The sequence below is a fragment of the Phacochoerus africanus genome, chromosome 8 (assembly GCF_016906955.1).
Source record: "Phacochoerus africanus isolate WHEZ1 chromosome 8, ROS_Pafr_v1, whole genome shotgun sequence".
In the NCBI taxonomy this organism is placed as follows: Eukaryota; Metazoa; Chordata; class Mammalia; order Artiodactyla; family Suidae; genus Phacochoerus; species Phacochoerus africanus.
The window spans coordinates 43,007,168-43,075,782 of NC_062551.1; the positions used below are offsets into that span (position 1 = coordinate 43,007,168).

The window sequence follows — 68,615 nt, forward strand, 5'->3', positions numbered from 1 at the left end:
ATTTTTGAGACCTATGCTGCAGCTCAGGGCAATGCCAGATCCTTGACCCACTGAGCGGGGCCAGGGATCAAATCCACGTCCTCATGGATACTAGTTGGGTTCGTTATCACTGAGCCACAATGGGAACTCCTGTCCCAATTTTAAAAAATTCAAATCCACTTTGAAAAACGTATGGTTTCCAAACGAGACAGTTTGGGGGGTGGGGGGAATGTGCTGGGGTTGTGGGATGGAAATCCTATAAAATAGGATTGTGATCATTGTACAACTATAAATGTAATCAATTCATTGAGTAATAAAAAATAAATAAGTAAAAAATTAAAATCCAGACAGTTTGCACAGTGAAAGTGAGTGAGTTGAGTTATTCTGTCTACAATGTTCACTCATGTAACATCCATTTCTCTCTACCTTCTCTCCTAAACAGGGAAACTCAAAGGGAGGGGGATTTGGAGAGGGGTTCTGAGCCTTAGCTCAGGGCAGGCCGGGGTGGCTGGTGGCTGGAGGGAGGGGACAGGCCATGCCAAGCCTCCACACCAGGGAACCTGGGTGGGGGGGACCTCTGATTTCACATGGGTCTCAGGGAAGGAGATCTGACCCTGCTTAACCTTAAGTGGCCTCTCCAACCATCCTGCTTCTACCGGTCCAGCGCCCTGGTTGACCACTCTCCCCTACGGTGCCTCAAGCCTGGAAAACAGCCTCCTCTCCTCTTCCCAGGGCCTGTTGGGACGACTGGCTGGGCTCAGGGGTTCCTGGGAGGGGTGGGTTTCCAGAGACCTCTTAGAGTGATCACCCATGTCCCCTCGCAGGCCTTGCTCTGCGCAGGGCGATTTGTCTCAGGGACGTGGCAGGACTATCTGGGCTGTGGCAAAGGAGGGGGCATGTCGGAGGGGCAGGAACCTCACGTGGAAGCTGCGAATTGTCCTCAGATGCCCTCGGCAGCCCCGCGTAGCCCCTTTCTCTGCTCCCTTCTACCCAGCCTCCCTTCCCTCCCCTCCCAGCACCGCCGGCTCCGGGACGGACGGGGTCGGACCAGGTCGCGGGTCGGGAGGAGGGCCGACCAGAGCGCCAGGCTCAGGGGCCAGAGGGCGCGCACCGGCCGGGGGCCGCCTGCGCGGAGCTGTCCAGCAGCCGAGGCGGGGCGCGCGCCCCCCGCCCGCCCCAGCCGCCTGCACCCGCCCTGCCAGCGCCACTGCGGCTCGGCGGGCGCGTCACGTGGCTGGCGCGGCGCGGCCTCCGGGCTCCGGCGGGCGAGGGGCCGGGCGGGAGGACCCGCAGACCCGCGGACGCTCCACCGGCGGCACCGGCCGGGAGGGCTAGGCGCAGCGCGGGGCGGCCGGAGGGCGCCGGGGCCGGGCGGGCTGCGCGCCGCGGGGCATGGGCGCGCCGGGGGCCCCCGGGCACAGGCCGGCCGCGGCGCGGCGCCCAGGGCGCGGGGGCAGCGGCGGGCGGGGGTCCTCCCTGGCGGCCGCCGCTGAGCCCCCGCGGGGCCCGTGACGCCGCGGCCGATGTGGCCCCGCGCGCGCTGCGGGCCTGCACCGCCGCTTCACAAAGACGCCGCCGGAGCCGCCGCCCGCACCCGGGCCGCAGCCGCCCCGGGAGCCGGAGCCCGAACCCGAGCCCGAGCCGGAGCCAGAGCCGCAGGCGCGGGGCAGGAGGCGGCGCCCGCGGGCGGCCGGCCCCGGCATGGAGAAGCGGGCGGCCGCGGGGCCGGAGGGGGCGCCGGGCGCCCGGGCGCAGCTCGCTGTCGTCTGCCTGGGTGAGTGGGCCGCGCGGGCCCGGCGGGGTCCGGTCCTCCGCCTCGCAGCTCCAGGCCGCGCCCTGGCCAGCCCCTGGCCGGCCGCGCTCCTCCGATTGCAGTGCTGCGAGAGCTCCTGCCGGAGGCCGAGGAGACGAGGGCCCCCAGCACCCCAGCCCGCTGGGGTCTTAGGCCTGAGAAGGCGACTCTGGCCGCGGAGCCTCAATTCCCACCCGGTTCGGACTAGCGCCCGGGAGTCGGGGTGAGCGCTGCTCAGGGCGGCCCGTTGTGCAGGCAACCGGGGTTGGCAGACAGTGGCTTTCCGCCTGGCATGCCCGCGCTTAGCCTGGCGGTGATGTGGGATCCGGGCCTCCGGAGCATCGGACAAAGGCGAGGCCGGCGGGGCTGAGGCCAGCTGCCCCCTGAACAAGGAACTGTTTCCTGCCCAGAATGGGGTGGGGGCGGGTGCTAGCCAGAGCCTGGATAGGGATGCCCGGCAGGAGGCAGCTGCCAGAATGACTCCTGTCTTCCCTTTGTGTCTTCTCAGACCCAGAAGGGCAGGCCTCATCAGCCTAGGGTGGTGTGTCTGGGGAGGGCCAAGGGACCCGTCCAGGCCTGGCACCCTTCCAGCCCTACCAGAGAGTTTTTCTATCTCCCTTTCGAGGGCCCTGTGTTGGGGAGAGGGGAAGGAAGGAGTTAAATCCTCAAGCCACATGGCTCCTTTATTTACCATGATGAAGGAGGGAGGCCATTATCCAAGCCTGGGGTCATTAGGGGACACCCTATGGTGTCATCAGTGAAGGCTCTGTACACCCAATAGGTTTGCTGAAGCCACTGAAATGACAAAGTGAAAAAGAAGCCTGTTCGTTTTAGGCTGCATCCTCTTCTGCCCCCAAGAATCAGGCAGCTGGGGGAAGGCCCTTGCCTCGACTGCGTGTTGGGGGGGAGGGTCTCAATAAAAGCCACAGCCCCCAGAGTGCCCACTCTTCAGTCTGTCAGTGGCCACGAGCTGCTGGGTGCTGGACTTCTCCAGGGAGCAGGGCAGGGAGCAGGCTCTTTGCCCCCCACCCTCCCTCCCTGCTTAGATGGAGCATGGGCTTTGCCCAGCAGAGCCTGGGTGTCCTGCTAGGGGGCAGCTGGCCTGGTTCCCTCACCAGATGGGGGCTCGCCCCTGCAGAAATGCTCTCTGCTTCCCTTGGCATCCTTGATGTTGGGGAAGGGGCCACCCTGAACTCTGCGAAGTTGGGCTTGCCCATATCCTCTGCCTGCCCCCATAACCCATGAAGCAGTAGGTAAAAGCCAAGAGCAAATCCCATAGTGGTGAGGACTTGGAGAGGTAGGTGGCAGGTCAGGTTTTGGCCTCTTTTCTCAAGGTCATTGTGGCACGGGGAGGACCTTGAACCCTGCTAGCTGTGAGTGCCTGTGAAATGGGGGTAATCAGGACAGTTTCCCTCCCTCCCTGGCTGGCAAGGCCCCTCAGAGGGAAGAAGCCCTGCCAGTGGTAGGAGCCCCCCTGACAAGCAGGGTCCCCCACCCCCCAAGTGAGCAAGGGCCCCTCTCTCTCTGAAGGATGGTCTAGCCTCAAGGTTCCCAAGTCTTAGAGGAAACAGAAACACACCCCTCCCAAGTGAGCTAGATTTCCCAGGCATGGGGAGTGGCAGGAGCGGTTTGATGCAGCCAGGCCTGCACTCCGCTCTCTTCTGCTGTGGGGCTTCCCATGAGTCCTGAGATCCCCTGGGGGTCTCACTTCTGCCCATCCCTGTAGGACTAGGGTCAGAGCAGAAATCGCTGTGGCGGCGCTCTGGGCCTTATCCTGCAAGATGAAGAGAACCAGCCTCAAATTTGGTCCGTGTGGTCCTGTGTCCCAGGAGCCTGGGCCCTAAGAGCCCGCCCCCTCTCCCCCTACACTGTTCCCTGCTCCACTGAACCCTCTTTCTGTCTCCCACAGTGAACATTGTTCTCACAGGGCGGCTCAGCAGCGCTGTTCCTGCCTTAGGTGAGTAAGATGCTTCTCCCCTTCCTCCCCTCCTCCCCGTCCTCCTGCTTTGGTGCCCTCCAAGTACCAGTCTTCAGGATCCTGGCTCTGCCCCCGAGTTCACTGGGCCTCTTTCTGCCTCAGTCTTTGGGCATCGTTTCTGCATCACAGAGGCGCTCTTTGGCATTGGACCAGCTGATACCTCTGTTTCCTCTTCTGTAAAATGGGTGCAATAACAAGTGCTCCCCCAAAGCCTTGTTATTAGGGTTAAGTGGGTGAATGATGTAAGGTGCTGAGCACAGTGTTGGCATGGGGTGGCCACACAATTGACAGACTGCGCTTCCTGGAGGCCGTGAGGCCATGGGAGCCATGAGATCCTGCCTGCTTTAACATTACACCTGTGGTGCAGTTTATAAAGGTCTAGCTGAGTGACAACATGGAGAGGTCAAAGCCACTGATGGAGGAATTTGTTACCTACCTGTCTTGGGAGGAAGGGACGCACCATGCCACGTGGGGCCACAGGGGAAGTGCCGGATTTGATCAAGGCAGACGTGGGAGTGCTGAGAAGGCCTAGGCCAGAGCCTGGATTAGTGTTTCGGTGGGAAAGCCAAGGCACGCAGGGGAAATGGCTTAGGATTGACTCGTCTGAATAATTTCGGAGGGCTCTGGGCTCTAGCAGTGGTCTCTGGATGCCTGGGACCTGACCCTGATGAAATACTCACTTGGGGTGTGAGTTAGAGAAGCAGGCCAGTGGGGGGACCAGTTTCAGGCAGACTGGTTTGCAGAAGAGATGTAAACACTTTTGCTGGTAGCTTGGCCCTGGGAGTACTTGCTGCCAAATAGATACATGGAGTGTTTAAGAAAACACAGAACTCCACCCCTGCCTCCTGCCGTCAGGGTGGGGCCATCCGTCCACCGGCTCTCTTTGTGCTTTGGCCCAGAGCTGAGCACAGCAGAGGAGCAGGAGGGCCAGCTGAAGCCATCGTGGGCATTTGCCTTTGGCTGAGGGGGCTTCCAGGGCTGGGCCAATGCCAAGGCCCAGGATCCTGTGGCCCTTGGTACCACCGAGAGAAGGGCCTTGGAAACTGGGGAGAATGTGCAGTAACCCAGCGTGGGAGCCGAGGATTTGTTTGCTGTCAGCTGAGCTGCATCGTGGGGCAGGAGGTACCTGAGATTTCTAGTTGTTTTTAATACCTGTGGCATATGGAAGTTCCCAGGCTAGGGGCTGAATCAGAGCTGCAGCTGCCGGCCTGTGCCATAGCCACAGCCATAGTCTGCGACCTACACGGCAGCTCAGGGCAATGCCAGATCCTTAACCCACTGAGCGAGGCCAGGGATTGAATCTGAGTCCTCATGGACTCAGTTCTTAACCACTGAGCCACAATGGGAACTCCCTGAGATTTCTAGTTCTGCTCAGGACTGCAGCTCAGGGTGTGATCTCTGCTGGCCGTGGGCCCCGGGAGGGGGAGGCTCAGGACCCACAGAGGCTGCTCTCAAGGGTCCGTCTCTCCTCTCAGGCTTGCTTCCCATTCTCCCTGCCCACCAGCTCCTGCTCTGGGCAGCCTGGCCTCCCAGTCGAAGCCTCGGGCCCAGGGCCCCACCCAGCTCAGCCCTGGCCTCACCTTGCCTGGTGTCCAGGCCCCCACAGCTGACTGTCCAGTCTGCCCATCCCAGTTTCCGACAGAAGACTGACCTCACCTGGGGCAGGGGTTTGAGGCCACAGTGGAGAGTGGGGCTGGGAGAAGGGGACCTGGGGGGTGGGTGTCAGATCTTACAAATGTGAGCCCCAGATCAGCCCTTCCACTGATGAGGTAAGTGGGTGTGCGGCTCCAAACATGCCTGCCCCAGGTTCAGAAAAGAGGTGCTCCAGGGACAAGGTTCTAGAGCCACGGTGAGAAAGACAGCCCGCCGGCCCATCCACAGGTTTGTAGCCAGCAGGATCCACGTGGGCTGTGCTTGGCGCCCCCTGGTGTCCTGAGCTGCACTTACAGCTGATGTGGCCCCAGGGGGTGGTCTGGGGGCTGTGGCTCTCCCAGAGCCCCCCCCTGACACCTCTAGCATTGCTAAGAGAGGCCGAGACCCGTCCCTCACCCCCTCCCAAAGCTCCATGACTCTGCAGTTTCAGGGTTTCTTTGCCACTCCTACTGTGAGGAGCCTGGATCATAAAGTTAATTAAATCATAAAGCAACTAATCCGACTGGTATCAAAGAGGATGTTGGTTTGATTCCCTGGTCTTGCTCAGTGGATTAAGGATCCGGCATTGCCGTGAGCTGTGGTGTAGATCGCAGACGCGGCTTGAATCCCGTGTGGCTGTGGCTGTGGTGTAGGCCAGCAGCTGCATATCCAATTCAACCCCTAGCCTGGGAACCTCCATATGCCACAGGGTGGCCAAAAAAAAAAAACCTACCCAAAACACTCAAAAAAGAAAAATGGTCTTGCCTGCTTCTTCCCAGCCAGGCTGCCCCAGAGACCACACAGTTGTTTGCCTCTCAGCCCCCGTCTTGACCCAGGATTGGGATTCTGGATTCTGGGCTCCACGAGGCGGCCACGGTGACTCCAGGGGAAGAGCCTGGGCAGGGCCTTCAGACTGTTCTCTGCTCACCCGGCTGCTTCACCCAAGTGCTGGTGGGGCTTCTGGCTCCCTTTTGTCAGTTCCACCAGCAGGTGGTCTGGGGGACCAATGGCCTCTGGACACTGGCTCTGCACATTCTGTGTTGTCCTTGCTTGAGCCCTGTCAGGAGTGTTTGGTGACTCGTTGGACCAGGAAAGCAGGACTCTGGTGTAAAAGTGGCCTGTCATCCCTTGTCCCCCTGAGCGGGCCACCTTGACCTGGGGGCCGAGGCTCTTCTGCTGTGCCCCGGAGACCTCACAATTCTTTGCTGAGTGAACACGGGCCCCCTCCAGTTAAGCGCAGGCAGACCTCTCTGACCGCCCCTAACGCCCCCCGCCCCCAAGACCCTCCATCCTGTATCAGTGCCTCTGGGCTCCCCTCACTGCCCGCCCATCATCACACATCCATCACTACCCCCACCTCCCACGGGGCCTCCTTCATTCACCCCTTCTGTCCACCCAGAAGCTGCTGCTTCCCCAGATGTCCCAGCCACTCTCTGAGACGAGTGGCACCAACTGACTCCATTTCACTGCTGGACAAGCTGAGGCCTAGGGCGCAATAGTGTGTCTGGCAGTGTGGACCGCAGAACTGGATTCATGGAGCCCTTTCCCCTGCCCGGGCCTGGGTCCTAGAGTGGTGGTGGAATAGGGGTGAGGCCTGCCATCTGGGAAGGGCTGGGGCTGCATGTCTGTGCTGGTGCCAGCCGGTGTCCAGGCTGGGGCCCCGCCCTGATCTCCCAGCTCCCTGCAGCGACCTAGGCCTCCCTCCTGCTCCACGGTCACTGCAGGGTCCAGGCTGATGGCTGCAGAAACCGTGCAGCCTGCTTTGGAGATGAGCAAACAGTGACCAAGAGACATTGCTCCTCCACCGCCCCATGGGAGTTTCTGGGGCAGGCATGGGGACCCTTGGGTGAGGCTTTGTGTGGGCGGGGGCATGTTGTCGGGGAACTTGATGAGAGGCCGAACTGGGCTGGCAGCTTCCAGTTATCTGCGTCTCTCTCAGCTGGTATCTAGAGAGATGAGTTTCCCCACTGATGGAAGAGGGGCCAGATCTAGGTCCCTGCAGGCCTGGCTCTCTCTGGCCATCATGGGAGAGAAAACTGACTTCTGAGAATGTTCCATCCCACAGGGAAAGCCTCGGGGGTACGTATTGCTTTGCCCCAGGCCCTGTCCTGTGGGATAAAGGGACAGGGGACAGAGGGTTGGCTTCCATCCTGGCCAATGGAGTCTCACTCCGGGTTTGCTCTAGAGACCAGATGTAAGGGGAAGATGTGCCCTCAGCCCTGCCTGTGACCCTCCTGCCCAGCACCCTCTACCTAGGAGAAGCCTCCCCCCCATTTTTTTTTTTTTTTGTCTTTTTAGGGCCGCACCCGTAGCATATGGAAGTTCCCAGGCTAGGGGTTAAACTGGAGCTGCAACTGCCGACCTACGCCACAGCCGCAGCAACACCGGATCCTTAACCCACTGAGAAAGGCCAGGGATTGTACCTGCATCCTCATGGTTACTAGTCGGATTCGTTACTGCTGAGCTACCTTGGGAAGTCCAGGGAGAAGCCTCTTCTGAGTGTCATGACCTCACATCTCTCTGTGAGGCCCACAATGGCAGCCTTTCCCATCCGAGGGAACTCGTTGCTCGGACCCTGGCTGCCCCTCCATCTGTCTAGTCCTTACCCTCCTGGGCTGCAGGAAATCGGAGGGCCAGGGAGGCGGGCCTCCAAGGCCATGGTGAGTGCCAGGTGGAGAGCCCTGGCTGGTACCTCGCTGACCCAGGATGGTTGAAACACTGATGGCGACCTGAGCGGGGTCAGCCTTGCTTTAGGGTCAGAGTGGCTGTTTCTCTTTTAGTCCTCTGATGCTCCTGGGAGCCACGGCTGGGGGTTAGTTCCCCGTTAGTCACCTTTTGATCACCTGGACCGCCATGGGCACAGTCCTAAGAGGTTGGGAGGCTGCTGGAGGGTTGTCACTCTCCTTTGTGTAGCTGAACCATCTGGGGTTCCAAAGAGCCTTGCAGAGAGACCCCTGCTTCCATGGAAAGGGCCAGAGAAGGTGAAGCGGTTATGTCTCTGGGCTCAGGACAAGCATCATCATTTGTCACCCCGAGCCTCAGTTTCTCCATCTGTGTAATGGGCCCCAGCTGTGGCCCAAGCTCTTGTGAAGATTGGTTGAAGTAGGGTGAACTGGGAAAGGGGCTGTAAGGCGTGGGGGCACGCCAAGCTCAGGGCCTTGCCTAGTCCCGGGGAAGGCCAGGTGACACTAGGGCAGCGTGTGCTGCCTTCAGGCTGTGTGGACTCGGCTGGGAAGCAGAGGGCACTTTTTTTTTTTTTTGTCTTTTTTGCCATTTCTAGGGCTGCTCCCGTGGCATATGGAGGTTCCCAGGCTAGGGATCTAATCGGAGCTGTAGCCTCCAGCCTACACCAAAGCCACAGCAACGTGGAATCCAAGCCACGTCTGCAATCTACACCACAGCTCACGGCAACGCTGGATCATTAACCCACTGAGCAAGGCCAGGGATCGAACCTGCAACCTCATGGTTCGTAGTAGGATTCCTTAACCACTGAGCCATGACGGGAACTCCAGAGGGCACGTGTAATGACATGTGTGGATTGAGGCCTGCGGGGCTGGGCCTGGTGGCACCGCTCACCTGTGCTGGCCGGTGTGATGCTCTGTGCTCGTGCCAGACACTTCATCGCGGGCATCGACTCAAGGCTGGCAGTGAGAGGCTGCACCTGCTAGAGGCCCAGATGGGTCCTGACTCTGCCACTTACCAACTGTGTGGCCATGGACAGCTCACCTGTCCTCTCTGAGCCTTGGTTTCCCATCTGGTTATGGCAGTCGCCCTTGGTGGCTTCCCACTTAAGCTTCGGATAAAACCCAAATGCCACACAAAGTGTGATCAGACTCGGCCTGTGTTTCCAGCCATGTAGGGACCCCAGCCCTTCCCTTCGGGCCTGATTTATGTCTTCACTGCCCCAGGGGATCTGCATGAAGCCTGTCAGCTCCTTCCCCAGCCTGGGGGCTCCACTGAGCCATGCTCTGGCCTGTCTTATGAGCATGCCTGGCACTCGTGCCTGGCACTCGTGCTTGCCACATGGTGGGTCCTCAGTAAATAAGTGTTGGGTGAGCAAAGCCTCTTCCCTGTGGGGCTGAGGCCTGTATTTGGCCAGCCCCCCGAGTGGCCGGAGGGAACAGGCAGGGAACCAGAGTGGGGTTGCCTGTGCTGGGCCAGCAGGCCTAGGGTGCAGAATTATCCACTGAGCTGAGGCCCTGAGGCCAGGAGGCCGCACCTACAAGGTGCCAAGGGGAGTTGGTGAGCTTGCTCCCAGCCCTGCTGGGGCTGGGGGTAAGTCCTAGGCTCCGGGGCACAGGTTGGGCTGCCCCAAGTCCATGGGGGTCCTCCTCCCCCACCCCCCATACACATCATTTCCCCGAGGTCTCAAGTTGTGGCCTTGCCCTTGGCCCTGACCACCTAGGCTGGCCTTGATCCCACCCTAGGGAAGGGCCTGTGCTCAAGCCACGGTGTATGTGTTGGGGGGTTGGGCTCAAGTGCCCCCTCTCACTCTGCCTCGCCCCCAAAGGTGAGGCCAGCACTTCTCAGCCTCCTCTCCTGACAGCCGCCTGCAGTGGGAAGCTGGAGCAGCACACGGAGCGCCGCGGCGTCATCTACAGCCCAGCCTGGCCCCTCAACTACCCTCCAGGCACCAACTGCAGCTGGTACATCCAGGGCGACCGTGGGGACATGATCACCATCAGGTATGGGGGCCCCGAGGGTGTCAGAGGGAAGCGATGAGGGCCTGCACGCACTGAATGTGTGTGAGCACGCACGTGTGCTTGTGTAAGTGCCAGAGCTCCATCTGAGCAGGTGTAAAGGACACTGTGAGTGTGCCCACGTGAGCACGTGTCTGGGTAGGTGTGGCGGGCACATGTGAGCACGTGTATGTGTGCAAGCCCATGTGTTGGGTCTACGTGTGAACGTGTGAGTTGAATGCGTGTGGGTGCATGTGAGCTGGTGAGTGCGGGCCTCTGGCTGGTGCCTAGACCTGACCTTGTCCTGCCCCGAGCCTCTCTCATGGGCTTACAGGGCTGTTTGTCCCCTCAGGCTTGCCAGGGAGGGGAGCTCTGGACCGGTGGGCGTGGTCCAGCTGTCTGCGAGGTGGCAGAGGTGTCCTGCCTGCCCTGCAGTGTTTCTCTGGGGGCCCCGGGGCCATCTGGGCAGGAGAGGGACCCAGGCAGGGGTCAGGAGCTCGAGCCGCAGGGCTGTGCAGAGGGAAATGGGGTGAGGGGATCAGATGGTGGGCTGAGGCTGGACCTCAGGACAGGGCTGGCCATCGGGGACTTGGCTGAGCAGTCGCTCTCCTAAATGCCAACACCCAGGGGCCCTCGGCCTCTCTGTAGCTCCAGAGGACAGGGATGTGATGGGCACCCTTGCGTGTGCCTGTTTCCCTGTGGCCACTGGGAGTCTCTTCAAATCTCCACCCTTCCTGGCTCCTTCTAGAGGGTTCCACGGCCCTGCTCATCCCCCAGCCTGGTCCAGGGGACCAGAGCCAGAGTTTCTCCCCAGGTGACACGTTGTGGCCCAGCCCTGGGCTAGGCCAGCTCCGTGCACATGGACTCCCTTGTGATAGGCCTGGGCGCTTGCTCCAGGTCTGTTCTAGCAGAACCAGCGTGGCGGGGATCTGGACCCTTGGCCCTCGCCCTTCCTGGGAGAGTGTCTGGGGAGAGGACGGCCTGTGAGGGGGCTCCCGACTCCCCTTCTACTTTGGCTGTGGGATTAGGGCCCTGTGTGGGGGCTGACAAAGGGTTGAAAGGAGGAGGGGAGGCTTTTGCAGAGCTGCACCGGGCTGAAGTGTCCCAGGCTGTCCACGCTCATCTCATTCTCCATGGAGCTGCCCTCCATGGCAGTTATGCCAGCGGCAGGGAACGGAGGAGGGGGGGGGCGCGGGGGAGGCGGCCATCCTTTCCGGGAGCTCAGGCTTGGCTGTTGCTGCTGGTCCCGGATCCACTTCTGGGGTCCTAACCCTAACCCTAACCTTAACCCTAACCCTAACCCTAATCCACATCTGGGGTCCTCCCTGTCCCCCGGCAGCTTCCGCAACTTCGACGTGGAGGAGTCCCATCAGTGCTCCCTGGACTGGCTCATGCTGGGCCCCGCGGCCCCGCCCCGCCAGGAGGCCTTCCGGCTCTGTGGCTCTGCCATCCCGCCCGCCTTCATCTCTGCTCGGGACCACGTCTGGATCTTCTTCCACTCGGATGCCTCCAGCTCCGGCCAGGCCCAGGGCTTCCGCCTCTCGTACATCCGAGGTGATGCCAGCTGATGCCAGCGGCTGGGCAGGCGGGGCACCTTAGTGCACGCTCATGGGCTTCTGGGGGGCCAGGGCGGCACCCTCCATCGGCCCACCCCCTCAGGGTCTCCCCCAGTGGACAGGTCAGTTGGGCCCAGGGTGACAGGGATAGGTTATGGGGCTGCCTCAGGGTGCCTTGGAGCCCCTGGGGGTCACTAACTCCACTTTATAGACTTGGCCAGAGTAGGAGGTTCCCTCCTTACCCCCGGCTCAGGTCAGAAATTGAGCCCAACCTGGCATCAAGGGGACTCTGCCCCTCAGGTGGCCATGGAAAGTTGGGGGCCCTTCTCCTGGGGTCCTACCTCTCCCTGGGCCCTGCAGAGGCCCTGCAGGGATGGATGGGGGGGATGGCTTGCCCGCTGCTGGACCCAGGCCCCACTCTGGAGGGTGCCTCTGCACTCCCCTGACTGTCTCCACTGTGCACTTCACCCCCCAGGGAAGCTGGGCCAGGCATCATGCCAGGCTGACGAGTTCCGCTGTGACAATGGCAAGTGCCTGCCGGGCCCGTGGCAATGCAACACCGTGGATGAGTGTGGCGATGGCTCCGACGAGGGCAACTGCTCGGCGCCTGCCTCTGAGCCGCCGGGCAGCCTGTGCCCTGGGGGCACCTTCCCCTGCAGCGGGGCGCGCTCCACGCGCTGCCTGCCCGCTGAGCGGCGCTGCGATGGCACACAGGACTGCGGCGATGGCTCTGATGAGGCCGGCTGCCCTGACCTGGCCTGTGGTCGGCGGCTGGGCAGCTTCTACGGCTCCTTCGCCTCCCCAGACCTGTTCGGTGCAGCCCGCGGGCCCTCAGATCTGCACTGCACGTGGCTGGTGGACACACAGGACCCGAGGCGTGTGCTGCTGCAGCTGGAGCTGCGGTTGGGTTACGATGACTACGTGCAGGTGTATGAGGGCCTGGGCGAGCGCGGGGACCGCCTGCTGCAGACACTCTCCTACCGCAGCAACCACCGACCCGTGAGCCTCGAGGCCGCCCAGGGCCGCCTCACCGTGGCCTATCATGCCCGCGCCCGCAGTGCTGGCCACGGCTTCAATGCCACCTACCAGGTGAAGGGCTATTGCCTCCCCTGGGAGCAGCCGTGCGGGAGCAGCCGAGAGGGGGACGCAGGGGACGCAGGCGAGCAGGGCTGCTTCTCGGAGCCGCAGCGCTGCGATGGCTGGTGGCACTGCGCCAGTGGCCGGGACGAGCAGGGTTGCCCCGCCTGCCCGCCTGACCAGTACCCCTGTGAGGGTGGCAGCGGCCTGTGCTACACACCCGCCGACCGCTGCAACAACCAGAAGAGCTGCCCCGATGGCGCTGACGAGAAGAACTGCTTCTCCTGCCAGCCGGGCACCTTCCATTGTGGCACCAACCTGTGCATCTTCGAGACGTGGCGCTGCGATGGCCAGGAGGACTGTCAGGATGGCAGCGATGAGCATGGCTGCCTGGCGGCTGTGCCCCGCAAAGTCATCACCGCCGCGCTCATCGGCAGCCTGGTCTGTGGTCTGCTGCTTGTCATCGCCCTGGGCTGCGCCTTCAAGCTCTATTCCCTGCGCACGCAGGAGTACAGGTGGGTGGCGGGGTCCCACTGCTGCCTGTGTCTGGGTGCGGCCAGAGCCCCCCTTTCTTCCTGACTCTGGATACCTGGACAGAGGCCCTGGGCTCACGCTTCCTGCAGCTGGGGGTTCCCCTAAACTGGGGCTCCAGCCGTCCATGCGGGGCTTCTCGGGATGTCTGGAGGGAAGAGGTCCAGCCGCAGTGCCCCCGGGGGAGGCAGGAAGTGCCAGGGTGCGGCAGCCGAGCCACGCCGCCCTTCTGCCCTTGCTCTCAGGGCCTTTGAGACCCAGATGACCCGCCTGGAGGCTGAGTTTGTGCGGCGGGAGGCACCCCCATCCTACGGTCAGCTCATCGCACAGGGCCTCATTCCACCAGTTGAGGACTTTCCCGTCTACAGCGCATCCCAGGTGAGCCAGAGGCCGTGAGACCCCCACCCGCCAGACCTCGGGGAACACCTGAGACAGGGAAGCCGAAGGGCGGGGTCAGACAGGGTGCAGCCAGGCTGGTCCAGGGGTCCAGGGAGGTGGGAGATGGGGACAAGGTGGTCTCTTGGGGGTTTCCGGTCCCTTGGGGGTCGTGCTGACCTCTGCCCCCTCAGCTGCCGCCCCACCCTCCAGGCCTCGGTGCTACAGAACCTTCGCACGGCCATGCGGAGACAGATGCGCCGGCACGCCTCCCGCCGCGGGCCCTCCCGCCGTCGCCTCGGCCGCCTCTGGAACCGGCTCTTTCACCGGCCTCGGGCGCCCCGCGGACAGATCCCGTTGCTGACGGCCGCACGCACCTCTCAGACGGTGCTGGGTGACGGGCTCCTCCAGCCTGCGCCAGGGGCTGCCTTGGACCCCCCGGCGCCCCTTACGGACACAGGCAGCCCAGGGGCAGCCGGGGAGGGGCCCCCCAGTGCCCCCATCCACGCCCCAGAGGTGGGACCTTCGGTGCCGCCTCCCTTGGGCCTGCGGGACCCGGAGTGCAGGCCAGTGGACAAGGACAGAAAGGCCAGCAGGGACCCTTTGGTGGACAATCCAGCCCCCGTGGACATGCCTCGGGAGCCCTGCTCGGCCCAGGACCCTCATCCTCCCGCCTCCACTGCCAGCAGCACCCTGGGCCCCCACCCACCCGAGCCACTGGGTGTCTGCAGGAGCCCCCCGCCACCCTGCTCCCCAACGTTGGAGGCCAGTGATGACGAGGCCCTGCTGGTCTGCTGACCCGCTGGACACGCTGGTGACCGCCACAGCCCCGCTTTGTAACCAGGGAATACACAGTCGTTTCTACCCTGCCTCCGTGTCTTTCTTTCTTATGGGGAAGCCCACCCAGAAGCCGAGCCGGCTTCCTGAGTCAGCACCCCCACCCCCGTGGGTGTGGTGGGCACTGTGGGGGGCAGTGGGGGTGACGAGCCCCTCTCTGGGGCCCCAGTGGATGCAGACACACTGGGGGGCTCACATCTACCTCCCCTGATTCCATTCTGGGGCTTCTTTTCCTGAGAAACTGGAGGACCAGGGCAGGGCCCCCTGGAACATTTTCTGTGGCTTCTTCCCTCATTCACCCTGCGGGGCACCAGAGCTGTCCCCGGACTGAATGGGGCTGTGGGTACGTTAGACCTGGTTCATGGTGGGTGATCTGGTGGTACGGAGCTCTCCTCCATCCTCCCAGCAGGCCCTGGAGGAGCTGGGCTAGGCGGCTTCTGTCCCCAGTCTCATGCCTGTGGGGACAGTATGGGCCTGGCCAGGTTGATGCCCTTTGCCCTCTGGCTGAAGCGTCAATCTCCTGGGCAGTCCTGCAGGGCTGGGAAAGTGGGCACGGGGTAGAGGAGGCTTGGGGGGCTCTTGCAGGCCTTGAGGCCCCCCAGAAGTTGTTGCTCAGGGGACAGAGGCCAAGGCACCCATTGACAGCATCTTGTCTCTGAGCCTCAGTTTCCCCACCTGTGAGCCAGGGTCGGGCTGTGGACTTTGAAGTCCTGACACTCACTCCGTGGGGATTTATGGGAAGAAAAGCAGTTCCAGCAGGAATTCCAGGCTCTCCTGGATGGCTGAGCCTCCAGTTGGCACTGCCAGGCCTGGGGAGGTGTACACCCGTTGATTCCCAATCCTCCATGTCCTTCTCAGGCAGAGGTGGCTCCAGACCCCATGGTGCCAGCCCCAGAGAGGGAGTGCCTGGCTCTAGCAGCAGAGTCCCTGAATGCCAAGGGCCGCCTTCTGGGAGGGCCGGGCCCCATGCTCCAGCCAGCTCCACATGCGCCCCCTACCGAGCAGTGCCCACCAGGGATTCACCTGAGACAGTCCTGGTGCACCACCAGCCCTGTTTTATTCATAGATCTTTCCAGGAAAAGCTAGCGGGGCAGTGCTGACAGGGGACCAGTCCACATCGTCAGGGCTTCCTTACCTCTAAGAGATCTCCTTTTTCCAGGAAATTTTTTTTTTTTTTTTTTTGCAAAAACACCTCCTCAATAAACAACATGTAAACAGAAAACAGCTGCTTCAGGCTCCACAAGTGTCTCATTGTGTCTTCAAGGGCTTGCCCAGGGCGGGCAGTGCGGAGGGCTGGCAGGGGCCGTTCTCCTCCTCCTCCGGGGAGCCCTGGGGGTAGACCACGAAACACAGCTCCTGGCCCCAGCGTGTCACTGACTCTGAGAACAGACAGACAGACCGACAGATGGACCCTGGGGTCGGGCCCTGTGGGGACCGGGGTCCTTGGGGGAGATGTTCCCTCTGTGCGTAGGACCCGGAGGCTTGGGCCACGCTGTGGGGAGACCCGACGTGGGGGCCGGGCCTGGCGTGGCCACCGCGGCTGCGGGATACCCCGCCCCCCCCAGGCCCCTGCCAGGCTCACCTGTGAGTCTGTGCACACACTTTGGTTTGCTTCTCCAGAACACTCCCAGGAAGAATATGGGCACCCCCGTGAGGACGATGACCATGCCCACCCCGCACACCGTGGGCTCCGAGATGAAGCTGAAGACCAGCAGGAACGCCCAGAAGACCAAGTATGTGACGGGGACCAGGAGGTTCACCTGGGGGACAGCGAGGGGCAGGGCTGATGGCACAGGACCCCCCCACAGCTCCCAGCTCCCCTGCCCCACCCCCCTGGGGTGGGGGCCCTTTCCACCCTCTCCTGGGAGCTGGGGGCTGAGGGATCCCCTTCTGCCAGCAGCCAGCTGGACAGGTGGCCAGATTGTTGAGAGCTGATCCATTTCAGTGGCTCTCATCTCCGCACAGCGACTGTAGGTGGACTTGGCTGATGGTGAGTGGTTTTTTTGGTGTTTCACATTTCAGAGAAGGCCCTGAGCACTTCTCCAGCTCAAGGATTTATATGCAACTAGGAGTTTTTTTGTTTGTTTGTTTGTTTTAACGCTGCATCTGCGGCACATGGAAGTCACAGCAGCACCAGATCTGAGCTGTGTCTGCAACCTCTATCACGGCCATGGCCACACCAGATCTGAGCTGCATGTGTGACCTACGTCGCAGCTTGCGAGGCCAGAGATCGAACCCGCATCCTCACAAACATTATGTCGGGTTCTTAACCCACTGAGCCACAACTGGAACTCCGAGGACCTTTGTTTGGGGTCTTCTGTTTTGTGTGGGCCCTTGGAATTCTGGGTGTCCACGAGCAAGTGTCTTAGCCTCATTTCCTGCCTGTGAAGTGGGCATATTCTCAGCACCCCCCTCATGGGGTTGCACTGAGAACTGAACACACAAGGGCACCCAGGGCCCTGAGCAGAGCGGGGCACACAGCAAAGGCTGCCCACGCCCCCATCACTGCCATCGCCGCCCATGATGCCCAAACGGGTGAAGGGGTGGTCCTGACTGCTGGCGGTGAGTGGGCTGGCTGGTCCTCCCCGGGCCTCACCTTGATGGGCCTGTGGAGCGCCGGCCGCCTCCAGCGCAGCACGAGCAGGCCCAGGATGGTGACGCCGTAGCAGAGGTAGTTGATGAAGGACACGTAGTTGATGAGCGTGTACGTGTCTCCCACAAGCATGATGACCGCCGTGGCCCCGCACTGGGAGAGGACCGGGCTGAGGACTGGCCTCCCACCTACTTCCCGCAGCTGCCCCAGGCCGGCCGGCCCGGGCCAGGAGGTGGGTGAGCGGGCCCTCCCACTCCTCCTATGGGCTGCCCCCCCAGGGGGGACCCCATCCCTGCATGACCCACATCGCTGGGTGGCCCTGGCCACCCCCGTCCTGCCAGCCTGGATCCCCCAACTTACGCAGACGAGGAGGGCGGGGATAGGGGTGCAGTGTCTGACGTGGATCATGGCCAGCAGGCTGGGAAGGTGCCCCTCTCGGGCTCCAGAGAAGCACAGTCTGGGGGTGGGGACAGAGGTGGGTGGGGGCCATGAGCCCACTCTGTGTCCCCGCCAGTCAGATCCTGACCTCAGCTCCAGACCTGATAACCCTCTTTTTAAGAAATGCTTAATATTTAAATTTAATTATTTATTTATTTACTTTTACAGCCGCACCTGCAGCACATGGAAGTTCCCGGGCTAGGGGTCGAATTGGAGCTGCAGCTGCCAACCTACACCACAGCCACGGCAATGCTGGATCCTTAATCCACCGAGCGAGGCCAGGGATCGAACCCACATCCTCATGGATGCTAGTCAGGCTCTTAACCCATGGAGCCACAGCGGGAACTCCCTGATAGTCCTCTTGAGATGTTACTTCTGACCTCCCACTCCAGGCTCCAGCAGCCCCACTGGGCAGTTCTCCCCCTCATCTAGGCCTGCCTCCCTCTTGCTTTCTGTTCATCAGAATGAGGATCAGACCTCTCTCACCAGGGAGTTCATCATTCCAGCTTTAGGGGGTTTGTCCCACCTCGCAGGATTCCCCTTCCTCTGAGCCCCGGCACTGCTCATGTGTACCAGGACACCTGCCCTGCCTCACCTTGCTCACCCTCTCCCCAGTCCAGTCACCTGGAGGAGGTGAACAGGTAGCCATTGATCCCTCCGAAAGTGGAAAGCGCCACAGAGACAGGCATGACCCAAGAAAAGTAGCCCAGCAGCTTCTCCCCGAAGGTCTGAGTGGGCACAGAAGAGAAGTGGTGCGTGAGACAGGGTGGGGCCACTTAGGGTCCGGGGGGGCCAAGCGGGACCCCACTCACCACGGCTACTGCATTAGAGGCCAGCAGCTCCTGGGGGGACATGGCAGTGAAGTAGGCGACATTGGTGAAGGTGTACACGAAGGTCACCAGTGGGATGGAGATGAAGATGGCACGAGGTAGGTTCCTGGGACAGGGGTGGAATGCATCAGCATTGGCCCTTGGGGACTGGGGGGACAGGGTGGCAGGGGACCCAGCCACAAGAGCAGCTTTGAGGCGTTCCTGTCGTGACTCAGTGGTTAACAAATCCGACTAAGAACCATGAGGTTGTGGGTTCGATCCCTGGCCTCACTCAGTGGGTTAAGGGTCTGGCATTGCCGTGAGCTGTGGTGTAGGTCGCAGATGCGGCTCGGATCTGGCATTGCTGTGGCTGTGGTATAGATCAGCAGCTATAGCTCCGATTAGACCCCTTGCCTGGGAACCTCCATATGCCATGGGTGCAGCCCTAGAAAAAACAAAAACAAACAAAAAAAAGGAGCTTTGAGCTGCCATCTCTTGTGTGCACGGAGGACCCCAGGGCAGGGAGAGGGGCATCACTGCTGTCTGGCTGCCCCCTACTCTGTACCCCAGCCTGGGCACAGGAAGGTGGGAGGAGGGGCAGATGGGGGAGGGGCACTCAGTCCCTGAGGATGGGGAGCAGGTCTAATGTCCGCACGTGGAAAGCACGTTGCAGACAGCCAGCCAAAATCAGCCTTGAACACCCTCCAAGTGCCCTTAGAGCTTGGTCCACAGACCAGGGCCCCCTGGGACTCCCATCAGCCCCGGCCCCAGCTGCAACCATTCAGGGTCTCGGCTGAGCATCAGACGGAGCCACTGGCTTCATCTATTGGGACCATATTGTGTGCACATGTATCATTTTTGGCCAAATGCAAATAGCTGGATCCATTTACAGCAGGACAATGATACTCAGCATTTCTGAGGCCCAGCAAGGGGCTGTGACCTTCCACAGCCATACAGAACAAGCGTCCTGGCTGCCTTTCCAGAGCCGTTCCTGGAGGGCAGCAGCGTGTGTAGTCAGGCAGATGACCAGACCAGCCACAGGTGACAGCTGCCTCTCCCACCCCGCGCCACACCACTTCCTGGGGCCTGGCCGGTGCCCCACCCACTTTCGAGGGTCCACCAGCTCCTCGGTGACGTAGTTGAGGAAGTTCCAGCCGCTGAAGGCAAAGGAGCCCTGGAGGAAGGCCAGGGCCAGGTGACCCACCGACGGCGTCATCCAGAAGTCAAAGGCATTGCTGGGCCTCAGCTCCTCGAAGTGTCCTAGAGGTCCAGAGGTCAAGGGTCAGTGTCACCTCCCAGGCCCGGGGCCCAGCCCCACTCCGACCCTACCTTGGAAGATCTGGACAAAGCCCAGGCCAATGATGAGCGAGAGGGCCAGCAGCTTCCCACCAGTGAACACGTCCTGGATGCGCGTGGCCCAGCGCACACTCGAGCTGTTCACCCACGTCAGGAGCACTGGGGAGGAGGGGCGGGTGAGCGGGTTGCGGGGGGCACCTGAGGCTGAGCCTCTGACAGTGGGTGGGCACAGCCAAGTCCAGCCCGGGCTGCAGGATGGTGTCCCCTGCAGCAGCCGGAGCCAGAAGACAAACCCCTGAAGCCAACCTCACAGGAGCTGACAGCTGGAGGGACCAGTCCCCCCACCCCACCAAAGTTCCCTCACAGGGGCAGGGAGCAGGGTAGGCCCTGGGGACAGAGGCCCAGCCTTGGCCCCACGGTGGCACTCACTCAGGCAGGCCATGGAGAGCGCACGGGAGGCGGCGGAGGGCGGGATGCAGTTGGGGAACACGGGCTGCAGTACGTAGTTGGAGAAGGTCATGGAGATGACGGCCAGGCTGGTGGGGTACATGATGAGAACAGCGCTCCAGAGCAGCAGGAAGCTGGAAAGAGCGAGGGCCAGAGTGGCGCAGGCCTCCCGGAGGGCGCGCTCCCTCCTGGCCAAGCCAGTCCAGGTGTGTGGAGCGGGGCTGCCCCCTGGGCCCTGGCACCCAGGGCTGGTGCGGCTGCCAGATGCCAGCTTCGGTCCAGGGAGGCAGGCCTGACTTGGTCAAGGTCTCTGCTCTAATTAGGAAGCGTTTCAGCAGAGACGCTGCTCAGCCCAGTTAAACAGCTAGGGGCTGCCCCTGGGCAGCTGGGGAGGGAGACTCGGGAGGCCTGTGCCACAGCCACAGCAATACTGGATCCAAGCCGTGTCTATGACCTATACTGCAGCTTGCAGCAATGCTGAATCCTTAACCCACTGAGCGAGGCCAGGGATTGAACCCGCATCCTCATAGAGACAACCTCAGGTCCTTAATCTGCTGAGCCACAATGGGAACCCCCCAGCCACTTTCCTAATGGTCACTGAGTCCCCGGCCACAGGCTGTTCCGGAGCTGGGGTGGGAGGTCCTGGGACACCCAGTCATGGCTCCAGTTCTCTGCAGATGGCTGATGGTGGGCTCTGATCCCCCGAGGGACTGGACCTCGCAAAGAGCCCTGGCTGGGGTGGCAGGAATCAAAGTCCCTTCTGCCTGAATCTCACCTCTTCAGGTGCCCACGTGGGAGTGAGATCTGACCTGTCCTTGGGGGCTCTGCCTGCACCCAGGGGAGCACCTGGCCATGGGAGAGCCCCTCCCACTAGGTCTAGCCCACTTTGAGGCTGGTGACTGCCTCCTCCAGGGACACCAGCCATCTCTGGGGCACCAGGCTCGGTAACTTTCTCTTGGCCTCACCTTTGCTCTGCAGCCCTGCTTCCTTACTCCTCGCCTTGCACAGCCGCCCTCCGTTGGCTCTGGGACACCCTAGCTCCGGGGCCCTCCTTCTCCCCTAGTGAGTTCTGGGGGCCCCTGGCGGGGGTCTCGGGCCCTCCTCCCCCTCCCATCTTCTTGAGTATTCCAGCCACACAGCAAGATTCTTCTGCTTTCTTGGGCCCCAGGCCCCTCTCCCCAGAGGAGGACACGCTTGGATGCTCGCATGAGGGAAGGCTGTAGGCTGGTAGCTACAGCTCCAAATGGACCCCTAGCCTGGGCATCTCCATATGCCGTGGGTGTGGCCCTAAAAAGACAAAAATAAAAATAAAAGCAAGCACAGAGAGGTCAAGGGGCTAGCTGGATTGCCCAGCTAGAGTGGGGTGGGCATTGGTCCCGCCCACCCTGGTTTGTGAGGCTTCCCAACACCTACTTCCCTTCATGCACCCCCACGACCTCCCTGAGACGTGAAAGGCAGTGGAGGACACTGAGGTCCAGGGCCCAGCTGGCCATCCGCTCTGGAGACGCTGTCCCCACCCCACCTCCAGCCACTGGTACCCAACACTCACCCAGCCAGGCCACCAAAGATCTCGGTGACATACGCGTAGTCCCCGCCAGACTTGGGGATGGCGACTCCTAGCTCCGCGTAGCAGAGCGAGCCCAGGGCTGTGATGCCCCCACCCAGGACCCAGACGAAGAGGGCCAGACCCACGGAGCCCGAGTGCTCCAGGACCCCCTTAGGGGAGATGAAGATGCCCGAGCCGATGATGTTGCCTGTGGAGGGAGAGACACCCAGGCATCAGGTCTGGGGCGCCCCCAGCAGGCTAGCCTCTTTGCCGTGAGGACGCTGCAGCAAGCGGGGAGCAGGGCTGCTCCCTGGAGGAGGAATGGGGAAGTGAGCCCAGAGGCGGGTGGGCACCAAGGGCGCCTTGAACCCTGCAAGTCCCGCTCTGGGCGCCTCATCTCCCCTCCCCAGCCCCTGGCCTGGGGAGTAGCACTTTGTCCAGCGAGTCTCCTCTGCCAGAGATGGTTCCTGTTCCGAGTTCCTTGGGGCCCCGCTTACTCTCATGAGGAGGGGCAAGCACAAGCTGCGGCAGAGCGGGAGCCACTTTCGTGCATCCCACAGGGTCCAGGCCCCGTCCCTCGCCCCTGGCCAAGGCCCCCAGTCTTGTCAGCCCCCAGCCATCTGTCTACCTTCCAGCCTGCTGGCCTCCTGAAGCAAGACCTTGACACATTTGCCACTTTCCTGCGGGCTGAAGTCCAAACTCATGGAGTGGCTTGGGGACTGGCACCTCCTCCATGAAGCCCTCCTTGTTCTTTCTTTCTCTCTTTCTTTCTGTCTGTCTGTCTTTCTTTTCTTTTTTTTCTTTTTCAGCCACACCCAGGGCACATGAAAGTTCCTGGTCCATGGATCAAAATCAAGCCTCAACTTTGACCCACACCACGTCTGTGGCAATGCTGGACCCTTAACCCACTTCGCCACAGTGGGAACTCCCCGTCCTTTATTTCTTTATCTTCCATCTCCTCTTTCCCTATTACAGAGCCCCTTGCTTGCTTCCTGGGCTCCTCCCTGACGTAGGACCTGGGCTGCGGACACCGACTTGGAAGAGACCTGAGTTCCTGGCACTATTAAAATGTTTCCAGTCCTAGGCAAGAGCCAGTGGGCTGAGGGGGAGGACCTGGTGCATTTTCAGGGTTGGGGGCTGCTCAGCAGCCATCATGGAGGGGATGGGGTGGATGATGGCCAGACTCTTGGTTGGCCCAGTCTGGGGTCTGGACACAGATGCCTCTCCCCTGGGGACAGCTCCCTGGTTGTACACAGGGGTCACTGCTCAAATCCCATGACCACAGTGGGAAACCCTGGCTGGGCATCAGGGGTTGGAGATCTGTCCCCACTCAGGTCACCTCCTAGGTTCCATCTGTACAGTGGGCTTACTGGGAGGAGTCAGTGAGCTACTGAATGGGAAGCTCTCTACGGTATGTATCCAGCTGGACTTGGCATCTTTGCATGACTTTGTGTGTTCTTCAGCAACTGTATACCCGGGGCCTCCAGCATACCATAGGTGCTCAATACACATGTGTTGAGCAGATTACTGGATGAGAGGATGGCCTGATGCCCAGAGTGGCATGAGTGCCCTGATATGAAGGGCTGAGCTCCTCATCTGTGAAGAGAGGCAGCAGTCTCTCCAAGGAGGGGACTCGGGGGAGGGGCAGAGGGAGTGGCTAGCTGCATGCTTGGGTGTCAGTGGGATCTGCCAGGTCATGGGTCACGGAATGCCTGGCCTGCCCCTGGGCTGACTCTGAATCTTGGAAGGATGGGTGCTGGGAGGGGGGGCTCCATTGATCCCAGCATCTGGAAGCAGAACAATGGGAAACACCCGAGCTGTGGGTGCAGAGCAGCTTCCCAGGATAAGCAAAATGCTGAGCACGTGCTTAGCCCTGAGCTCCCTGGCAGTCAGGGCAAAGAGGGCAATGCTCTGGGTTACATGGGCCTCATCATCTATGCAAACGAATCAGGTCACATCACCGTGACGTGCCCTAGGGCCTGCCCAAGAGGAAACAGTCCCAGAACCCAGAGACCACATGAATAAAAAAGCAACACTGCTGGGACCTGGGGGCTCAGCCCCTCAGGAGCTCGCCCCACCTGCCAGGCCCACAGGCAGGTCTGGACGAGGACGCAGCTATGGCTGCCCGCCCATCTGCATGCACTCTGTGTCCTCGGCGCTACCCCCGCCCCCACCCCAGCCAACACACATTTCCAGTCTGGACGCCACGATGCCCCACTTGGCTTTCTGGTCACATCCCAGGAGCCCTAAATACATCCAGATAAGGAGGAACTAATTCCTGCCTCCCAGCCCCCAGAGGTAAGCTCTGCCCTCAGCTTGCTTCCAGGGGGAGAGGTGCTGCCTCCCTCATCTACCACGGGGTGCAGGGCCTGGGTGGGCGCTCAGGTTTATAAAGAGCCTTTGAGTTCGCTCTACCCAGCAGTAGAGCCTCTGTTCTCAGGACCTGGTGAAGTGGGATTTGCCAAAAGCCAGGGAGGTTGGAAGCCAGCGGGGGCTGGGTGGCCTTGGAAGAAGCTGGGTGCATCCAGGGCCCTCAGGGAAGCCATACCTGGAAGGGACACGTCACTAGTCTGTGCCCAGCAGCTGGGGACTTGGATGTTGGGCTCCAGGGCATGGGGGTGAGGCTCACTATTGTTTTGGACACGTGGCCTCAGGCGACAGTGAGGACTGCCCCACATGGCTCAAAGGAACACGTGGGCCAACCCGTGTCTCTGAGCAACTTGAGGGCCTCCTCCTTTGGGCCTGGACAACCGCCAGCATCTGCCCCCAGGTTCGTGCTGGAAGGTGACCGAAAAACCCCATCGAGGCCCACTGGCTGCTCTCAGAAGGAGCCGAGGTGAGGGGCTGGAGGGCAGGGAGGAGGAGGGAGGGTGCCCAGGACAGGGGTGGGCACTTCCAAGGCTGACTGATTAATTATGGGGGCGGAGAAGGGACCTCGGCGCTGTAAGGCAGTGCTCCCGGGATGGGGGGCGCTGAGGGCTGCCCATCGCTCCTGGTGGTGGTGGTCCCACCTCCCTTCTCAGCCCTCATGCTCAGGCCCAGCATAATCAGCTCTGCCCGATGTGCTGAACAGCAAGTGGACAAGCCTAGTCCTTGGGGGATCCTGCTCTGGAAGAAGCGGAGGAGGGACAGGAACCATAGAACGTGGGATGGGCAGGGAGATACGGCTGCTCTGGTGTCTAATCGAGGGCAGGCTGGAGAATGTGGGTTCTGAGGCCTCGGCGTTCCCATCCACCCAATGGGTCGGCTGCTCTGTGGTCCCCGTGGGTCCTGGGCCGGGCTGGAGTGCGCAGGCAGGTGGGTGAGGATGGGAGTCCCCCCACCAGGGGGCCTCCCCTCCAGTCTCCTCCCATCAGGCCGCCCTGGGTGGTTTTTTATCACATTAAGATGTTTGGCCTGATGGGGCTTACCCGGCTCTGCGAAGGAACGAAGAAAGGGCCATTGTTCCCCTGGCTGCAGCGGTGTGTGCTGACCTATTTCTGGGAAGCAGCGGGTGACTGTGGAGGTCGCAGGGGTGGACCGCAGAGGTCACGGTGGTGGAAGGGGCCAGCTGCCCTCAGTGCGTGTAGGGGGAACATGCAGAGACTGACCTGGGGAGGGTCGGGGATGTCCCGTCCAGCCAGGCTGGTGGCATGACCTCTCATCCCTAGAAACACTTTCAGGAGTCCACTGTGGGACCTCAGGCCGGTGCTGACTCTCTGGGCCTGTGTCCCCAAGAGCCACTGGACCCGGGGGGCGGCAGAGGGCTGGTGCAACACTGACTTTGGCAGAGGCGCTGCTGGGCAGGATGGCCGTGTCCTGCGCATTCGGCATGGGGCCCGAGGAAACACGCTCTGCTCAGGGCCCTCTGTCCCCAACTGTGGCGGGTCTCTCCCCAGCTCATTGGCCTCCCAGAAGAAATGCCACCCCCAGGAAGCCTGCCCTGATCTCCCACCCTGGCACCCGCTCCTCTTCCATGGTACCTGGAGGATGGCCAGGAAGCGAGTCCTTTATTTGCTATCCTGGGTGGCCCTTGTGTTCCCAGAGGGCAGGGTCTGTGCTCTGGCCTGCTGAGATGAGCAGTCCAAGCTCCCCAGATGGACAGGGACCCCCCCCCCTCGGGGGTGGGGACTAGGCCTGCTTACATGCGCCTGGCCTATGCCTGCCCCTTCAGCGAGCATGGTCACGACAGGGCCTCCTCTTGCCACTCTGGCCTGCTGGCCTGACAGAGAGCAGCCCCAGGGCTCCTGGGCCTGATCCGGGGCTGGCCACAGGCCAGGCCTCCTTCCTGTGGTCTGGGCAATGAGGCCCAGCACCTCCCCATTAGGATGTGATCCGTGAGGCTTCTGCAGAAGGGCTCCAAATTCCCGCTGCTAAGTGCCAGGACCCCCAAGGCCATGGGCAGGGGCTCTTACTAGTTGAGAATCCCCAGATCTGGTTAGAATTCCAAACCCCTCATGCTGGGAAGCTGTGGACAAAGGTATGTCACTTCTCCAAGCCCTCCCATCTGTAAGATGGGGAGATGAGGTGGGGATGTGGGCCTGTTCCCACCCCGTGTGGCACATCAGAGGCCCCAGGGAGTGCTTAGAGGCCTCACTATTGTCATCTACCTTGGGAACACCTTGGGCCATTCAAGCTGGCCTTTGGAGACCCGACCCCCATGGGACCTCAACAGAGCCCTGCTTTGGGGGGCTTCCTGTTGCTCTGGGTGAAGCCTGCTGCTCCCAGCGCTGTGTCCTTACAATAACATGTTAGGCACCCCTCGGGGGTCGGGGGGACACAAGCGCCTGCTGAGGTCTTGGCAGAACTCCAGGGAGGTAAGTGGGGCTGTTTCCAGGACATGCTTGGAATTGCTGCTTGGCCAGCGTGCACCTCTGGCCTAACCCACTTTCCTTTCGAGAGAGGGATGAGAAGTGTGGAGCTCGGCCCCCTGGGCCTGCTCTGCTCACAGCACCTCTTCCCAGGGCAATTAATGGCAAACGGCCCCAGCCTGCTGTCAGCCAGACTCCTCTCTTCCTGCCACGCCTGGTGTCCAGGACATCGCAGGTCCTTTGGCTCAATCTTCCAAACACACACAGGACTGGACCTACTCTTAGCGCCTCCATTGCCATCCTGCTCTAAGCCACCATCGTCTCTTACCCAGGTGACTCAGGTACCCTCCTGACCGGCTTCCAGCTTCTGCCGTTGGGGCCCACAGCCTTGTCTCCATAGTGAGCCCCAGGCCATGCCATCCCATGCCATCCCCTCCTATCCCATCCCATCCCATGCCACCCCTCTTCTGCTCAAAGCCCTCCCAAGGCCCCCATCTCACAAAGAGAAAAAGGCAAAGTCCTTGCCTGAAGTTTCAAGGTCCACACAGACTGGACCCCATCCCATTCCTGACTCATCTCCTTCCTACAATCCTCCCTCCTTAATTTTCTCACCTTAGTACTTAGTACCCCGCCAGCTGAACATTCAGCTTAGTATCTTGTTTACTCTCTGACTTCCATGCTGGAGCGTCAGCTCCAGGAAGACAGGGATTTCATTGGTCTTGTTCCCTGCTGTGTCTCCAGCACCCAGAACAGTGGCCGGCACTGTCCAGTACCTAATTGTTGAGTAGATGAATGAGTGTGGCTGGCGCTGGCAGGCTCCACCCTCGTAGCCGGAGCTGCCTCGGCCCCCATGAGTGTCCCCGAGCACACCAAGGGGTCTGACCCTGGGCTGCTGGCAGCTTCAGGTCCCCCGTTTCCTCATCTGTAAACTGTGGCTACAGTGAGGCATAGTCAAGCTCCTGTGTGATTTTATGTCCCCTCGGGGTACCAGAGGATAGGCTGGGGTTCTGGAGAGGGCTATCCTCTGAGCAGCACAGCACCTCCAGTCCTAAAGACAATGGCCATGACAATGGCCATGGCTGGGTGAGCAGGGATTCACTGCTAAGGAGACAGTGTTCATGAAGCAGACCCCTGAGTCCCAGAACATACTTGAGCCTGATCCCCAACTGTGGGCTGGATCTCTGAACCAAAGGGAGACAGTGCAGGACAGGACAGCCTGGTCAGCAGGCCTGCGTGGGTCCCACTCCGCTGGACCTGGGCACGTCCCTTCCTTAAGTGTGGATCAGGGAGGGAGCCAGATATGGTCCCTGAGTCAGGACGAGAGACCCTGTACATCCAGTGCGGATGGGGTGGGTGATTTCTCTGTCCATCTCTTTGTTCACCTACCCACGATTGAGTGGGGAGATGAGCAAATCCTGGTTGGATTAGCTCCCAGCTCAATCTTCAACCTTCCCCCATCAGGGGCTCTGGATCTGGCCCCAACTTTGCCCTGCACCAGAGCGGTGTGAAGAAAGGCCACAGTGGGTTGGGAGACGAGCCCCATTCTTGTTCCAAATCCCAAGTCCGCCACTGGTGGCAGCATCTTTTATCTTCTAACCTCAGTTTCTACATCTGTAAAGTGGGTATAAAAATTCCCATCTTGCAAAGCAGGCAGTACAAATGAGATAAAGGGAGAACATGTTTTCAGAATGCAGTGAAGTGTGTTTTTCTGAAGAGGTACTAGATGTGGTGACGTGCACAGCCCATGCCCCGGTCGGCTCTTTTTCCTCCAAGCTGGCCCCATGCCTTGCCAGTTGTGCTTGCTGCGGCCAGCAGGTGCTGTCCCAAGCACATTTTAGCTGGAGTCTGATTCCAGCCCAAAGCCTTTTTATGCCTTTGCATTCCTGAAAGCCCTAGTCCTCAGCCTTGGATGGGGCAGGGGGTACAAGGGGGCAGGATGAAAGGATCTTGGGTCTATTTAGAGGGTTTTGTGATAACAGGTGCAGTAGCTGTTATCCAACAGGAAATGTTATGGAGTAGGATATAAATAAAACTAAAATATGACATTTTGCAGATGTTTTTTACTTTGACCAGGCTCCCCAGGGCTGGAAGGTGGAGTAAGATGTGGGGGGGTGGGGCTCCTGGAACAGTGAAAGGGGCAGGACTAGGTAGGGGCAGGATGGGGAGAGCAGTGCGGTGATTCAGCCTACTCCTGCCTCCTCTGTCATCTGTTGCCTTTTGGTCCAGCTCCATCTCCACTCCATGTCTGTCTCCTGCCCAGTCCAGCCTCCTCCCTGCTGAAACCCTTCAAAGCTCCCCCAGCAGGGCTGTTGGACCACCCCTGAGTGTCCTGGGCTGCAGTTAGGTCATCCAGGTTCTGTTTCTGAGGCTGTCACCTTTGGCCAAGTCACCGCTAACCCCAAGCGCCGTGTTCAAGGCCTGAGGCTAAGGGGGCAGTGGATCTGGAACAGTAGGAATGGCCTGAGGGTGGGGGAGCTGTAAGGGCAGGGCTGGGCTGCACGGAAAAATTCTTGCAGAATTAGCCTCATCCACTCCCGCCATCACCACTAGAGATTTCGCTTGAGGAGAGAGGAGCCAGCAACCTCTGCTTGACCTGCGGGGGATGGGATGTGGGGAGAAGGCAGAAGAGGGATACAGCTCACGGATGCTGCTGGCTTTAGCTGAGGCAGCCCAGGACAAGCCACATCACTCCCTGCATCTACCGGGCACTGTAGCTGGCTCCAGACATGGTCAGCCTCTTGATCCCATGGCCCATGCATGACATCCGGGCTTCCCCTTCCTGGCAGTACAGCTCCTGGAGAGGGCGTGGGCCTGGGCAAAGCTCTAACCAGTACCCTGGCTAAATCTCTGAAAGCAGCCCGCCCTCCCAGCAGCCAAGCAGGGGCACTCTAGGCCAAAGAAGGTCGCCAGGCCAGATCAGGATCAGCCCTTAGAAGATACCATTCCAGGTGAAAGTGGGTGAGACAGGGAGGTACCTGCACAGGGTACAATTCTCAGTGTGCGTGCAGGGGTGGCCAAGAGTGAGACCCCAGCCTTGGCCCGGGAGCTCCTGGTGTGGGGGCAGAGGAGGAGGAGGAGGAGGTGAAGAAGACCCCAGTTGCCTCTCCGGAGCCCCCAACCTTCTCCATCTCCAAGGGTCTAAGGATGGGTGGGCAGTGGATGCATAAGCAGCTCCCACTGTCTGGGGGGAAGACGGGGCAGGAGGTAAACAGAAAAGCAGTCAAGGCCCTTGCCATGCATCCTTCCAGCCCATGTCTCCTGGGACACGGGGCATGGAACAGACTCCTCCCACGAGGGTCTCTGAGGCACCTGCTGTGGAAAAGGCACAGGTCTGGGTTAGCCAGCTCCTGAGACATCAGTCTTCATGACTTGGACAGAAGGAGGAAATTCTAGCACCGTTCTCACTGGCCCCTGAGCTCTCTGTCTTCCCAGAAGTCCTTGTATGGGGGCACGATGCATGCACTCATTCTCAGGTGGGGAAGCTGGGCCAGAGAGCAAGGGGATGAGAGTGTCTGTTGGGATCCCCGCCCAGGTGGCAGGTGGCCTTTCTGCAGGCTGGGTCTGCCCACCCCAACTCAGCCTCTGGAAGTCGCTGGCTGCTCTGCCCGCCTCCCCCAGGGTCCGGCTGCCAAACTCTGCACTAATCATTTACTCTGAACCGATTTCCCCTCTGGGCTGGCTCTACCTGGCTGGTCTACCCACAAGTCCCTCCTGCTTTCGAAGAATAAATCAACCACACTGCATGGCACCTGGACCCTGGCCACAGTAGGAACTCAGTTTCTGCCACAAGGCCCACACCTGGGGCCTTGGCCGGGAGGTCAGCCTGCAGAGCCACACTGGTCAGGTTCCTGCACTCAAGGCAGGACCACAGTCATCTCCATTTAGATGAGGGTAATCGCCTTGCCAAGTTCAAAGTGAAGGAAAAGCCGGAGGAGGACTCCAGCGGCGGATGGGATCCGCACCCAACCCCTCCTCAAATGCAAAAATGCAGGGCACTTGGGGACGCGAAACAAGAAGCCCAGCGGCTGCTGTGTGAGGGGAGACACCGCAAGGTGCTCGGGGCAGGCAACCCCCCTCATCCCCGTCCCACCGCCTCCAACCCGTAGGAGCGCCCGGAGAGGGGTGCCCCGTGTTCCGAGCGGCTGTGCATCCTCGGCCCCACAGCCCCAGGCACCCGTCCACCCCGGGCCCTGCTCACCGATGATGATAGTGCAGGCGCTCACTAGCCCGATCTCCTTTTTGAGCGCCACCCGCTCCGAGGCGCCGGGGCCGGGGCCCGGGCCGGGGGAGGGCGAGGGCGCAGGGCCGGGGTTCCCGCGCCCGCTTGGCTGCTGCGTGTGGCCGGCCATGTCGCTGTTCCGCCGCGTCCCCGCTCCCAGCACTGCCCGGTCTGTACGACCGGCCGCCGGTCCGTCCGTCGGTCCGGCTGTCGGTGCGCGCCGCCCTCGCAGCATGGACAGCGCCCACAGGCGGGCGCATGCGCTGGCGCGGGGCCCGGGCCCTGAGCCCCGGCCGGCGGGGGCCCAGAGGGGCGGAAGGAGGACTGGCCGGCAGTCCCCTCCCCCACCTCCCTTAAAGGGAACTCCCCCCCACCCCACACCCTTCGGGGCCCCACCCTCCCAAGCCGGGCCTGGGAAGGAAGGAGAGGACTTGGGGCAGACCTAGGAAGAACTTCTCCGACCGAAGAACCCCTCCCGCTGCTGCCTGAGTTACCACCCATTCCCAGGGTGGGGGTGGGGGGGCAGAGCTCCAAAGCAAGACTGTCCCTGCCCTCGAGGAGACTGAGGAAGCTGGCAGAAATAATAACCGTCAGGGCATTGAGACCCACTGTGCGTCAGTGCTTCCATACTCCTTACATCGGGGCACGGATCCCTAGCGCGCACGTGTGCCTGGAGAGGGGTGGAGGTTGGGCCCATTCTACAGGTGGAAGCTGAGGCCCCCAGGGATAGAAAGGACGATTGCGAACAAAGTGGCAGGGCTGAAGCGCAAACCCTTTCTTATAACATCTTGGCTTCCAGACGCTGAAGGGGGTGTGTGAGGTGGATCCTCCAGGATCCTCTCATAGGGTCGGGAGACCCTGGCCCTCCACCATCAAAAGTTTGAGGAGACAGGATCCAGGTGAAGTCTCGAGCCCTCAACCCTCATCCAGAGGGGTCTCAATGCCTTGTGGAAGTCCTGGAAGGGGTTCTGCTCAAAACCCCATCTGGCCCCGGGTTCGGGACGGGGTCTGGCAGGCTCTAGCCGCAGCGCCTGCCCGCAGGTCAGAGCTGGGGCTCAGTGGACTAGAACTCTTGTCTTTGGCGAAGGCCCCACGCAGTCCAGCTTGGCTCAAGGAGACGAGGCCACCTCAGCTGTCTGGGAGACAAGGGGAAGGAATTGTAGTGCCCGAGGTCGAAGGAGGAGGTCGGGCGTGCGGGATCCCAGGGAGGCTGCCTCTTCCCGGAAGCCGTCCGGACTGTGTAGCCCGGGCCAGTGGAGCAGACACAAGGGGGGCCGCGTCGGGGGCCACCGGGGCGGCGGGCGGGGCGAGCCTGGCACGGTGCGGCCGGCGGCGGAACAGCCTTTGTCCCTTCCTGGCGGCCGCCGCGACGCGCCGTCCCCTGCATGTGGATGAGGCCGGGCCCCCTGTCCTTCCCCCGCCCTCGGCCCCAGGGCTTGCGGGGAGGTGGCGGGGATGTTGATCCGACGGGCGGACGGGGGTGGGGTGGGGCGGGGGCTGGGGGCTGCCTCTTGGTCGCCAGAGTCGAGATGCGAGCGTGGCAGTGCAGGGGGTGTGCGGGCGAGGAGGACTTCGAGATTGGGGGCGGGGACCTGGAAGTAGGAGCAGGACGACACTGGGGTGACGAGGAGATGGGAGGCCGCCCGGCGAAGCTTCAGCCCTCGGGCTCCCGTCGGAGTCCGGAGTCCGGCATTCTTGGCGCCCTCTGCCTCCCGCCCCAGAGACGCGTCCAGCACTGCCTTTCTTAAAGGAGCCTCGCGCAGGCAGTGGGTTAGGGGGAGGCGGCACAAGCTCTGTAGCCTCAGTTGTCGTGGGTGGAGGAAGGCTGGGGTCTGACCTGTACCTGTGTGGCTCCATGCACTCACTTGCCCTTGCAACGAGTGTTGGGAGAGGGTCTTGCCAGGGCTGGTGCACCCAGGGTTGGCCTGAGCATCACCCACCAGGAGCCTATGAGTTTCATAGGTGAGCTTCTCATGGCACTTGAAATGTGGAATCCGTGTTTGAGAACAGGGTGTCTAGAGCACCTCGGGGGATGGAATCTGCATGTTGTTGCCCAGGCCCCCAGTTCGGGAGGTCATTTTAGTGGAATAAAGTAGAACCTGCAAACCCCACTGGGAACAGGAAGTTGGCAGTATTGGTTTACCATCCCAAAGACAATCCGTATAATTCCCCACAGTAACGGGAAGGGTAAAAAAGGGAAACCGCAGGATCTTCTCAACAAGATTCAGAAAACAGTCATCCATGATTTAAACAAACTAGAAAACTCTTTTAACAAATTAGAAACAGAACTTCCTCAATCTGATAAAGGTATCTACCCAAACCCCTAAACCCTCCATGAAACAAAAAACAATGAACAAGACGCCTACAGCTAGTGTCATGCTTAAGGGTGAAATGTTGAATGCTTTCCCGCTGAGACTGGAAATGAGACCGGAAATGAGACCAAATGTTAGCACTCTATTCTGTACCACACGGTGCTAGTGGTCCTAGCTTGTGCAATAAGGCAAGAAAAAGAAGCAATAAGGCACACCTTTTTAGTGACCGGAATCCAGAATATTGACAACACCAAATGCTGGCAAGGGTGTATAGCAGCAGGAACTTTTTTTTTTTTTTTGGTCTTTTTGCCATTTTCTTGGGCTGCTCCCACAGCATATGGAGGTTCCCAGGCTAGGGGTTGAATTGGAGCTGTAGCTGCCGGCCTACGCCAGAGCCACAGCAAGGCGGGATCCAAGCCACGTCTGCAACCTACACCACAGCTCACGGCAACGCCGGATCCTTAACCCACTGAGCAAGGCTAGGGATTGAACCCGCAACCTCATGGTTCCTGGTTGGATTTGTTAACCACTGAGCCATGACGGGAACTCCATCAACAGGAACTTTTATCCGTTGCTTATGGGAATGAAAAATGGTACAGCCACTTTGGAAGACAGTTGGCAGTTTCTTACCAAACTAAAATATTCCTACCATGCAATCTGGCAGTTGTGTTCTTTGGTATTTACCAAAAGAGCTGAAAACTTATATCCATACAAGACCCTGAACATGGATGTGTATAGCAGCTTTATTCATAACTGCCAAAACTTGTCCTTCAGTAGGCGAATGGGAAAGTAAACTGTGGTAGATCCACCCATGGAATAATACTCAGCACTAAAAAGGAATGTGCTATCATGCTGTGAAAAGACATGGAGAAATCTTAAATGCATGTTGCTAAGTGAAAGAAGCCAACCTGAAAAGAAGCCAAATGGTATGAAGATAGGAAAGGAAAACATAAAACTGTCATTTAGAAGTTCCGGTTGTGGCACAGCAGAAACGAATCCAGCTAGAATCCATGAGGATGCGGGTTTGATTCCTGGCCTCGCTCAGTGGGTCAAGGATCCTGCATTGCCATGAGCTGCGGTGTAGGTTGCTGGCATGGCTCAGATCTGGCATGGTGACGGCTGTGCCGGTGGCGTAGACTGGCAGCTGCAGCTCTAATTCGACCCCTGGCCTAGGGACTTCCCTATGCCATGAGTGTGGCCCTAAAAAGCAAAACAAACAAACTAATAAAAACCCCAACAAACTGTCATTTACCTATGACATGGTTGAGTAGACTTTTTTAAAAAATGTATAAGTAAACTTTAGGTTGGTTAGTTAATTTAGCAAAGTAGGTAATTCTAAAGTATATATGAAGGGAGTTCCCGTCGTGACTCAGTGGTTAACGAATCGACCAGGAACCATGAGGTTGTGGGTTCGATCCTTGGCCTCGCTCAGTGGGTTAAGGATCTGGCGTTGCCGTGAGCTGTGGTGTAGGTCGCATACGTGGTTCGGATCCTGCATTGCTGTGGCTCTGGCGTAGGCCGGCAGCTACAGCTCTGATTCGACCCCTAGCCTGGGAACCTCCATATGCTGTGGGAGTGGCCCAAGAAATGGCAAAAAAGACAAAAAAAAAGTATATATGAAGAAGAACACAGTTGGAGGACTTAGAGTCCAGTTAGGAAGACAGTGCCCTGATAGTACAAGGATAAACCAATCAGCCAGTGCAACAACATAGACAATAAGGCACAAACTCAGTCCTTCTATGGACTTCTGTTTTATCACCTCAAAGCTGACATCCAGAGCAGTGGAGAAAGGACAGATTTTTGGGTAAATGGTGCTGGATCAAGCAAGTATCCACACTGAAAAAAAAAAAAATCCTCTTCATTGCTACATTACAGCATTCCCTAAAACCAGTTCCATGGATATGCAGATGAAAGTTAAATGTACACGTGAAAGGTAAAACAACAGAGCTGCTAGAAGAAGACTTAGGGGAGCTAGTAGATTCATTTTCTTAAGACATAAAAAACATGATCAGTTTAAAAAAATGTGACAAATCAGACTCCATTAAAACTAGAAACTTCTGGGAGTTCTTGTTGTGGTTCAGCAGGTTAAGAACCCAAAATAATGTCTGTAAGGGTGTGGGTTCAATCCCCGGCCTTGCTTAGTGGGTTAAGGATCTGGCATTGCTGCAAGCTGCGGCGTAAGCTGGAGATGCAACTCAGATCTGGAGTTGCTGTGGCTGTGGCGTAGGCCGGCAGCTGCAGCTCCGATTCAACCCCTAGCCTGGGAAGTCTGTGGGTGCAGCCCCAAATAGAAAAAAAATTAGAAACTTCTGTTTCTCAAAAGGCATGATTAAGAGAGGGAAAATTAAACCAACTTGGAGAGAAGTTATTTCAATACATCTATCTGATAAAGGACTTGTATCTAAAAGGTGCAAAGACTACTACTAATCAATAGAAAAAAGACTTTAAATAGGCACTTCACAAGAGAAGATGTCCAAGTGGCTGGTAAACTCTGGAACAGGTGTTCAACCTCTTTAGTCATCGGGGAGATGCAAATTAAAACCAGAAGGAGGTGTCACTGCACAGCTATCAGAGTGCTTAAAATTAAACACCCATGTTGGCAAGGACATGGAGCAACCTGAGGCTCTCATACACGGTGGGGAGGCAGTGTGCATTGGTACCACCAGTTTGGAAGACTATTCGGCGGTATTTCTAAAGCCCCGTGGCTCAGCATCTCTGCTCTGTATCAGACACCTGCTGGGTACCACCTCAGATCCTTCAGCCTCACCTTGCTGTGAAGGCCGTGGCTACTTTTTCTCCCATTTCAAGGGCAACTGGCTGGCACCTCCCATCACCCCCACCCCCAGCCAGATCTTCTCTGCTCCCCCTGGAGGCATGAGATGATGAGGTGTGAAACTGGCACCCACAGATCTATAACCAAAAATGCAAGGGAGTTAACACATCTGGGTCTATCTTTTGACAATGACAGGTGGGAGCCGGTGGACAGATGCTCCCTTATACCTCAGCCTGCGTGGACTGTCTCGCCTCTTGCAAGAGGGTCCCACTGGCCCAGCAATCAGATGCTGTCAGGGCTGTGGCCAGTTCAGAAACTCATCCTCCTAGTGTCTGTCTGCCCTTCCCACTGCCTCACCCCTTTTCCCCTTGCTCGTGATTCCAGGTAATTGCAACCCCTAATTAAGAAGTACCACCTAAGTTTCTGCTTCTCGGTTTCTGGAGAGCTCGGGCTAAGATACACTCTCAGGTGTATACCCAACAATAGAAATGCATGGAAAGACGCATGGCTGCGCTCCACGGTAACGCCCAACTGGAAGCCACTGTTAGTAGAGTGGATAAACACGGCAGAGTGCATTCAAATCCTAGCATCCGGTACTGCCACGGAAATGAACAATTTACTACCATGCCACAACATAGGTCTTACAGATGTACTATTGAGCCAAAGAAGTTGAATATGGTATCACATTCTGGGATCATTCCATTCACGCCAAGTGCTGAAACAGGCAAAATTAATATACGATGCTTAAAGTCAAGAGAGCAGTACGTGGAGTTCCCGCTGTGGCATAAAGCGACTGGCCATGTCTCTGCAGCACCAGGACGCACAGTGGATTCAAGGATTCAGCTGTTGTCACAGCTGTGGTGTGAGTCGCAGCTGTGGCTGGGATCTGATCCCTGGCCCGGGAACTCCACATGCTTCAGGGCAGCCAGAAAGAAGGAAAAAAAAAGAGAGTGGTACCCCGGTAGCAACTGGGGAAGGACATCAGGAGGGCGCTGGGGTGCTGGTCATTTTCTTTTCATTTTATGGCCACACTCACAGCACATGGAAATTCTTGGGCCAGGGGTTGAATCCAAGCCTCGGCTGTTGCAGTGCAGGATCCTTTAACTCACGGCACCAGGCCAGGGATCGAACCTCCACCTCCACTGTGACCCAAGCCGCTGCAGTCGGATATGTTCTGTTTCTTGGTCTGGGGGCTGGTTATCCGAGTACGTTCAGTTTGTGAAAACTCCTCCTGCGTACACTCAGGATTTGTGCAATGTCTCATATGTAGGTTACACTCACTTCCACAAGAGCAGGAGATTAAACACGTCTTTTGCAGAGTCCCTCCTGCCATGTGTTGGCAGGGGGTGTCCTGGAGCTTTATCTCCATGATCCCCTCAAGGGCATTGAACCTGCTCAGCGCTTCCACACCTGTTCTGGCCTTAACACCCTTCTCCTTCTTACTCCTGCTCTGGCCCAGGGAGCCACTTAGGCAGCCCCAGTTTTTTGTTTTTTTTTTTTGGTCTTTTTGCCATTTCTAGGGCTGCTCCTGCAGCATATGGAGGTTCCCAAGCTAGGCGTCTAATCGGAGCTGTAGCCACCGGCCTACACCAGAGCCACAGCAACCCCAGATCCAAGCCACGTCTGTGACTTACACCACAGCTCACGGCAACGCTGGATCTTTAATCCACTGAGCAAAGCCAGGGATCGAACCTGCAACCTCATGGTTCCTGGTTGGATTTGTTAACCATTGCACCACGGTGGGAACTCCTAGGCAGCCGCCGTTTTTCCTTGGTTCCTGCCTCCTGATCCCAAACCACTCTCTGTCCAAGTCTCAAGCATCTCTTGGCTGATCGTTCTTGGAGACCCCTCTTAGATTCTGTTTCAGGGGCTCTCAGGCTTGGACATTGTTGCTGGCCTTTTGTGTCTTCTCTCTCCCAGCTCTGCACTCTCCCTGGACTGCCCTTGTCACATCAAGCCCTGACACTGGTAGGCCCAGGGCAGGAGTCCATATGACTCTCTCCATACTATATACCTGCGTATTTAGAAGTTACACCTGGAACTGTGCCACCACCCAGCCCTCATTCACACCCTGCCCTACAGGCCCGTGCCGGGGGAGCATGCTCGCTGTAGCCGGGTCCTGATGGCCGCTGTCAACGGTGGTAGAATAGGGGGCAGTGCTCAAGATTCCTAGGAGGGGGGCTGGCCTCATCACCCTTGCCCCCCACCTCACTTTTCCCACCTGGGCTTTCCAGGCCATTCTCATCCGCTCTCCGAAGGTCACTGTGGGTCAGGGAGTGGACGAAGCGCGGTTATGGGGAAACCAGGCTGCTTGGACCCTCTTCTGGATGATCTCAGGCAGCCAACTTTAAATGAAAGCATCATCTCTTCTTCTGGTGTCCCAGGGCAGAGGCTACGCCCGCCCCCACCACACGCATGCACCACCTGCCCTCACGCCCACCCTCGTCTGTCTCTCTCTCTCTCTCTCTCACACACACACACACACACACACACACACACATTCACCACTCTTAGCCCAGCATTTTCCAGGCTGGGGGACCTTTGTATTACACCTGTTCCTCTCCTACGATTCACCTGCATTCAGTTAGTTATCAAACTTTAAAATTTTATTTTCTATGTTTTTTTTTTCTTTTTATGGCTGCCCCTGCTGCCTATGGAAGTTCTCAGGCTAGGGCTCGAAGTGGAGCTGCACTGCCAGGTGCAGACACAATCAGATCTGAGCTGCCTCTGTGACCTACACTGCAGCTTGTAGCAACACTGGATCTTTAACCTACTGAGCAAAGCCAGGGATTGAGCCTGCATCCTCACAGAGACAGTGTCAGGACCTTAACCTGCTGAACCATAATGGGACTCCAGTTATCAAATTTTAAACTATTCCATGAGATGGAAATTAAAAAAAAAAACCTTTCTATTTGTTGCTGGTGACATTCTAGCTCTTCATGGTGTGAGGGTCCATGGCAGGGACCACCTGGCCCAGAGCTAAGAGCCCAGCCTGCAGGTTCAGTGTTTCTAGGATAATCAAATGAAGAGAGTGTCACCACACAGAGCCCTCACCCGCTCCCCCCCTGTGATTATACCAGATCCTAGCCCCGAAGTCGACGCTCTGACTGCCCCCACCCTCGGCCTCCTTCACTCCATGCCTTGCCCCCCACCCACCTGACACTCCCCACCACCCAGCCTGCCTCAATAGCTCCGTTTTTTTTTTTTTGGCTTTTTGCCTTTTCTAGGGCAGCTCCCATGGCATATGGAGGTTCACAGGCTAGAGGTCTAATCAGAGCTGTAGCTGCCGGCCTACGCCAGAGCCACAGCAACGTGGGATCTGAGCCACGTCTGCAACCTACACCACAGCTCACGGCAACACCGGATCCTTAACCCACTGAGCGAGGCCAGGGATCAAACCCACAACCTCATGGTTCCTTGTTGGATTCATTAACCACTGAGCCATGACGGGAACTCCAGTAGCTTCTTTGCCACCCCAGCGTTGCTCCAAAGTGCAAGCTGAATCCCTCTGCTCCATCCCAAACTGTCCTCGCTCCATGCAGCCATGGGGGGATCAACCCCTCTGCAAAGATGTTTCAGCAGAGAGGCCATTGAACTTACAGTCCAAGCTGGGATACTTTTGAAAATGAAAGGGGGGTGGCGGCTATTAACGGTTCCACCAGGATGACAGGTGTAAACCAGATGTCTGAGTGAACTGGGATGTATGGTCACCCTCTTTATTATTATTATTATTATTTTATCTTTTTAGGGCCGCACCTACGGCATATCGAGTTTCCCAGGCTAGGGGTCCAACTGGAGCTGAAGCCATCTGCCTACACCACTGCCACAGCAACGCGGGATCCGAGCCACGTCTTCAACCTACGCCACGGCTCACGGCAACACCGGATCCTTAACCCACTGAGAGAGGCCAGGGGTCGAACCCGCGTTCTCGTGGATACTAGTTGAATTCATTAATTGCTGAGCCACAGCAGGAACTCCTATTATTATTTTTTGATTTTAGGGCAGCGCCTGCACCATACGGAAGTTCTCAGGCTAGAGGGGTCGAATAAGAGCTGCAGCTGCTGGTCTACACCATGGCCACAGCAAATCCGGATCTGAGCCTTGTCTGTGACCTACACCACAGCTCACGGCAACTCTGGACCCTTAACCCACTGAGCCAGGCCAGGCATTGCACCCCATCCTCATGGATATCAGTCGGGTTCATTTCTGCTGAGCCACGACAAAAACTCCATAGAGTCACTGTCTTTAAAGCCACCGTCCTTGGCTCTGCATGCTTAGATTTCCCCACCTCGCCTTGCCCATGCCGTCTGCCTGGCCTGTACCCTGTCATACCTCTATGCTCACGTTGTGAGTCAGCCTGCCCACTGTCTTCCCCAGGAAGAGAGTCTGGTCCCTGGACTGGACCATGTGCCTCTTCTGGGCCCACCTTGCCCTCCCCTTGCTGCTTCTCTCCCTGTTGGGCCAGATGCAGACCTAGCCTTACCCCTAGCACAGAGTAGGTTCTCAGTGTAGGTTCCCAGGCATCTTCCCGGGTAACCAAGAGATATAAGTTCTAGTCTTAGCTCTGCCCTTGACTTCTAAGCTGGATGATTCACTTAATATCTCTGAGTGGGAGGCAGTGGGGGCGGGTCATGTTCCCATAGCTGTCCTGTGGCAGCTTGCCCAGGCCTTGGGGTTCCTGGCCCCACTGAAGAGGGAAGTGGAGGGGAGGGGTGACCTGTTGGGGAACCTGGGACTCTCAGGTCTTCCTGTCACCCCATGTGCTTCCCTGAGGACCCCTTCCCCCCACCCCCAGGCACAGCCCTTTGCAGCCCCCTGTGGGTGGTAGTGGGGGCAGGGGGTTACAGGGATCAGTGGGGAACGTGACAAGTTGGGGGCTTGGGCTTCTGCTCTGGAACTGGGCTCTCCTCTCCCTGGTGGTTGTCCCAGCCCCAAATCCTGCCTGCCCAGCCTGCTGGACTAGGACAGCTTCACCCCGGCTCGCTCAAGGACACTTGCTATCCCAAGAGCTGCCACCAGAGGGCAGCCTCCTTTCCCCAGGATGGACCCTGAGGCCTGCCTCTCTCAGACATCAAGGCACCCAGGCCCCTGCAGGACCCTGTCCTGGGGGTTGCAAGGGGCTGGCCAAGCTTCTCGGGATCAGGACCGTCTCTCCTGGGACCATCGGAGTCAGCTGAGAGCCAGGGAAATCCTTCCCAAGGGCCGCCCTGGTTCTCTCCTGCTGTTGCCTGCCTGGGGAGGTTGCCTTCTGGGCCTAGAGAGGCAGGAGGAGGCCCCCAGGGCCGTGGGTGGGTACTGGTCTGGGTCAGGAAACTCATAGTGAAACCAGAGAGGTCTCATGGTGACATTCATTCCGCGCAGCACACCTGCCGCGGGGCTGGGCTGGGAGGGACCGGGAAGCCATAGAGCCTCTGCGGTGGCGGTGACATGGGGAGGGCCCAGCGCCTTATCTGATGGGCCCCGGCCTTTCTCACAGCCGAGTGGAGCTGCCCTGACAGGCCGACTGCGCGGAGACTCTGCAGGCCCTGTGGGCCCAGCTTCCCCACCTGCCTAATCGCCAGGGAGGCAGGGAGTCTGGGAAAGGTGCGGGCGGAGGAGTGGGCGCCGCTGGAGGGGAGTGGGCACCAGGGTGGGGGGTGGGGGGCTGGGCACCCAAGCAGGTCCCTCCGGGGCTCAGTGCCTCAAAACACAGGGGAAATGTCAAAAACAATTACAAAACACTGGGGCCACCTAGGTGTGAACTTGTAACAAGCTAACACTTTTCCTGTGAAAACAAGACTTGGCACATCACCAGATAACTCTGAGTTTGAGAACGCAGGGGACCCTGGGACCCTGCAGGACCATCTCGCATGGCTGTGGACTGTCCAGTCTTGTGGGCAGCCTGGGGATCTTGTGCGCAATGCCACTGGGGCACCACACAGAACGTCTGAACATGGGGCCCTGGACAAGATGGGAACTCTGGGTGCCCCATCCCCCACCCCTGGATCCCCCTCCTGTGGGGGCCCCTCCCTATGCTGACCAACACTGGCGCTGGCAGGGATGGTGGGGGTCTGACTCCCCCGGGTTGTCGGGGTGAGCCACTCTGGAGAAACAGAATCCCCCCCCCACCCCCCACCCCTGCCACTTCTCCAGGGACCCTGTCCAGGTGGGCCTGCTGGATCCTGGTGCCCTTGGAAGGGTTTGGGTCAGAGAGGTCTCCCCACCCCCAGCCCGTGGCCACCCTCCTGGGAGTACACATCTCTGGGCCCAAGACACGGCCACTCTGGGTGGCCTGGACTGAGCTCCCCAGTAGGGAGAGTCCGCGTCTGGCCCTGCCGCCCCTGTCCTGATATGAGTCACCAGTGGGACTGGGGGCCTTGAGCCCACTCAGCACCCTCGGGACCAGCTTCTGTTGGAACTTTTTCCCAAGGCCAAGATGGAGGTTTCTCTCGGGCCCATCTTACAGGGAGGAAGATGTGTGGAGTGAGAATTATCAGGGTCTCAGCCAACTCCAGGCTGCCCAGGGGTAGGGGACTTGGCTAACCTGCTCCAGGCTGGGTCCTGCCGGGGGGAGGTGCTGGCCAGGCCAGGCCATGGGACATGATCAGGGCATTGCCTGGGGGAGGTGGGAGTGGGGCTGGCACTGTATTATCTCCCCATTTCAAAGATGGAAAAGCTGAGGCCCAGAGTGGCAATAATCAGCCCAAGGCCAGTGTCTGATAAGGGGGAGCTGGGATAGTCAGACCCAGAAATTCCTGGGGCTCCTCCTGGCACGCAGCCCTGTCTGTGGGTTTGTTGGGCTGCTGGTCTGCTGATGGCTGGATGTGGCCGGTCGTGTGGGTCCCACTGGGGCCAGGTAACTTCTTCCAGAGTGGTCTGTGGTCTTGAAGGGAGGCCCCCAAATAGGTCAGAGGATGTGCTTCCTCCAAGCCCTGGAACCACTGACACCTCCCTCAGGGAGCTGCTCACAGACCCCTGCCCTGGACGTGACTGCCTGGTGGCTCTCTGTCCCGTCCATGGCCCCCATCCTCCCCCTGCACCGGCCAAGCCCCCCTGGGCTCCCTCCCTCCAGGGCCCCCTTCCCTCACTCGGCGATTTGCCATCTGTAGTTTCCACTCCTTGCTGCCCACCCTAAGCCCCAGCTCCCCTCAAGCTGATGGTCCCCAGGGCAGCCTCCCAGCCTGGATCCTCCTTCACACCCAGGGCCCCCTGCCTTCATGGGATGCTCAGGCAAGGACCCCGGGGCTTCCTTGTCACCCCTCCCCTATTTCCCCTGAGCACCTGCATCTAGTCAATCCAACCAGATTCATTGCCTCTGTAAAGAATCTTATCCTGTCCTCTTGCTACCCCCAAATAAAACTCATAGATAATACAGCCTACAGTTGTAATTTGTAAAAATCACTATAATATCCTAACTTTAAAACAAGGGAGAAGTAAAAGGGATATAATGTATAACTTCATAATGTGTATTTGATTTTTCTTTTTTTCTTTTTAGGGCCGCACCTATGGTGTATGGAGGTTCCCAGGCTAGGGGTTGAATCGGAGCTACAGCTGCCGACCTACACCACAGCCACAGCAACACAGGATCCGAGCTGTGTCTGAGACTCACACCACAGCTCATGGCAACCTGGATCCCCAGCCCACTGAGGGAGGCCAGGGATCAAACCCACATCCTTGTGGATACTAGTCAGATTTGTTTCTGCTGCACCACAACGGGAACTCCCTGTATTCAATTTGAAAAGTGTTTGCGTATGACCTACAGGGGACTTAGACACAGGTTGTGTAGAATCCTTGAGACTAACTGCTGCAGACACAGGCTGAGGATGGAGCATCCTTCCAGGCTCAGAAGGCTGCTGGATGTGGTTTTCCAGAGCAGCAAACAATTGGTAAATATTCAAATGAAATGAGATTCCGTTTTCCCCCGATTTTCATGCTTGCAGTGTCCCTAGGAAATTCTGTGTTTGGAAACAGTAGACAGCAAAAGCGGTTCTAGACTCTGATCCTGACCAGAAGGTCTTTCACCTTTGCCAGGACCCCTCAGCCTCGGTACCCTAGATGTGCTGCTGTGCATTGTGGGATGTTGGCGGCATCCTTGGCCTCTACCCGTTGATGTCAGTAGCACTCCCACCCCCCATGGTGAGGACCAAAAATGCCTCCAGCCTTTGCCAAAGGCCCCCCCCCCCGCCCTTCCAGCTCTGGCGTCAGTCAGCATAGGGGAGGCCCTGGTAGAAGGGGGATCAGGGGTTGGGGGGTGGGGGCACCCAGAGGCCCATTTCAGATGGTCTGTGTGGTCCCCTAGGGACATTCCACAAGGGTCCCCAAGCAGCCCAGAAGACTGAGGGTGGCCCACGTCCATGCAATGATGTCTCTAGACATCGCCAAGGTCCCCTGATGGGGCCAAACCCACCCATCTGTGTGTCCGGTGGCAGAGTCACGGTGTGGGTGCAGGAGGACTGGCTACTGGGCAGGGTGGCCCCCAGCTCCAGGCCCCCACCAACAATGCCTGTAGCACCCCCATTACTACAGCACCCAGCCTTTCCCCTCCGTTTCTCAAATACCTCCCGGGAGAAGCACAGCCACTGGAAGGGACTCATCTACCCTGTTCTCTGATTTGAGGGGGCAGCCAGGCCAAGAAACCCCTTCGCCTTTTCCGCACACACTGTAAGACCTGGATCCCGATTTCTCCCTCAGCCCAAGTTATCATTGCTTCACTGGCCCCTGGGGGGGACATCTGGCCCACCCCCGCCATGGCCCTGTCCCCCCACCCCACTCTCAGCCCCAGCCTTGCCCGCCTCGCCCCTCCTGCCTCTCCCTCATTCCTGCTTCTCCCTTCCAGCAGCTTGGGGGGCTTCCCTTTTCTGTGTCTCTTCCTCTGCGTTACCCTGGAATTCCACTTGAGTCCTTGGTCTGGAGGAGCTTTCTCAGCCCAGGCGCCTTCTCCAGGAAGCCCTCCCTGAATGCTCCCTCCCCGGCATGGGCTGGGCCAGCATTTCCTTCCAAGGGACCAGGCCCCTGTGGCAGCATCTGCCCACTGCTTCTCACCTGCCTCATCCCCCGTGTAATTCAGGGTCTGGCTCTAAGAAGGTGGCATTGGCTGAGACTGTGATTCAGTTCAATCTCAGTTTCATCCACTGAGGTCTCCAGTGGCCCCCACAGACAGGAGGAGGGGCAGGCCTGAGAGGGCGGTGGGTCACAGCCCTGGAGGGGAGCTGCTGGGGAAGGACCTGAAATCTCATCCTCTTGCCTCTTCTCCCACAGGACTGTGGGAAGGGTGGGGGGCTTCAAGCGGGCACTGGGATTTCTCCATTCAAAGTGTCTGCTGGGAAGGCCTGCTCCAGTCCATGTGGAGCTGGGGCTGAGGTCAAGCATGGGGGAGGCAGAGGGAATCCCTTAGGGGGGTCTTAGCCTCCAGCCCCACTTCTGGCATCTCCCGCTGAGGAGCTGGAACTTCTCTAGGGTCCCTGGGGCCTGGAGCACTGGGCATAGGCTACGGCCAAAGGCATCCAGGGCTGGCCTCCCCCAAACCTGTCCATCCCTGAGCCAGGTTCACACCAGGCAAGCAGGTGAGGGCTCTGGGCAGAGCTGGGCAAGGCTACAACCAACCTTACCTGGCCATATCTCTCTCTTGTCCCCTGGCTTCTGGGATACCTCCTCTGGGCAGTGCAGGGATTTGAGGTCAGGTGTTTGGGAGAGGGGGGGTGAATGGGGCCCTGCTGGCAGAGGTGGTACCCTGCAGTGAGGGGTGCCTGGGCTCTGGGAGGTTACAGGAGGTCACGGCCCTGATGCCATGCAGCCTAGAACTTAGGCGCCAGCAACTCCTGTGTGGCCCTGATGCCATGCAGCCTAGAACTTAGGCGCCAGCAACTCCTGTCTCATCAGCTCCTGCCAGGCCTCAGTCCCCCCGACCTGGGAAACAGGGAAAGTGACTTTGCCCTTCGCCTGTTGCCAAAGGCTGGTGGCCTGCCTGAAAAGGGTCCCTCTGGATCCATGGAGTCAGGGATCCCAGGCCCCAGGCCCCGCCCAGCACTGCTGGCCCCACGTGCCCCATGCCTCCGTTGGTAGGGTCCGGGCAGCTCGCCCACCAGGCCTTTCCCCCAGTTCCCCGGGCTCCTCTCAGTGACGCAGTCAGCCTGGCTGTGGCTCAGCTGAGGTTGCTCTTGGCCAATGCAGACATGCCCCCTCCTGAGCCTGGCCTGGCTCCCAGGCCCCTTTCCCCTGCCCCGCGTCCTCAAGGGTCACCACCCTCATTTGCGCAGCCTCACCCATAGGCTGCTTTCTCCTGGGCTTCTGGTCCCGACCACCCTGGTGGCGACCTCCTGGGTTCTGGCTGGTTCTCGACCTTGGCCTTGGGCCACTGCCCTCCTTCGTTTTTATCAGTGGCATCTGTGGCCCAGAGAGAGGGGGTGGGCAGGGAGCCCAGAGTGTCACTGCAGCCGCCCCTCCAGGCCTCCCTCCCCAGGGTGCTAGCGGGCGCACCTGGGCAGGGGTGACGGCCCTGCAGGGGCACTGGAGGAGACCCTTTGCCTAGAGAGCCCGGGGACATCCCATGGTCCCATGTGGCTCTGTGACTGCGTGTGGGAGGGGTAAGCCTTAGAGAGGGTGTGAGAGTGAGCGTGTGGGTACAGCCTGGCGATGAGGATCGTGAGAATGTGAGTGGGCGAGACCCAGGGCTGGGGTGCCCTTGCCGGCGGGGGACATCCCCCGGGGAGAGGGTGCGGGGAATGGGGGAAACAGTGCATTAGGAATGCTGGCCACTAGGTGTCACCAAGAGCCCACAGGACAGAAGAAAGGCCCTGGGTGAGGGGCCAGAGCTCCACGGGCAAGGGGCACTCCCTGGTCTGTCAAGGCATCTGAGTGTCCTCTAGCTGTGCTTAGCCCATGGGGTGGCATCACCTGGCCCAAGAGGAGACATTCTCCACGGAGGCCGACCTGTCCCCACCTCCTGCCCACACAGACCCAGATCGAGGACAGAGCTAGTGACTGGTGGGGCAGTGGCACCAACTCCTGGCCCACCTGGCCCCTCCGGCCCCTCCCTGACCGGATGCCCTGCTGTGGGGAGGGGGGAGGGGTTCCCACCAGCACCTCCAGGTGGGCCCACCCCCTTTGCTTTTTAGGGCTGCACCTGTAGCCTATGGAAGTCCCAGGCTAGAGGTCCAATTGGAGCTACAGCTGGATTTGACCCCTAGCTGGATCTGAGCCGCAGCCTACACCACAGCCACAGCAACACTGGATCTGAGCCATGTCTGCAACCTACATCACAGATCACGACATTGCCAGATCCTCAACCCACCAAGCGAGGCCAGGGATTGAACCCACAACCTCATGGTTCCTAGCCAGATTCGTTTCAACTGCACCACAACAGGAACTCCCAGGCGGGCCCTTTGACTCAAGTCTTACTTGCACCCGCCCGCCCCTGTCCCATCCCAGGTCCAGCACAATCCCGCTCTGGTCCTCTGGGGCCCAGTCCCCTCCCTCCTGCCATGCACTCACTTGGGCAAAGCTCAGTTAGGACCAGTGTGCCAGGTGGTAGGGATCCCGTCACAAGCAAGGGGACTGTACTCTGCCCCGGGGCGCTTGCAGGCTACAGAATACTAAAGTCACCAATGAACGGAACAGAGACTTTGTGGTGGGGACTCTGTGGCACAGGACGTCAATCATGGAGGAACTGGGAGGGCCATGGGAGTGGCTATTTTGGAGCGTCCAGTGGGGAGGCTTTGTGAACAGGCAATGAGGAGGATCGGTCATGTGAATACCAGAGGGAAGAGCATTCAGGGCAGTTGGAACAGTATGTGCAAAAGTCCTGAGGCAGGAACAAGCCGAACCTCTTATGAGTGAATCACCAAGGCCTCTGCCGAGGGGGGAGGGAATGCCATGATGGAGGTCAGAGGGCGGGAGGAAACAGACTACAAAGGGCCTTGGGCCACGTTGCAGTCTTCTCCCAAGGACACCGGATAGATGTGCAGAGGCCCTCGGGGGCCATCCCATCTGCAGCCAGTGGAGCCTTCCTGCCTGGATGTGGCTGAAGGGCTTGGCCTATCTGGGGCTGGTAGTGGCTGGTAAGGAGTGGATCCCTCTGCTCGAAGTGGATTCAACAGGATCCAGTCCTATCTTTGTGGTCTGAGAAGTAGCTAAAAGGCCAGAGGGCTTTTCCCTGCTGGTCCAGGGCTCCCCAAGGCCAGGCAGGTTTGGTCTGTCTCCACACCCTGGCTCCTGGATGGGGGTCTTCTTGGCTGGGAACAAAGTCAGAAGGCGTCAGACAGAGAGAGGGAAGGGCAAGAGAGTGCCCGGCTGAAGTTTTTCCACTGCTCGATGCCCTGCAGGGTCTCTGCACCCTCCAGAGTAAATCCGAAGACCTCCCAGTGGCAACAACCTTCTACGCAGCCCCTAACCCTGCTCACATCATCGGCGGCTCTCCTTGCCACCCACTTGGCTCCAGCCACACTACTTCTTAAGCAGCACCCTCTTGCCTCAGGGCCTCAGGGCTTGCTGTTCCCTCTGCCTGAAATGCTCTTCCCAGACAGGCCCAGAGCGCATTGCCTCGCCTCCCTCAGAAGTGCTCAAATGTCACCTTCTCAGGAAGGCTTCTCTGATCATTCCACGGCCAAGCACGTCGACCACCTCCGTACTTTCTCTCTGCTTCGTGCTGCTTTTCTCCCTAATCATCACGTGACATTCTAACATATTGTGCTTCCTTGCTTGTATTGCTTCTCCCCAGCTATCCACACTAGACCACAGCTGAATGGTCTGTTTTGTTCACTGATGTATCCACCCCACCTACCCCAGTGCCAGCACACAGCAACAAATATTTTGTGAGTGTGTGTGTTATAGGGCTGCATCCATGACATATGAAAGTTCCCAGGCTTGGGGTCAAATTGGAGCTGCAGCTGCCAGCCTACAGACATGCAGGATCTGAGCTGTGTCTGTGACCTACACCACAGCTCCTGGCCACACCAGATCCCTTAACCCACTGAGTGAGGCCAGGGGTCAAACTTGCATCCTCACTAGTCGGATTCATCTCAGCTGCGCCACCACAGGAATGCCCACAAATACTTGTCGAATGAATGAATTAATAAGTGAATGAGTGAATGAGTGGGGGTGGGTGGGTCAAGGCTGTCCCCATCCTTCCTGACTTTGGTCACTGCAGGATCATCCTCAGGCCTTAGTCTCCATCCCCCTGGAGCAGAGCCAAAGGCCTAGACAAGGTGCGAGTGCCCCAGAGGTCCCCAGACTTCGTCATGCTCTGCACGGTCTCTTGAGGGTCCTGTCACAGCCCCTGGAAGGAGTTTTAGGGAGGTGGACCCCCGGGCAGCTTCCTAGGGCTGCTCTAAGCTGTGGGAAAGGCTGGGGCCAGGGTGGCAGAACCACCATCCACACACCTCTGGCCCTGCTTTACACCCCTGTGAACCGTGTTTTATATCTAGCAAATCAGATTTTATGGCTTTAGGCAAACACAGCCAGGCGGGAAAGCAGCGCCGTGCTGTGTCCCCTCTGTGTTGTGCAGGCACTGCAGACGTGTGGAACGGTGGAGGAAACCACAGGGCACGGGGTGACCAGCCATAAATGTCCTGCCCTCTCCTGGGGAGGAGCAGGTGGGCTCACCTTCCCTCTTGGGTTATCAGAGGCCTTGTCATCAGAGTTGCCCCATACCAAGGCCTGCGTGATGGGGCAGCACCTCCCCGGGACTCTCCACATACTCTCCTTTTTATTTATTTTTATTTTTGGCTTTGCTGCATCCTTCTGCCAGGCCATCAGAGGTTCCCTCCTTGCTGATCCTGCATTGTATTTTTTTATGTTGCATTTTTTTTGGTCTTTTGTCTTTTTTTTTTTTTTGGTCTTTTTGCCATTTCTTGGGCCGCTCCCATGGCATATGGAGGTTTCCAGGCTAGGGGTCTAATCAGCTGTAGCCGCTGGCCTACACCACAGCCACAGCAACGCAGGATCCGAGCCGTGTCTGCAACCTACACCACAGCTCACGGCAATGCTGGATCCTTAACCCACTGAGCAAGGCCAGGGACCGAACCCGAAACCCCATGGTTCCTAGTCGGATTCGCTAACCACTGAGCCATGATGGGAACTCCTCTTTTGTCTTTTTAATCCCACACCCACGGCATATGGAGGTTCCCAGGCTAGGGGTTGAATCGGAGCTGCAGCTGCCGGTCTACGCTACAGCCACAGAAACAGCAACTTGGGACCCAAGACGCATCTGAGACCTACACCAAAGCTCAGGGCAATGTCGGATTCTCGACCCAGTGATGGAGGCCAGGGATTGAACCCGCATTCTCATGGATCCTTGTCAGGTTCATAACCTGCTGAGTCACAATGGGAACTCCACATACACGCCCTTTTATTTGAAGGTCCTGAACTCAGCCCTTGCCCAAGGGCTGGGCCCCAGGGGACCCCCTAGGCTGCCTTGCTCTGAAGTAGACCCCCTCTCTCTCTTTATTGCCTCTTCTAGTTTCTAAGAGGTATTGAAATCAGGCCCCGACCTCATGTGATATTGAACACCTGACAGGAGACGATGGGGTTAAAAGCCCTGTGAATTGTTCTAAAAGCAGAGCTGACTGAGACACACTCAGAAATAGACTCTTAGAGCTGAAAGGTTAAAATCAGCCTGGAGATTTAAAATATTTTTGGAGAAAGGCCTTCAAAAGCTCGATACTTAAAAGCAATGCTGTTTTGAAGAGGAAGGTGGGGTAGCTGGGAGAATTCAACTTTTGGGAGCCCCTGCAGAGACAGGAGTGCTCCTAGGGCACGGTTGGAAAACCATGCATAACAACCCACTGCAATCACATTGCAGCGAAGGGGGCCCTTTTCTCTGACAATAGCATGTAGAGCCAGTCTGTAGTACCTGATGTCCCCAGTAGGGGTCGCTGTTAGGAAGGGGCCCCCGCCAGGCCCTGGTGGCTTCAAGGACAGCTCCAGACCCCAGTGGGTCACGTGCCTCTGCTTCCATGCCAGTGACCTCGAACCTAGGTATGCTCTGAGCCAGGGGCCACCACATGCCTTCCCAGTGGACATAGTTGCCCTCTGGCCATGCCGCCAGCTTGGCCAGGGCTGATCAGAAGCCCTCAGTTTCAGGACTGCTGCCAGGGCCAGGGCCACAGGGACTGGTAAGGGTTTTTGGCTAAGCTCGAATCACGCCATTCCAAGGCACAGCTGGAGTGTCTCTCTAGTCAGCGCCTGGAAGGGGGCAAGCTCAGCCTCAAGCTCGAGCCAAACACACACACAAACATGCAAACACACACACACACGTGCCCACATGCACATAATCACATAATCACACAGTTCACACATGCACATAGTTACATGCACATAGTTACATGCACATAGTTACATGTGCATAGTTACATGCACATGTACCCAGTGCACATAAACACACACAAATAACATGGACACACATACGAACAAGCACATGGATGTGCACACGTGCAAATAAATACACATGCACACGCACACCTTCCCTCTCCCCAGGAAGTGTGGAGGATGGATGGAGAAGCACCTTTGGGATCTGTCTGTTTGGGGGCAGTCCAGTTAGGGGAGGTGCCCCCTTATCCTCTGGGTCATGGTGGCTGCTCCCCTCGGGGCAGTCTTGTCCCAGCCTGACCTGGGGGAGGTGTACATGTTCGGGGGTTGGGGGGGAAGGGGTGGTGGAGTGTCTGGCCACTTCTGAGAGGGCTCTGGGCAAAGACTGGGGATGGGAGTGGGGCGGGAGGGAGCTGGAATCATGCCTGCGTCCCGTAGAAGCTGGTTGGGCATAGGACCTGAGCTGGGGGGTCCGCCTGACTCTGGGGTGAGCAGGTGAGACTGGGGCAGACCTTTGAGGGTCACTGCAGCTGTGCACCCCTTCCCCAGGAAGCCAGCCCAGCCCTCAGCCTGCTGCTCTCTTGACTCTTCTGTTCCCAGCTTCCCCAAGCCTGTCGCCTCAGATGTGTGCGGGCTTCTGAGACTGGAGCACGCAGCTACCAGGTCCCTGTTGTCCCCCTGGCCACACAGGCCCAGGCATGCTGGACCATCAGCCCAAGGACGATAAACTAAAATCACTTGTGGTATGACAATTGGTCCCGGCCTCTTGCAGGACCTGGCGCCGTGAGAGGCGCTCCATAGCTCCCAGCCCCTCATCCCAAGGAGCCTGCTCGGGGGTGGGCTCCACCCAGCCCATGCCCACAGCCCTTGGCAGGGGACAGAGTTCTGTCACCTCCCCCACCAGATCGATACCTCCAAGGCTGCTGTCAGCAAATCTCTGACCTCCGACCCAGCCATGCACTGTGACCCCTGAACCTGTCAGCCTCCACCAATCCTTGCCCTGGTCTCTGGGGTGGATGAGGGGTGACCCCTGGCTCCAGCCAGGCTGTGAGGGGAGGGAGGATGAGGCCATCCGTCTCCACGGCCCAGCCTCTTCCCTTCACTCCACACTCAGGGCTGCGGTCAGCGGCTGGCCTGTGGCGGGCGGGCGGCTGGCTGAGCAAGGGGGCCCCACCGGGTAGGGGGAGAGGCTGGGCCCTGGAGCTGAACACGCCAAGCAGCCAAGGGCTGGGAATGAGGGATTCGGAAAGAAGCTCCTTTCTGGGGCCCGGGGGGCCTTGGCGGTCCAGCCATCAGAGAAGGGACTCTAGGCTTCTCATCTCCTGCTTGAGGCCCTGCAAAGGTGCCACCTGTCCCTCCACCCCCAGGCCCCTGAGAATTGCTGTGCACTGGGGCGGTGGGTGGGGGGAGAGATGGACCTATGACTCAAGATACCCCCCCCCCCCCCTCCAGCATGGTCCTGGCTGAGAAGGGATCCGGGAGAGAAAGGAGTGCTGCTTGGGGTGGCGTGCAGCCCACAGTGGCCCCACGGCCAGGGCACCTGCCTACAAACCTCTTGGGGCTGGCGGGACCCTGGCTTCCCCATCCAAAAGGTCCCCTGACCAATCTGTGTCCCAGATCTGCGTTTTAGCGCTGAGCGCAGAATGAGGAAGAGGCTGCTCACAGGCCCCTCCCGTGCTACCTGGGCCCGGTCCCCTTCGGCTCACCTGAGTGTCACTGCTCTGGCCACCCTGTCCTACCCGTCCAGCCTGCTCTAGCCTGGGGAGGGGGGCATTTACACCATTGTCCTCTTGAAATGTCCTGTGGACCCTGAGAGCCCTATCTTCTGAACCACCGTGGGCCGCAGTCTGGGGGTCCTGGGCTCCTGGGCCAACACCGCTGTCCCAAGACTGTGTCCCCAGAGGGTCTGGCCAGGACAACAGAACCTGCTGGTCACTCCCCATGTGACCCTTACCAGTTGCCTTTCTTTGCACCCGGAGGGTCTCCACACAGGCTCCTGCTTCTGAGAGGGAACCCCCCCCCTTCCCCACAGGGGGCTTCTGTCCCGGGGCCGCCAGGGCTTCCGTAGTGGGAGGGGCGATGGCCCTGGGAACTCCAGCAATGAGAGTCCCCCCAGGAGAGGAAGAAGAGAAGGGGAGGGTGAGGAGGCACGAGAGAGGGGAGAGGGGCAGAGACGGAGGGTGACTGAGAGCCGCCCACCTGCTGAGATGGGGGAGGCAGGCAAGGAGCACGTGGAGGTGGGAGGGACACGCTGCAGACTGGGAAACGGAGGCCAGGAGCAGCGGGCGGGAGCAGCAGCCAGCAGGGGCGCTCAGGTGAGCCTGACTCCAGGGTGACCACCCTGGGGTGTTCTCAGGGGCCAGGAGGGCTGGGCCAGGCCTGGGATGGGCGCCTGTGTGTGCTGGCGCTGGCTGGGGGGGTATGTGGGCGGCGAGCCCTGGGGTAAGTGGCAGGGGGGCAGGGGGCAGCTCTCCAGGAGGCCCCGCTGTAGCATCGAGGCCACTTCCCACCGGGGCACTGGCCATGCTCTGGGCCACTGCTCTGCCACCAGGTTCTTCTCTGCTTGGGACCTGGACCCGTCAGAGGGAGGAACAGCCTTCTTCAACCCAGCCATGGGGTCCTGGACCGGAGGAGGTGGTGGGGACCACGGCAGTGGTCGCATGGGCCGGGTAACCCCTCCCTGCTGCCTTGGGCTAAACTGGTGCCTGGTTCCCCCCTCCCCCAGGCCCAGGGAGGGGGGTGACTCACCCAGCACCCAGCCTCTGGTTGGCACGTGGGCCGTGTGGGTCTGGGCGACTCTGGAGGGAACAGGACGCAGGTGCAGGTGGAGCCAGAAGCCTGTCCCTGAGGTGGGCCTGCTGGGCCACTGCACCCCGGGATGGGGAGGGGGTCCCACAGGGGAGCCCAGGGTCTTCCTAGTTCTCACGAATGCTGCCGGGGTCCTCGGACTCCCTTGGGGGCGCAGTCTCCATACGAGGCATTGCACCCCCCCTGCCATGGTCACGTGCACACACCACACAGACACCCACTCCACGCAGACACACAAACCACACAGCACACAAAGTAATACACTCCACATACAGATCCACACACCACACACCAACACCCACAACACACACACCTACACTACCCACAGACACACATACCACACAGACAAATGCACCACACAGACACACCCACCACACACAGACCCCTGCATACCACACATAAGCACACACATCACACAGATCCTCACACCACACACAGATCCAAACACACTACACACACAGACACACACTACACCCAGACGCATACACCACACAGACCTCCATACCACACACTGACACAGACACCACACGATGGCCACATCCCATAGCACGTTGATACAGACCACAGATGGACCCACACCAGACACAGATTGCACGTCATACACTGGCACACAGGCCACAGGGATAGGGTCCACAGACACCACACAGTGACACAGCACAGACACACACAGATCATGCTTTGACCCTGCCCCCACTTGCCACATGTCCGGCCCCACCAGGCACACAGACTCCCAGAGCCAGCCGAGTGACCCTGCAGGAGCCCTGGGGCCACGCGGCCCTTCCCCCAACCCAGAGGTTCCTCAGCCTCCACTTGGCAGAAGCCAGAGCTCAGGGGAGGAGGGGTGTCCTTGGCTGAATGCCTGATGGGGCAGATTCAGAGGGAGGCCAGGGCTTCCAGAAGGACGGCCTTGGGGTGGGGGCTTGGTGGGGGCTTTGGGTGCACTGGGGGGTGGGTGGCTGGATGCAAAGGCCTGAGGTTGTGGGATGTTCCCACACCCCCTGCATCCCCAGGGTGAGGTCTGTCACCTCCTTGGGACTGTTTGCTGGGTCAGTGTCTCCTGCCACCGCTCTGGGGTATGTGTGGGCACAAGAAGCCCTGGCCTTTGACTCCCCTCATATGGCTCCACAGCTGACCTGGGATGGCCTGTTGGGTGCCCACCCTGCTGCCCTCCTGTCTTGCAATACAGGACCACATTTTGTGCCCAGAACAAGGGGCTTGGCCCACAGGGGTCACCCCCAGCCTGGGCCAGGACCCACCATCCACGCCAGGACATGAGGCGTTTCCTGGACCTTGCGGCCAGGCCGGTCTTTGTTCCCTCCTGGACCCTGAGCTGGTCAGAGCAGAGGCCCGTCTTGAAGAGCAGGGCCTCAGACACCTCTGACCCACTGCGTCTGCCTGACATTCCACCACCGGAGCTGGATTCTTCTGCAGGAAAGTGCCCAAGGCGCTCATGTGTCATGTGTGGAAGAGAAGAGGGGGCGGGGTGCTGGAGGTGAGGGGGGGGGGGTTGCTCCCAGGAAGAGTGGGTTTTTGCCAGGCCTCTGGGGCCCTTCCCAGAGGTCAGGAGTGGTGGGTAATGGCATTCTGAAGCATCAGGGCTGCTGCCCCCCTCCCTGGCAGGAACCCAGAATGATGGTGACAGGTGGTGACAGGTGGAGCCAATGCTGGGTCCCAGGCTCAGGCGGTGTGACTCGGGGCACCTCGTGCCCTCCTGGGCAGAGCAGGCCGGTCGCTGCCCGCTGAACTCACTGCCCCCCAGGGTCAGTCCTGTCTTCGCCACCCAGTGCCTGCTGGACTTCCCAGCCTCCGGAGGATCCTGGGAGGGAGGCGCTGAGGGTAAGGGGCCCCTTCTCGAAGGAAACACCCTGTCCTGGTCAGCAGCAGGCCGCCGTCTCTGGCCCTGGCGGAGGATGGCAGGCTGGCCTCTCGGGGCCGGAGTCTTGCTCAGAGTCAGGATGGGATGAAATTAGGAAGTGGTCTCCAGTGCCAGGCGGGTGCCCGCCTGCCATTCTTCCCGGGCGTGGGGGCGGCTACTCCCGGGAAGGAAAGGCCTTAGTCACCCGCCAACGGCTGCCAGGAACCCTGCCGACCTCTGGGAAACGCTTCTGCCTTCCAGCTGGACCCCTGAGGCTGATTAAAGGTCTACACTGCCAGGGCGCCCCTTAGGGACCAAACAGTGCTGTAAGCACCTGTTCGTTATTCGTCTTAACCTTCTCAGGACCCCTGTCATGCAGGCCTGTGTCATAGGTGAGGAAGCCAAGGCCCAGAGTCCCACAGCCAATAACTGGCAGTGCCAGGACTTGAACTTGGGGCCGTTTGGGCCCAGGGTCCGATTGTGAGGGGAGTGAGGTCCAGCCTCCGTGTCCTGGGTCAGGGAGGTGGAGGCCGAGGGAGCCCTACGGGGTAAAGCGTCATCAGAGTGGCCTGAGGCTCAGGGCTGGACTTGTCCACCCCCGGGGCCCTCTGGGTTTCCGAACTCACACTGTCCTAAGCATCTATTGAGTACCGACTGTGTGCTCTGTGCTGTGCCAGGCCCTGGAAACCCAGTGATGAGCGAGACGAGCTCGACTCTGCCTTTGGAGAGTTGACAGTCTGTGAAGAGACAACCATGAACCAGTAAACACGGAAGGGAGATAATTTCAGCTCTTGAGAAAAGCCATGAAGGACACCAATCAGGATGACGAGGGAGAGGAGAGGCTGTGGGAGGTTTTAGCTAAGGGGGTCAGAGGTCATCTCCCTGGAAGGTGATACTGGAGCCAAGACTTGAATGACAAGAAGGAGCCAAGACAATGATTAAGGGGTTGGGGGGAGGGAAGGCTGTACTGGGCAGAGGGAGCAGGGTGTGCAAAGGCCCTGTGGCAGGAATAGGTTTGGAGTTTTTGAGGAACAGGCAGGAGCCAGGTTAACAATGATGCCAGCTACCCTCACCCCTGCCCCCTCCCCAGATGACCTGAATCTAGTCCCCAGATCTGAGCTCCATGAGCATCTGTCCTTAGCCCTGAGCCCCTGGTTAGGGAAGCTGTGCTAGACCTCACAGTGGGTGGAGAATTCCTGCCTCCAAGGATGCATATGTGAAGTCTTAGAATGTTCCCTCCATATCTTCCCAGAAGACAGGCCAGGGATGATAGGAAGTGATGAGAGCTTGACTCCACCTTAATAAATGGCTGGTTCATTATACTCTGTGCTCCAGGCTCACCCCCAGGAGCCCTCGGCCCCAAGTCTCAGACCCTGAGATGGGAGCCTCTCAGCGTGGCCCTGCGCCAGCCATAGACTTTCTGGTCCTCCAGCTCCCTTGCAATTTTGCCCTGACCAAGGGCTGCTGGGATGTGGCTCAGGCTGCGGACAGGCTCTGATGCGTGAGCAGGGCATGCTTCCTGGCCGCCCCCCAGGAAAGGGAGCCATGGAAGGCTTGTGTGAGAAGCATAGTTGAGTTTACACTGATCCAGGGGTGGGTGTCCCATAGGAATAGAACCCAGAGGTCCAGATAAACATAATCTAAGTTCCGGAGTTCTGGAGTTCCTGCTGTTGGCACAGTGGGTTAAGAATCTGACTGCAGGGAGTTCCTATCGTGGCTCAGCGGGTTATGAACCCAACTTGTATCCATGAAGATGCAGGTTTGATCTCTGGCCTCACTCCATGGGTTAAGGATCTGGTGTTGTGGTGAGCTGTGGTGTAGGTCGCAGATGTGGCTTGGAGCTAGCATTTCTGTGGCTATGGTGCAGGCTGGCAGCTACAGCTCTGATTCAACCCCTAGCCTGGGAATTTCCATATGCTGTGGGTGCTGCCTTGAAAGGCAAAAGAAAGGAAAAAAATAAGAATCTGACTGCAGTGGCTGGGGTATCCGTGGAGGCGTGGGTTTGATCCCTAGCCTGGCACAGTGGGTTAAGTTGCTCACAGTGTTGCCGCAGCTACGGCTTAGAGTCGATCCCTGGCCCAGAAACTTCCATATGCCATAAAATAAAAAATTAAAAACATAATGTAAGTTCATAGGGAGTTCATGGAGGAGAGAACTCGTATCTGGAGAGGGATCAGGGGAAAGAGGCAGACTCTGAGTGGAGCACGAGGAGCAGGTCATGCAGAGATGCAGGGACCAAGTGGCTCCCAGGCTACAAGGGGCTGCTCATGGCTTTGGACCTCACCCTCACAACCTTGTCAAAACCAGATCCAGACCCAGCTTGCTGGGCTCCTCTCATTTTTTCCCTTTGTCTTGTTCTTTTCTGGAATATATCCCAGTTTCCCATTGTGTCTTTCACCGCTGTGCTGTCTAAAGCGTGCATTCAAAGTGAAGCCAGGAGGTCCCGTCATGGCACCACAGAAATGAATGTGACTAGGAACCATGAGGCTGCAGGTTCGATCCCTGGCCTTGCTCAGTGGGTTGAGGATCTGGGATTGCCGTGTGGCTTGGATTCGACCCCTAACCTGGAAACTTCCATACGCCGCGGGTGCGGCCCTAAAAAGAGAAATAAATACAATAAAGTGAGGCTATTCTCCAAGAGGCTGGATGCCCCCCCCCCAATCCCACAACCAGTGACTTGTTCTGAAGACCCTCAGTCCTGCTCCTGATCCCAGGAACACTGTCTTCTCACCCCGGATCCTGTCTCCAGCCCACTTCGTACACCCCAAGGCTTTATTTCGCTCTAGTTTGGCGGGGTATCGGGTTCTTGGTGGAAAGTTATTTCCCTGAGCACCTGGACTCTGTGATTCTCTGGTCCTCTGGCATCCATGGCTGCTGAGGCGTCTCTTGTCAGTTTAACTGTCCTTCCTTTGTGGTAATTCCTCATTTCTTCTTGGCAATTTAAAGACGGTCTTTTTGTCTTTATTTATTTATTAATTTACATTTATTTTTGAATTAAAAAAAATTTTTAGGGCTACACGCTCAGCATATGGAGGTTCCCTGGCTAGGGGTCGAATCGGAGCTACAGCTGCCAGCCAGCACCACAGCCACAGCAATGCTAGATCCGAGCTGTGTCTGCGACCTACACCACAGCTCATGGCAACACCAGATGCTTAATGCACTGAGCAAGGCCAAGGATCGAACCTGAGTCCTCATGGATGCTAGTCAGATTTGTTTCCCCTGAGCAACAACGGGAACTCCTGCGCTTTTATTTTATACTGCAATGGCTATTTGATATCCTTTGAAATCTATCTGGTCTTTAGATACTATATTTATTATGTCTTCCATGGCCTCTTCTGTCTCCTTAATACTTTAAAATAGTGTTATTATGTAGTCTTTTTCAAATTGTTGTAGGATCTCTACATCTAAGCTCTCCTGCTGATGCAGTGGTTTGCTTTTTCAGATCATTCATAATTTCTTTTTAGTGTGGTCTCATCTTTGCCAAGCTTTATTTTTTCTGTGGAAATTGTCCTGGGTTGACGTGTCCATACAAGGTGGGTAGAAGTAAGTTTTTCTCATCCGTATCGGTTTTTATGCTATTTTCTAGATTTGGGACTCTAGAACCCCTCGATTGTGTAATTTTTTTTTTTTTTCTTTTTAGGGCCACACCTATGACATATGGAAGTTCCCAGGCTAGGGGTTGAATCAGGGCTACAGCAGCTGGTCTACACCACAGCCACAGCAACACCAGATCTGAGCCGCGTCTGTGACCTACACCACAGCTCATGGCAACGCCGGTTCCTTAACCCACTGAGCGAGGCCAGGGATCGAAATGGCATCCTCACGGAGACAACGGCAGGTCCTTAACCAGCTGAGCCAGCGCTGATGGTTGTGACTGGTGATGCTGGTGGAGATGTTACTGGCGTTTAGCGGCTGGATGCCGGGGATGCTGCTAAACTTCCTGCTACTCACAGGACCTTCCCCAACAACACAGAATCATTTATCCAGCCTAAAATGTCAACAGAGCCGCAGTTGAGGAGCCCCGATAGCCTCTTCCCTTTCGCACAACTGGGTCCTGAATCCCCAGGCACAGAGCCCCATTCTGTGATGGAAGGGAGGGTGGAGGGCCAGCCTGGGCCCCCAACCTCAGGATCTACCCAGTCAGGGGACAGAGGGGTCCTGGCACCTGCCCCAGGCTGCGAGTTCTTTTGAAGGAAGGGTGAATCTCATCGGACCCTGGGGACCCGGGACGCCCAGAATGTTCCCAGCTCACACACAGAGCCTCGCCTGGGTCTGGCCTGCCTGCCCGGGAGGATGTCTGGTGTGCTCCCTCCCCTGCGCAGCCCGCACGCACGCGCCAGGCCACACGCCCCGTGTGATGTGGGGAGCAGGCGTGCGCTCGTTGGAGCAGGCCAGGCCCTCCTGGGGCTGCTGAGGACATATCTCTGGTGCCATCTTTCCTGTTCTGATAAATAACTGATCTGTGGTTGAGGCAAGAAGGTCACCTCTGCCCAGGGAAGCTCAGGAGCAAACCACTTGTGACCGGTGGGAAGAGCCCAGGGTGGGGGCAGCGGGAAGTCTGCCTTCCCTGGCCACCAGGCTGCTGGGGGCAGATTTCAGAAAAGGGAAGTGCTGAGCTGGGGCAGCGCTTCCTGTGGTCGCGGCAGTCAGGGCATCGGGGCAGGCACGGCAAATCAGAGGGGCCGCTGCCCTGCCCCAGGAGGGGGCGAGGTGAGCCTTCTTGGGCAGGCCAGGGGGGTGGGGACAGGGTGGGGGGGACCCCCCGCCAGGCAGCCTGCTGCTGGCCTTCGGGGCTCGGCACTGTGGGCCCTGGGATGCAGGGATTTACTAAGTTGCCCTAAGTGGGACCATGGGTCCTCTGGGGGTCTCCCTAGAATGAGGTCCCACTAGGGCTCAAAGCCTCGCTTCCTGCCCATCCGGTCCCAGCTCTCGCAGTCCCGAGGGACCAAGGAAGGGCCTCCTCAGAGGCCCACTGCCCCTTCCTCTCTGGGAAGCCCTCAGCCTCCCGGCCGGCTGCTCTGTAAAACCTCCTTCCTCCCCGAGGACTGAGCTCGGAAGGCTTTGAGGGCTGCCCAGGTCCTGATGTGGCTCAAGCCAGGGGTAGGGGCGTGTTGGGGGTGCTGTCTGTTTCTTCTTAAAGAAGGGCCACGAGTGGGGGCCTTGGAGAGGATGATGTAGCCAGTCCCCCACAGCTCCTGGAGCCCACCTTTCCTCCTCTAAGCCTTGCAGAGCCTGAGCCCAGACTCCGACCCCCACGGGGAGCTGGGCCTGGGAGGGAAGCCGCAGGGAGATTGGGTTCCTTCCAATCCCAGTACAGAGGGCGGCTGTCCCCTGCTCCCTCTGGTCCCTGCCACCCTTCCCTAAGGGCCCTCCCATCGCACTGTGACTGTCCAGCTGCACCACAGCTCCCCAGACCTCAGCAGGGTGCAAATAAACCCGGGGGTGCCACTCATTCCCTTTTGCCCCGGTGGAGCCCCTGTTCCTGTGGGCCCCGTGACCAGGGAGCATGGCTCCATCAGCCCCATGATGGTGCAGCCCACAGCCCTGAGTTCCTCCAGAGGCTTGGAGGCCAATGGTGGGGGGCAGTGGGGGGTTTGGAGCTGTGGCCCCTGCCTGCCTGCTCCCAGCTGGGGCCCTGGAGGGGTCAAAGTCAGCAAGACCACCCCCCGCCCCCCCCGGCTCATCCCCACTGTGTTCAGGCTGCATGGACAGTGCCTGGGGATGGCCAGGTCAGCCCGACCCTCCATCACTCTTGACCTTGGGTCACCTTTTCTCTCTTTCCTTGTCCCTCTCTCAGTCTCTTCTATTTTTCTCTCTCTTTTGTAAGTCCTTCCAGCCCGGGGGACTCCCAACCCCTCTCTTTCTATATTTATACATCTATCAGTCTGTCTGTCTTGTTCTCCGTGTTTCTCTCTCCTTATCTCTCGCTCACATCGCCCTACCCTGACCCCGGCTCCTCGGCGTCTGCCTGTGTCTGTCTCCGTCGCCCCGTCTTCCCCCCGCCCCCCCGCGCTCTCTCCCTCCAAGCTCACCCCCGGCCCTGATCTTCCTGAGGCTCTGCTGTCTGGAACCCCTGCAGGCAGCTCAGCCGCAGCCTTGGCAGGACCCCCCCCCAGGGCATTGCTTAGGTGCCCGCGGGCCCTCGTCGTGTTATCAGTTGGAAATGAATCAGAGATTAGGAAACGGGGGAGTGGGGGTGTTATCGCCTGGCACACACGGGGCTCTCAGCTAATCTCTGGTGGCCCTGGGTTCGAGAGGAAATGCAGTTGCAACACCGAGCCCTTCTTACCGTCACTGTCATGTCCGCGGCGAGGCGGTGGGTGACATGGGCAAGAGGTTGGCCCGGGGGAGAGAGAGGACAGGGGGCCAGGTGCTCACTCCTGGTGGGCATGGGCACACCCACATGTGCACACAAACACGTGCGCCCCCCCCCACACACATACACGGAGGCTTCTGGACCCCTGCACGCCTCCCCATCACCAAAGCTTCTGCCTCATCCTTCCACCACTGGATGGCTTCTCAGGCCATGTCCCAGGTGGACAGAGGGCCCTCTCCTAACCAAGCCCTCCCACAGGTGCCAGGACCAGTCTGCCCTCATCCCTGTGGCCTCTGGGTTTTCCTGTCCAGCTCCTGCCCCTCCCCCAGCCCTGAACTCCCACCACCCCTCAGCTGTCTTTGTGTCTGCTACCCTGGCCTCCGAACCCCTCCTCTGTGTCCCAGCTTTAGCAATGCTGTTCCCTCTGCCTGGAAAACTTTTCTTCTCTCACCCACCTGGTTGACTCCCACATGGCCTGGCTCACTCAGCTTTCATGTCACATCCTCAGAGCATTGAGGGTCCCCTCTGTCAGAGGCTCTGGCTCCCATGCTCTGCCGTCACAGCATGGGTTTTTCCTGTCACCGCGGGCCTACACTTTTCAGGGGCGATTCCTGGTGTACTGCCCACCTCTCACCAAACTGGGTGTGATGGGGCAGGATCTGAGCCCTCGCCACCTATCCAGGGCCTGGCCGGGGACCTGGCACGCACTAGTCAGTGCTTGAAAAAATAAGTGTTATAAGCACACCTAGAGACACAGACACTTGCAGGTACATACACAGACACATCCACGGGCTACACACGGGACCTCCTGCATCCACAGACACTCAGACAGATTCACAGATGTGGCCTGCAAACCTAAGTACCTAGAGAGACACAGAGAGACCAAGACACGTCCATGTCCCCACCCTACCCTATGGGCTTATTGCATCTCATCAGCCAGTGGGCACCCCAGGGATCTGGCTCATGTGCACCCCAATCCTGCCCCTCGGGGGGACCCCCCACCCCGTCTGTGGGGGCCTCCTGGATCGTGTTCCCCTGGCCTTGGATTCAGGGAACCCAGGCAGCATCCTCTGGGCCCCAGCAGTTGGTCTCGAAGTTTTAGTTCTTGGAATTGGTAGTTTTCAGGCCCAGCGCGGAGTCCCACAGCCAGGAGGAACTGGCCCAAAGTTTAACACAGGGAGCACAGCATCGACTAACTCCTTTCATGGCATTTTAAAGAAAAGCTACCGTTCAGGGAAAGGACTGGAGCAGCACCCAAACGAAACTAAAGCTTGGTATTTTTCTCAGCGACGTTTTGCTTTCAGAATCGCTGCTGAAGTTAATCCGGTCAGGGTTTTTGTCTCAGGCTCAAGGAGGTTCCAGCTGGAAACAGGCAGCCGTGGCGGCAGATGGGGGGGTGAGAGGTGGCAGCCCGGAGAGAGGGCAGCCCCTCGGGCAGAGCGAGAGGTGAAGGCAGACGGCAGGAGGGCAGCTGGCAGGGGCCTGAGGTGGGGACACAGGGTGGGGGGAGGGCTCACCTGGCTTCATCTGGGGGCTGGGGGGGGGGGGTGCATCTGGAGGGAGAAGCCAGAAGAGGTGAGTGCGGAGATGGGCTTGCATCCCTGTGGCAGGAAATGAGGTCTCGAAGCTTCGAGGCAACTTGTGCTCCAAAGCACCTATAGGTAGCTTCTCTCTCTCTCTAGGGTGGCTCTTGCCATCATTGTCACCCAGCTGAGAAAAGCAGTGAGCCCTCCGCAGGGGTCCCCTCGCTTTTGAGCATCCCCCTGTCAGCCCCTTGCCTGGTGAGAGCCTGCGTCTCTGCTGTCACCAGCCCTGAGTGAGAAAGACCTAGAACCATGTGTGCAGCACCCCTGGCCTGGGGGGAAAGACACAAGGGGATGCCACTGGGACCGTCTTTCAAATCCAAGGGCATCTTCCCAGTTAGCCTCCATCCACCAGACATGGCCTGCCCAGCCCGGGAAGCTGGAAGTCCGGCTCTGGAATTCTTCCCAGGCACCTCCTTCCTCCATCCCCAATTTCCACTTTCCTCCAACAGGCCCAGGCCTTGCCCTTCCCCAGACCCCACGTTTCCAGCCACGCTGGCGGGAACGGAGTGCTTTGGGGGAAGGCGGGAGGGGTTTCCGCGGCACCCAGGTCTCCCGTGCACCGTTTCCCCGTCCCTCGGGGGCTGGCGGCTGGCCTGGCGTCTCTCGGATGGAAATACTGAAGACTCCTCGGCTGATCTGAGAAACGTGAGAACAGGGCTGGGAAAATCGGCCGTTTTTGTGGTTTGGGGGTTTGAAGCAAGTTTCACAACCGATCTCCCAAGAACAGGGTCCAGTCAGATGTGCTCCCCGCCCGGGGGCCCATTTCCCGGCTGGCTCTGGTGCTGACCGCCTGCCCGGCTGGGCTGCAAGGGGAGGGCCCAGGCCGAGGCAGGGGACTGCCCCCCCCCACCTGCTCCCCGCTTTCCCCCTGTGGGGCATGAACTTGAGGAGCTGAGAAGAGGGAGCCGTTTTGGGGGGTTCTTGTGGTTTCTGCCTCATCCTTTGGCACGGGGAGAGGCATCCACTGGGCTTCCCTTTCTCCCATCCTGGAAATCTTTCTCTGCTGCCTCTGGGGCAGCCATACCCTTACGGCCTTCATTGGTGGGGAACAAGAAGGCCAAGAATTTCTCTTGTGGCCGTGATCTTGGCCTGGGGCTCACTAGCACTAGGGGACCGGCTCTGGCCATTCAGGGAGAGAGTGGGGACCCCAGGGAAGCACCCCCAGCCTGCCCCAGATCTCCACGCTTCCGCTGCCTCCTCCGCAGACAGCCGCCAGCTGGGGTGGGGAAGGGGTCCCCCTGCCTTCAAGTGGCCTGAACCCCCAGCCTGTCCTTCCACTCTGGGAAGTCCCAAGCTGCCTCAGGCCAGCCGGGGCAGAACTGAAATTGGTGACATCTGCCTTTCTGGCCCCTCGGCTCCCGCCCCCGCCCACTCGCCCCAGTCTTTCCGCAGGAGCTTCCAAACCCGGCAGGAACAGCAGACCGTGATCTCCCTGAGCTGCCGTCCCGTCTTCCACACTCCCCACTCAGCCCGGCTCTGCGTGAGCCGGACCCCCCTCCCCCAAGTTCTGGAGGGTGGCCCATGATCTTGGACACTGCTAACCCTCTGCTCAGGGGCACAGCACTCTCAGACATTCCCCCCCTCCGCCACCCTCTCTCCTCCACCAACACACAAACACACATACACACACAGCAGAGGGGAGATGGGCCCCAGGACCTTCAGCCCCAGGACACGGTGTGAGGCAGCGGTGCGTGGGGGACAGAGCCCTGGCTTCCTGCCTCTGCCAAGGGGGCCAGGACAGTCCTGGGTCTAGATGCTGAGTCAAGGTGGGGCTGGGAACTTGCCGGGTCCTGCAGGGCAGCTGGGCAAACAGAGCTGGGGATGGGAGTCATCAGATTCACGGCTAGGGAGATGGCTTGTCGCCTGCCCGGTCAGGTGGTCGCATAGACGTGGTGGGTTGCAGAGAGTCCCACGCGGCTGCATGCAGGGGCCAGGGAGAGGTGGTGGGGCCGGCCACAAGGGCTCGCGGGGACAGGACGATGAGAGCAGACCCACGGAGCCCTCTCAGCCAGAACCAGAGAAGCCTGGACGACTGAACACACCCAGGCAATTAGCTGGCATCTGAGAAACCCTCAAGGAGTCTGCTTTGGGCAGGGAGTAGCGGGGCAGATGGGCCCATATCATGATCAGCTAAAGACACACAGACAACACACAGACACGGCTGTTGGGCTGGGCCCAGGAAGGCTGGGAGTTCTGGGTGCTTCTGCTGGGCGCCCTGTCCTCCTTCCCGTTCCTTATCCATACACCCCCCCCCCAGCTTCCTGTTTCTGTTTTGGGGCCACAGGAACTTCCTCTTCTCATCACGGTTCAAAATGGCTTGCTGGCCTCAGCTGGAGGCCGGGCGGGAGGCTGGTGGCCCTAGACCAAGGGACATCCGTGGAGGGAGGGAGAGGGGGGCTCTGTGCCCCGGGCGGGATGGAGGGGCCTACTGAGCTGTGACTGTGGTTCTTCCCACACTGGAGCTTCCCCGACAGGTTTCCCCAGCTCCTCTGGGGCTGCTTGTGTGAGCACTGCTCGAGGCCAAGGTGGCTGGACCCAGTTGGTGTGACCTTGCCAAGTCACCCTGTCCCCTTCCTGCCTCAGACAGAGGGCCCAGGGGTTTCTTGCCCTCCTCTTCTTCCTGCTTCCTCTCAGGCACATTTGCACTTGACACAGGCACTCATGGGCAGCCCCATGTCAGCCCACGGTGCACATGCACTCGCATGCATGCACGTGGCCCCACCAGGAACAGAGCTGCCGTCCCCTGGATGCTGAGGCAGTGGGGGGCCTAGCCGGGGTGTCCTTGTGTGTGCATCTCTTAGCGAGTGTGTGTGTGGGATCATGTGGGGTGTGCACACGTGTTGTGTGTGCGTGTGGGTCTCTCTGGGTGGGGGGCATCTCCTCCCAACTACATCCTGCAGGCTGATCAGAGCACTTTCCCCAGATAAAGCTGAGTCGTGTCCTGCCAAGTCTCTGAGCTCCCCATCTATGGGCAGAGGGTGAGGGAGGGGCTTCCTTACCCCAGGACTCCTCGGGGTGCCCAAGGGAGTGTGGAGAGCATGGTCAGGCCCAGGGCCCAGGGCATGGTGGGCTGCCAGGATGGGTACGCAGGGCAGCCCTCAAGTGGCCACCTTGGGACCACCTTGATCCACTGGGCATGTGACCCTGTGCCTGGGGTGGGACGTGGGGGCGAATGTGGGCAGAGCTGCTGAGAGGCCAGATTTGTGTCCACCTCCCTGCTCACCCAGCTGCCCGGGGATGGTGCTGAGGATTCAGATGCTTCCTCCCAGGGGCTGGGGTAGCGGTCAAGGTCAGGACAGTGCCACTCCACCAAAGCTCCTGGCCAGCACTTCCTGAGCACTCATTACTGGCCAGGGTCTCCTTCCCTATCTGATGACCATCGTTGTCCATTATGGACAAGCAAGTTGAGCCCCTGGGGTCAAGCGGCTGTGGCTCCAGAATCCACACTGCAGGGACACACACCAGACTCTGGGCCTGGCCACCTCCCTCCCTGGGGACGGCCCCCCCCCCCAGGGAACTCAAGAGCCTAGGGTCAGTGGGTTCTATTCCTCGGCACCTGGCTTGTGCTCACCTTAGCACTGCGGGGAAGCAGAGAACAAACACGCACTGACTGTTGACACAGAGGTCTCGGGGCCATAATTAAGACTCCGAGAATCAGGCCTTTATCGGCCAGGTATCTCCAACAGCCTCTAAAGGGGAAACATCCTGGAGCATCTAACGAAGCAAAGTTGGACAGGTTTGAAGACTTTTTTAAACCGGGAAGAATAGGCCTTTGTTGCCAGCTCCCCTCCTGTGGCAGCCTGCCTGGTCCCTGGGTCAGGGGCAGGACCAGGACTTGCAGCCCCCGCCCTGCTGGGCTGAGCCCCCGGGCCCCGACCACCAGCCGGCTCCTCCGGTTCCAGGTGCGCTGCTGGCCATGGGCAGGGCCCGGGAGGAGGGATCCTAAGGATGCCCCCTCCCCTGCCCTCAGTGCCCCACCTCACCCTGCCAGATCCTGACGACCGCCCTTGGCAGACACCGGGGCGGTCTGAAGCCAAAGCCGGGTGGGGGTGGGGTGGGGCTGGTGCTGAGGGGTGACCTCTGATGGCCCAAAGCCCTTCATTACCTGGCTCCCTGCCATCGCCAGCAGGTCTAGGCCTGCCCCTTTCTCAGCTTCTGCATCTTTGCTAAAGCTGTTCCCTCCACCCACGATGCTTTTCCCTTCTCCTTTTTCCCCTCGCCAGTTTCTACTTATATTTTAAAACTTAGCCTGGGCATCACCCCCTGGCCCCCCACGCCCCAAGTGCCTTCTCTGCACTCCGGGCCAGGTCCTGAGACCCTCCCCCGAATCCTTCCAGCTAAATGGTCTCCGCCCCCAGGTGTGAGTGCTTTGAGGACAGGTCTTGGGTATCCGACCAGCCCCCCGTGCCTAGCACAGAATTTGTAAATGCTCAGTTCCTTAAAGAAAAAGTGGAGTTCCCGTCGCGGCTCAGTGGTTAATGAATCCGACTAGGAACCATGAGGTCTCCGGTTCGAGCCATGGCCTTGCTCAATGGGTTAAGGATCTGGTGTTGCCGTGAGCTGTGGTGTAGGTCGAAGACACGCCTTGGATCCTGCATTGCTGTGGCTCTGGCGTAGGCCGGTGGCCACAGCTCTGATTCGACCCCTAGCCTGGGAACCTCCATATGCCATGGGAGCGGCCCAAAAAAATGGCAAAAAGACAAAAAAAAAGAAAGAAAGAAAAAAGTAAAGGAAAAGTGAGCAGGGGCAGCCACGAACCCCAGGAACAGATGGTAAACCCCAAAGTCTTCACGGCTATTCTCCGAGGGAAAAGCTGTGCATCCACTTCATAGGAAACTGGGAACTGGGAGTGAAGATGATTTGCCTGCAGCCCGTCGGATGCAGCGGGGGTGGATGGGTGGAGAGTCTAGGGCAGCAAGCAGCAAACCTTTTCTGTAAAGGGCCAGATGGTGCATTTTTTTAGGCTTTGTGGGCCATTTGGTCATGGTGGCAATGATTCCGCTGCCATCGCAGGGAAAGAGCAGCGACAGACGGGGCGTAAACTGGAGGATGTGCCTGTGCTTCAGTAAAACTTTATTTATAGATTTCATATCATCTCCATGGGTCATG

General features: G+C 59.0%; 2 protein-coding genes across 6 annotated transcripts; one reads left to right on the forward strand and one right to left on the reverse strand.

Moving 5' to 3' along the window:
• The first annotated feature begins 1,657 nt into the window (after window positions 1-1,657).
• On the forward strand, window positions 1,658-14,463 carry LRP3 (LDL receptor related protein 3). 5 transcript variants are annotated; one of them, XM_047791631.1, is made up of 7 exons: window positions 1,658-1,753; window positions 3,681-3,728; window positions 9,892-10,066; window positions 11,400-11,614; window positions 12,092-13,208; window positions 13,470-13,602; window positions 13,794-14,104. In XM_047791631.1, exons 1-7 carry the CDS (start codon window positions 1,681-1,683, stop codon window positions 13,995-13,997), a joined length of 1,965 nt encoding a protein of 654 aa, XP_047647587.1. In that variant the 5' UTR covers window positions 1,658-1,680; the 3' UTR covers window positions 13,998-14,104. The 5 variants fall into 5 exon arrangements, with proteins under 5 accessions (XP_047647587.1, XP_047647585.1, XP_047647586.1 ...); XM_047791629.1 differs by having other exon boundaries at window positions 1,662-1,753; window positions 13,813-14,463; XM_047791630.1 differs by having other exon boundaries at window positions 1,663-1,753; window positions 9,928-10,066; window positions 13,813-14,463.
• Window positions 14,464-15,481: 1,018 nt separating this feature from the next.
• Window positions 15,482-30,854, reverse strand: SLC7A10 (solute carrier family 7 member 10). Its single transcript, XM_047790800.1, has 11 exons — window positions 30,554-30,854; window positions 21,569-21,773; window positions 20,002-20,153; window positions 19,606-19,731; window positions 19,383-19,536; window positions 18,280-18,403; window positions 18,092-18,195; window positions 17,390-17,486; window positions 17,033-17,182; window positions 16,019-16,196; window positions 15,482-15,815 (listed from the first exon to the last, which is right to left on the reverse strand). The coding sequence occupies exons 1-11, from the start codon at window positions 30,807-30,809 to the stop codon at window positions 15,685-15,687; spliced, it is 1,677 nt and encodes a 558-aa protein (XP_047646756.1). The 5' UTR covers window positions 30,810-30,854; the 3' UTR covers window positions 15,482-15,684.
• Window positions 30,855-68,615: the final 37,761 nt, after the last annotated feature.

Coding starts and splice junctions, on each gene's coding strand:
- LRP3 (XM_047791629.1), top strand. CDS start 1,681: ATGGAGAAGCGGGCGGCCGCGGGGCCGGAGGGGGCGCCGGGCGCCCGG. Junction 1,754..3,680: donor GCTCGCTGTCGTCTGCCTGG/GTGAGTGGGCCG, acceptor TGTCTCCCACAG/TGAACATTGTTCTCACAGGG. Junction 13,603..13,812: donor CCGTCTACAGCGCATCCCAG/GTGAGCCAGAGG, acceptor CCCACCCTCCAG/GCCTCGGTGCTACAGAACCT.
- SLC7A10 (XM_047790800.1), bottom strand. CDS start 30,809: ATGCTGCGAGGGCGGCGCGCACCGACAGCCGGACCGACGGACGGACCG. Junction 19,537..19,605: donor CTTTGTCCAGATCTTCCAAG/GTAGGGTCGGAG, acceptor CTGGACCTCTAG/GACACTTCGAGGAGCTGAGG. Junction 15,816..16,018: donor GTGTGTGCACAGACTCACAG/GTGAGCCTGGCA, acceptor GTCTGTTCTCAG/AGTCAGTGACACGCTGGGGC.